Raw genomic sequence first — 72089 nt, forward strand, 5'->3', positions numbered from 1 at the left:
TGTTAACCGCGTTACTCGCTAACCAAGGTTCCACTGTACTTCCGTATACTGTATACCTATTTTGTTACTGTCTTGTTTGTTTTCCTTGTTTTTATTATTTTCTGGTCCTTTATTTTTGATTTGTTCTCTCGCAATGATGACTAAAATAAAAATTATTCAAAAAATAAAAAATAAATCTTGGAAAAAGCACACTTTTATCAACAAGAAATTGGCTAAATATCTAGGAAATTGTGTATGGTATTGACTTTACCTGTAGATTTTAAGCCTTCAGGCATGGCACCAAAATGAACCATGGGACAGGAAAAAGGCTGTCAGATGTACCCCTACAGGCTCATAACCAACAGAGGGAGGACTCATATCACGGTTTTATAAAAACTGACAGGTTACACTCCGTGTTTAGCCCCCCAGGCTGTAAGCTATTCAAGTTAAAAATCCCCATTTTTTCTTTGTGATTAAGAATTCTGTTGAAAATGCCTCTCCTCATAGGTAAGTTAAATCTGTAGATTCCTTTAACCTGGAGTTCCCTTGGGTCACCGCCGTGGAAGTTGACAAAATGCAGTGCCAATGGGCGCGCATCGTCTTTTTTTAGTAATGCTACGCAGTGCAAACAGTGGGCAACATGGATCACCACTCAGGCCACTCCAGGAAGCACCATTTTGGATTGATGCTTGCACAGGTGTGGCTTGAGTTGGAGCCTATGCACTACAATGGTTACTCTGTGGTGTCTTCTGGTGGCAATGCTGGGGACACCCTTTTCCCGGGGACAGATCCCTCACAACAGGGACTGCCCCCAGGAAACAGGGATGAATCGTAACCCGAGGTTGACATCTCTCCTCTAATTACTGCAGTTGCCAATGCTTCTGTAAGTGCAAGTAATACAGATTTGAGAGAAGAAAGTGATGACAGGGTCTCTTTAACTGCTTGCCGACTACCTTACGCAGATATACGTCGGCAGAAGGGCTCGTACAGACAAACTAACGTACTTGTACGTTGCCCTTTAAGAGGCACGCCAAGCTCCGTGAGTTGGGTCTCGGGTAGGGTGGACTCGATTGCCATGGAGATACCCGCGATCATCTCACGGAGAGGAAGAAAGGGGAGATGCTAATGTAAACCAGCATCTCCCCGTTCCGCCTAGTGACAGCATCACTGATCTCTGCTATCTGAGATCAGTGACGTGTCACACGTAGCCACGCCGTCCACAGTTAGAAACACTCCCTAGGACACACTTAACCCCTACACTGCCCCCTAGTGGTTAACCCCTTCACTGCCAGTGTCATTTACACAGGAATCAGTGCATTTGTATAGCACTGATTGCTGTGTAAATGACGATGGTCCCAAAAATGTGTCAAAAATGTATCCGCCATAATGTCGCAGTCACGATAAAAATCGTTGATCTCCGCCAATACTAGTAAAAAACAATATTAATTAGTAAAATTAATTAAAATCCCATAAAACTATCCCCTATTTTGTAAACGCTATAACTTTTGTGCAAACCAATCAATAAACGCTTATTGCTATTTTTCTTTTACCAAAAAGATGTAGAAGAATACATACCGGCCTAAACTGAGGAAAAAAATTGTTTTTTTATATATTTTTGGGGGATATTTATTATAGCAAAATGTAAAAAATAATGTTTTTTTTTCAAAATTGTCACAATTGTTTTGTTTATAGCGCAAAAAATAAAAAACGTAGAGGTGATCAAATACCAACAAAAGAAAGCTCTATTTGTGGGAAAAAAAGGACATCAATTTTGTTTGGGAGCCACGTCGCACGACCGCTCAATTGTCAGTTAAAGCGACACAGTGCCGAATCGCAAAAAGTGCTCTGGTCAGGAAGAGGGTAAATTCTTCCAGAGTGGTTAAGCTTCCAGTAGATCTGCCACTCCCTCCAGCCGCTTATTTTTACTAATGCCTAGTACACACGTTTAAATTATCGGACTACCGATCATCTATTTTTTTTTTTTGCATGTTAATCTCAGATCGAATCTGATGAAGTCACGAAAATTTGCTTACGACAGAATGAAAATTCGGAAGTGTAATGCATTTGTATTGCATTTTCTGAACGGCAGCTGTACTGATTAAACAAAAATCGTATGATCTGGGATCGTACGAAAATTTTTTAATAATATTGGATGAACTGTCCTGTTCTGCTCTCGAAAGCTCTGTACTAACAATTGGGCTATCGTACGATCGCTCCGAAATCTGTATTTTTCGTACAATTTTCGAGCATAACTATTTATTCCTTCTGCAGGATTTTCCCACATGCATCCATAAGTTGTTTGACAAGGCAGAAATAAAAGAAAAAGGTAAACATAAGTTGTTATGTTGAGGCTTATTCACAAACCTTGGTGAAAGGAAAGCTGAAGCAAAATTAGGACAGCCAATCACATTCATTATCCCAGAAGAAGGTGATTGGTTGTGATTATTCTTTTTTTTGACTTATCTCTTTGCAGAATACCTTGAGAAATCAGTTAAACTTGTAATACCGCTAATCTGATCTCTCAGGCTGTTCTCATATTTTTATATTTAGTAAATCCAAGGATCTGGCCCCTTTGGGGTCATTTTTGAACACAGCGGTATTGTTTTCAGGTTGAGTGTAGTCATGGCAACGTTTCAAATGATTTGTCTCTCCCTGACTTCAGTGTATTTTTAATCTTATTAATGTTAACTATATCCTCTAGGGTTCTTCTAAGGCTGTAAAATAGCAATTTCCATATTATTGCCCTGGTGTAAACTCCCAGCCAGATATCCCAAACATAATAATCTTGTCCGAACATTCACCATAAGATCTCATTTGTCTCTCGACAAAAAGCAATGCCCCGATGGCCAAAATAGTTTCCCCAGAATTCTGATCATTATTATAACAAATCATTTCCATAAATTAAGGAATCTGTTGCAAACAAAAGTACATATGCAGTTCACTGAAAACATATTCATGCAAAGTCTGGTAGTGTCACCCTCATTCTGGAACCTTCTAAAGCACTAGATCAGGGGTCTCCAAACTTTCTAAACAAAGGAGCAATGGTGCCCCATCATTGGTGTCAGTGGTAAGAATATTGGCCCATCATTGGTGTCAGTGAAAGGAATAGTGCCTCATCATTGGTATCAGTGAGAGGAATAGTGACCCATCATTGGTATCGATGGCAAGAATAGTGCCCCATCATTGGTATCAGTGAGAGGAATAGTGCCCCATCCTTGGTGTCAGTGGTAAGAATAGTGCCCCATCATTGGTATCAGTGGGAGGACTAGTGCCCCATCATTGGTATCCGTGGGAGGACTAGTCCCCCATCATTGGTAGCAGTGGGAGGAATAGTGCCCCATCTTTTGCTGTCAGTGGTAAGAATAGTGACCTATCATTGGTGTCATTGGGAGGACTAGTACCCCATTATTGGTATCAGTTGGAGAAATAGTACCCCATCATTGGTGTCAGTGGTAGGAATAGAGCTCCATCATTGGTGTCAGTGGGAGGAATAGTGCCCCATCATTGGTGTCAGTGGGAGGAATAGTGTTCCATCATTGTTATCAGTGGGAGGACTAGTACCCCATTGTTGGTGTCAGTGGGAGGAATAGTACCCCATCATTGTTATCCGTGGAAGGACTAGTACCCCATTGTTGGTGTTAATGGGAAGAATAGTGCCTCATCGTTGGTGTCAGTGGGAGGAATAGTGCCCCAAGGGCTGTAAAACAGGCATGCAAAGGGCCGCTTGTGCTGCAGTTTGGTGACCACCGCACTAGATTAAAGTGGTTCTAAAGACGGAAGGTTTTTATTTACCTTCATTTATGCCAATGGCTCCTGCCGCTATCAATCACAAACAGGGAGCAGGGAGGGGCAGGACGCTTTCTTCTTCCAGCTCTTTTACTAGCGGTGGCCCGGTATTCTGACGCTGCCACTGCCTTCTCTTCTTCTTCCTTGAGATGTTGACTTGATGCTCTCTTTGGCCGCAATGACAGGGACGCGTTGTGCAGCGACTTATATAGGGACAAGGGGCAGGGTCACTGGGTGATGTCACATGGTGACTCCGCCTCCTTATGACGTCACAGTCCTGGAGGATGCCAGGACTGTGACATCATAAGGGGGCAGGGTCACCATTTGACATCACCCCATGACCCCGCCCCTTGTTCCTATATAAGTCGCCACACAACGCGTCCCTGTCATTATGGCCAGAGAGAGCGTTGAGTCAACATCTCAAGGAAGAAGAAGAGAAGAATAGAAGGCGACAGAAGAAAAGGCCACCACTAGTAAAAGAGCTATAAGAAGATAGCGGAGGCCTGGCAAGAAGAACAGAAGAGTGGGACAAGACCCCCAAAGAGGGGGACAAGACCCCCGAAGTCGCAAGAAGACCCCTCCCAGACGGCGGCGGTGACGAAGAAGAAAGCCAGGCTCCTCCGCTAGTCAAAGAGCTAGCAGAAGATAGTGGAGGAATCAGGTGAGAAGACCCTCCCAAGAGGAAAGACCACTGGAGCTGTCCAATAAATTATTTTAAAAACAGGTGTTGTGTTTTTTTATTTACACTTTTTTTCACCAGGTGAATGAGTAGGGGTACATGGTACCCCAATACTCATTCACATAGGGTGGGGGGCCGGTATCTTATTAAAGGGGCTCCCAGATTCCGATAAGCCCCCTTCCCGCAGACCCCGACAACCAACGGCCAGGGTTGTCGGGAAGAGGCCCTTGTCCTCATCAACATGGGGACAAGGTGCTTTGGGGTGGGGAGCTGCAGGGCCCCCCCTTACCAAAAGCACCCCCATGTTGAGGGCATGCGGCCTGGTATGGCTCAGGAGGGGGGGTGCGCTCGCTCCTCCCCACCCCCTTTCCTGACCGGCCAGGCCGCATGCTTGGATAAGGGTCTGATATGGACTTTGGGGGGACATCCATGCTGTTTTTTCGGCGTAGGGCTTCCCCTTTAAGTCCATACCAGGTGACAGGGCTAGCAAGGTGTCAATCTCGCCGATGGAGGCGGCGAGATTGACCTAATTTGCTAGTCCCGTTTACCTGGAGCAGCGTTCAAAATGAACAGACTTTTCTCCGTGTGTGGGCAAGTCTGTGCATTACAAAATTCCGGCCGACTCCCCCCATAGGGGTTTGTCCGCCGGAAAAATCCGGTCGTGTGTGGGCAGGTCCGTTCTTCGGAAAGTTCGGCGGTCTGTCCGCCGGATAGTCCGATCGTGTGTATAAGATTGCCCTGTATTTGGCTCCTTCCATCTTCCCATCAACTCTGACTAGCTTCCCTGTCCCTGCTAAAGAAAAGCATTCCCACAACATGATGATTCGACCACCATGTTTCACGGTGGGGATGGTGTGTTCAGGGTGATGTGCAGTGTTCATTTTCTGCCACACATAGCATTTTGTTTTAGGCCAAAAGTTCAATCTTGGAATCATCTGGCCAGAGCACCTTCTTCCACGTGTTTGCTTTGTCCCCCACATGGCTTTTTCGCAAACTGCAAACAGGACTTCTTATGGCTTTCTTTCAACAATGGATTTCTTCTTGCCACTCTGCCATAAAGACCAGATTTGTGGAGTGCACGACTAATAGTTGTCCTGTGGACAGATTCTCCCACCTGAGTTGTGGATCTCTGCAGCTCCTCAAGAGTTACCATGGGCCTCTTGGCTGCTTCTCTGATTAATGCTCTCCTTGCCCGGCCTGTGAGTTTAGGTGGACGGCCATGTCTTGGTAAGTTTGCAGTTGTGCCATACTCTTTCCATTTTCGGATGATGGATTGAACAGTGCTCCCCCTGCTTTAAACTTTTCCACAACTTTATCCTTGACCTGTCTGGTGTGTTCCTTGGCCTTCATGATGTTGTTTGTTCACTAAGTTTCTCTAACAAACCTCTGAGGGCTTCACAGAACCAGCTGTGTTTAAACTGAGATTAAATTACATACAGGTGGATTCTATTTACCAATTAGGTGACTTCTGAAGGCAATTGGTTCCACTAGATTTTAGTTAGTGGAGTAAAGGGGGCTGAATACAAGTACACGCCACACTTATTTTATTTGTAAAAAAGTCTGAAAAACATTTATCATTTTCCTTCCACTTCCTTCCACTTCAGAATTATGTGCCACTTTGTGTTGGTCTATCACATAAAATCCCAATAAAATACAATTACATTTTTGGGTGTAACATCACAAAATGTGTAAAATTTCAAGGGGTATGAATACTTTTTCAAGGCACTGTACACACATGTATTGCAATACTGGCAACTAGAAGAGGATGAAGAATAATTGTACACATGTATTTGCATATTTGCGTTTACGCAAGGCTTTTACAGAACATTTAACTCAAGATCTTGCTGTCAACAAGATCCCGAGTATAAACAAAAGTAAATTATTATGTCTCTATGGAAAAGGCATTAGGGTCCATTTACATCATCCGCTGCATTACAAAGCAGCTGCTGGTGTGCATTGCAGTAGCAGCAGTGCTGATGTGCTGATCACACTGTTTTTTTTTTTTTTTAACAAACTTTATTGAGACGTCACAGTGACATTTCATAAAGTTCTATTGGCCAGCGTGTGGTGACTAAACTGCAATGGAAAAAAATACTGTACACTGCCCGCACACTGCACCAACCACATTGCCTTGTTTTGCCTTAAGGGTGCAGTGGGACTGCACTGGAATAGCCACCCAAAGCAGTCCCACCACACCTGGTGTGAGTCTACCCTTGCTCTACACCGCATCCTGCATTTTATGGCCAATTCATGAAATGTGTAGAGCTACAACCAATTCATGAAATGTATAGAGCCTGCTGTACATCATGGAGTTCACTTTGCATAACAGAGGCTCGGGAGGCTATCCACATGGTCTTCCCAGGATTTTTTGCCCATCCTGGACCGATATACAGACTGCGTCATCTGAAGGTAATGGATGAATTGAACCTTACTATCCATGATGATTGAATCTAGTATTTTGGCATGTATGTTATTCTCTCCATTCCTTCAATCAGTCTTGCATTCATGAGACACAGCTGAACATTGGACAAAATGTTATGTATCTACACGGTTTTAGTTAAAGTTCTAGGCTGATACGCTGAAGCTTCATTAGTGGGCAATCACAAACACTCCATAATGTCACAATACTTTTATAATATGTATAATGCGATTTTCTATATACTGTATCTGTAATGTTATTGTTCACTAAACATTATTTTGTAAATGTTGTTGGTACTGTATTTCTCGACTACTCTGTAATACTTTAATACTTATATATTTTTTGTGCTATTTTAAAGGCCCTGACAAAGCGGGGTCACGTGCGAAACGCGTAGGCTATATTTCTGATACTTTCTACCAGGATCTGCACACCCTGAACCATATGAAACAGTAAAACTGTAGTCCTTTTCAGATTGTAAATTGTTTTTAAGGTTTCCATCCATGGGTGGTGAATAAAGTTTTCTACTTTTTTAATCTTTGGTATAGATTGTTATTTCAACCCCACAGAGGCACACGCAAAGTCCCACTCCACTTTGTTTTTAGTTTGAATTTTGTACTTGACAGGGAAGGTGCCTCTGTGGGCCAATAATTCTCCCACGGCTGCCCCCACCCTTACATTACACCTGCAGTATCTGTGAAACTGGTTCTATACCCACCTAGCCCTGCAGGATATAAAGCGCTATTGCTGTGATGATCTACATACTCGATTACTTATTCAGGTGAACCTTTGTGATGTCTTGTTACTCTGTATTAAAAAAAAAAAACACATATATCCAACACAAGTACCCTCCACAGAAGACATGGATATCAGATTTATACAGAAGTTATTCCTTGACATCCAGCTTTGGAGAATTTATCACACATTACACCTATACAGTATGTTTTCTTGGCTACATCCAAAGGTGAGCATGGTTGAGTTTTTTTTGTTCAGCCAGACAGCATACTTAGAAAAACTGGACCGATACCCTCATCCACACACTCTAGTTGGATGCAGGAATCCTCCCCGCTTTGTCCTTGTAATCTGACAACAGGACTCCCCCACTGCAATGCCCTGTACGAATGGTCGGACTTTCTGACGGAAAATGTGCGATCGGATCTTGTTGTCAGAAAATCCGATCGTGTGTGGGCTCCATCGGACTTTTTCCGTTGGAATTTCCAACACACAAAGTTTGAGAGCTGGATCTAAACTTTTCCGACAATAAAATCCGATCATTTCCATTCCGGTCATGTGTAGACAATTCAGACAGAAAAAGTGTCATGCATGCTCAGAATAAATTGGGAGACGTAAGCTATTGGCTACTGCCCTCTTTTCAAGTTTGGGCCAAAATCCATCGGGAAAAAACTGAAGGATCTTGTAGTCGGAATCGGTCAGACCGTGTGTATGGGGCATTAGAATACGCTGATTAGCACTGCAGCCAATTGGCTGCATGCATTGATCGAATCCAAATTTATTTTTTATTTTTTTTTTAAAACAGGAGTGCTTTATTTCAAAGATATCACATCAGGATACAAAATAGAATGAGGCAGAGGAACAACTCAATTGTACAGCCAAGTAGTTACAGATCAACATTGTAGTTCAGAGTATCACATAACAGAAAAGGGATAATCGAATACCCCGACAGTGAGGCCAAGAACAGATCATCTATCACCGAACACAATACAGGAAATATACCCATAAAAGTAAACTTAGGTCTTCATAGTAAGCATCGGCGGATGGGAGATGGGGAGGGAAGGGGGGGGGAAGGGCAGAGGAAGGGGGACATGAGGGGGGGGGGAAAGGGGGGGGAGGGGAGGGGGACCCACCGAGGGGGAGGAGGGGAGAAAAAAAGGGGGGGGGGGAGCAGACCCAAACAAACTGGAGGGCAGGCCAGCCATGATCCCAACTCTATCCTCAAGTGGCTGTCCCGGAGGTCCACGGGAGCCAGATCTTGTCAAACTTCCACGGACAACCCCGATTATGGTACGTTAGCTTGTATAATGGGAGGGCAGCATCGACTGCTCGTTCCCACCGGGCTACACTTGGGGGGCGCTCCGAAAGCCATTTACACAAAATCACCTTCTTCGCATAGAAGAGGAGATAGGAGGTCAATAGCTTCGAGTAGAATCCAAATTTTTACAAGAAGTCAGTTCATGGGAAGCTGATAGATCTCATGAAAGAAAACAGCCATAAATGGATTTAAGGCCGGGTTCACACCGCTGCGATGCGGGAATGCCGCGAATCCGTGGCGTTTTCCCGCATCGCATTACTCCCGCCGACAGTTCACACTGCCCTATGCGGACGGCTGGGAGTGTCAATGATATGTTAATGACACCCCCAGATCCGTCCGCATATCGCAGTGCGATCTGCCGACTCGCACAGGAATCGGATCGCATGGTGTGAACCCCCATGCGATCCGATTCTGTTGCGGACCAAAAAAAGGGTCCCGTGCGAAGTTTGCTGCGGGAGCGATGCGAATTCAGCCATACTATCTGTATGGCTGAACTCGCATCGCTACGGAGATCGGATGTGATTTGCGGTGCGAATCCCATCCGGATCTCCCCCCGCAGCAGTGTGAACCCAGCCTAAATTTGGATGGTTCTTGCTAAAGCGGACAAATTTTGATCCATGTTTAGCCAGCTTCTCTCCACCAGCAGCACAGGCAAAATTAAAAATGATTGCTTTAGAATTTTATTTCCGTCTGTACCCGTTTCATATTTTCCCTTGTAATGGATGTGATTCACATCCATTACACCCTCACTGTTGTCAGCGTGACAGGAAGTGAGGATTACTGTCTCTAACAGAGTCCTGTATAGTAATAAAAACCCAACAGAAGTTCTAATCCTTCCAGCCAGGGCTCGAGTCCTGCGGGAACGTGTGGGAACTTTTTTCACAGCAGGAACGCCGTTCCCTTTGCAGGACTAGAGCCGCCCGAGCCAATCCTTCACTAAGCGGCGATGCCCTGCATCGCCTCATAGTGAAGGACGGCATCCTTCCCTCTCTCGGTCCTCCTCCTCCAGCAGCCGCGGCTATACTATACAGGACCAAGCCTGCCAATCGGCAGCGCTAGATCCCCGCTGCAATACTGTCTTTGGCTGCTAGAACCGCCATTGTCCTAACAATGCAGCGCCTAGAGCCGATTCAGTTCGCATTGTGCGCTATACAAGTATTTTATTCATTCATTCATTCAACAACCAATGACATCACCTGTGCTCCTCGCCCTCATCAGCAAGTTCCTCCGCCTGGCTTTTGCCCCACTGCAGCATGCTCCTTCGTCAAGGACTTATCCAGGTACACGTTTTTCTACTTGGTGATGGCTCAGTCACAACTCTGATGGGGAACTCTGTGTACACTCTGATGCGGGTGCTCTCTGATTGGGGATACCTGCTTTCTGATGGGGGGCACTCTGATGGGAACACCTGCTCTCTGGTGGAAGGAATAGTCCCCCATCATTGGTGTCAGTGGGAGGAATCGTGCTCCATATTAGTCTCATTGGCCCCTCTGTGCATTTATGGGATCCTTTACCATATATCACAAAATGGCTGACCACACATCGCAGTGCAGGTGATACTAAATCTCGTAAAGTTGGTAATCTTGCACGGCAAGGGCAACGTTATTCCAGTTGATGGGATATTTTCTAATGGGATGTGTAACATAGAATTTGCATAATAATTTGGAACAGGGTGTATTTGTGTTAGAAATTCCCTGCGAGGGAAAGATCATCACCCATTGTGGTGATTATTCTGTTAGTTTTTACAAGTTAACTTATTTTGTTTTTGTAAACTAGCACTTTACAATAAATGTTGCACTGTATTTTCTGTGAAATATATATGCATATGAGAGTATAATTTCTTTTTTTTTTTTTTGGTGGGGGAGTGGATCTTGGGTGGGTGTTCCCACACTTTTTTTCCCCAGGGCTTGACCCCTGCTTCCTGCTTCCAGCTCTGTTTGAAACTATAAAAAAAGTTCCTGAACTGACATTTACCATAAAAAAATTCTATCATTATAATTTTCTTTTTTACAGTTGTGTCCCCTACTGCAGTGGTCATCAACTCCTGTCCTCAGGGCCCACTAACAGGCCAGGTTTTATGTATTACCTTGAGGAGATGCAGACTAGAATACTCCAATCACCGAGCAGCAAATGATATCACCTGTGATGTATTTCAGTTATCTTGCAAACCTGGCCTGTTAGTGGGCCCTGAGGACAGGGTTGATGACCACTGCCCTATGGGACAAAATACATGTGGCACTCTGCCTCTTTTTCTCTGTACGGCAGGCCATACATGATTAATTTCCTCATCCACACATTCGAGAGGGATAGGGTAATTCCTCCCGTGGAATGGAGGAAGCCTCCCAGCTGCCAGATTTCAAAAATCATCACCGCCGTCTACAGCCAGCGGAACTGATTGAGCAAAGATTTTCCAACAAGCTGGTTCTACAGAAGTCAATTGAGATATTGTACAACCAGGCTGCCCATAGATCGATCAATATTTGGCTGGGCCCTGCTGAACCATCTGAATTTTGATCCATCTATGACTGGCTAAACACTAGTTATGAGTATCCACCTGGCCCCCTCCCCTCCTTTTGCTGCCGATCTGACAACAGCTGTAAAGGAGACAAGTGATCGGTAGCTGAAGCTTGTCTCAGTTGTGAACACGTTCCTGAAACAAGCAACAACAAGAGGAGGAGAGAGAGGGGACATGACATTTTCTGCACTCCTCTTGCTGTTGCTTATCTTTGGAAAGTGCTCACAGCTGGGAAAAGCTGCAATGGGAATCAGCCATCTCCTTCATAGCTGTTGTTGGATGGACCATGGCAGGAGGGGACGGGGCGGGTCAATACTCATAACTAGGGTTTAAAAGCATTTAGAAATAACAGACAAAATACTACATGTACATTGTCCCAAAGGGCAGTGGTCACCAACCCTATCCTCAGGGCCCACTAACAGGCCAGGTTTTATGTATTACCTTGGGCAGATGAAGACTAGAGTACTGCAATCACTGAGCAGCAAATGATATCACCTGTAATGTATTTCAGTTATCCTGCAAACCTGGCCTGTTAGTGGGCCCTGAGGACAGGGTTGATGACCACTGCCATAGGGTCAGAATTATAACATAATAGATTTTCTTTAAGCTTATACTATATTTGCAAAAAATGATATGTTGGTTCATTTGTTATAATATCCAAACTAGAATAATTTTTTAAGTTAACTGTAAAGACACTGGAATTTCAGATATATTGAACAAACAAAACATTGTTAGATGTTTATATGTGTAATTTGTTTTGCTGGTGATTTGAGTCTTGTTTTCTATAAGCCCCTCAAAAATTGCTATTACCTTACCTGAAATAGCTGCAGTTAGTACGTGCCTGACAGCCAGCAATGTATGGAAGAGATGGCTTTTGTAATGACGGAGTGTACAATGCATACATTTGTCATTAGCACATGAACTCACTTCCATGTCTGTAATAGGAGAAGACTAATAACACAGCCAGCTTCTAGTATCTTTTCTCGTAAATGCTCATTGTGAGATCTCTATCCCCATAGTACTCATACAAAAGGTGCACACAATAAAGCTGTTATGTGCTAGCCGGCTCTTATTTTCTCTCCAACAATAGCCTGCTCTTCCCTTGCTGGCAGGATGGGCGCCCAGACACTGGGCCGGAGGTATTGTGATACTGAATTTTTGGCTGCCACATTGCTAATGTAACCGTAATTGTCATGTAGTTTGTTGCACCATCAAAGTATACTTATCATTGTGTATTGTGACTTTTTTTTTACAACTAGAGCAACATTAATTCCGCCCAAAGGCAAGGCTGGGTAAACAAGGGAAGTTATTCCCCAGCGGGCTGATCGGAAAAAAAACACATATAGGTTGCCGTACTAATACATCCGATGGTAGTGCAGCGATCTCCCCGCTGAGCTATTGTATTCTGATAGGGGGGACTACCTTTGTCCGCCCTTCCACCAGAACACACTGATTGGTGCCCGCAGCCATTGGCTACTATCGCTGATCTGGTTGGTTTTCCAGTATGCTCATTCGACAGAAGCCAGTCGTGAGACCAGCTTCTATCGAATCTATCAAGCTTTTATTTTTATCTACCTTGGTGTGCCGGCTACCTTTATCTTTCATCTGCATTAATCACAGCTGCGGATCGGGCTGGCACCCAGGTGATTCTTAGCACATGTGGGTGCAGTTATGGGTTGCGTGAAGCAGTGTGCATACTGTGTGCCTTTCCCTATATATGTGTATACAGATGTTTTATGCATTTCTGATGCTTGTTTTCATGGTCAAATCACATGTGAAGATAATATATAAATATATATATATATATATATATATATATATATATATATATATATAGCACCGGCTCCTGAAGAGCACGCGCTATGTTTTTTTAAAATTGAATGTTACACCTGAACTGCAGTTTAGTTTGGGTATAATTATTCAAAATTTGGACCTCAGCATCAATCTGACTGGACTATAGGGTGTTCAGCCTGGCCATAGGGGGCACTATCTCTTCTGGCAGGCATGGAACCACAGTCTGGTTGGGTGCTTTAAGGTTACTTTCTCTCGGAGCCAATCCAGTGGGAGTGTCACTCTTACTGTGCTTTCTGGGAGAGGGTACTTAAGATGCGGATGTCACGTGGTTCGGGGTTTCGGTCCAGAAGTATGTTCTGACTCCATGGTCCTGGTCCTCCTGACCAGCCCCCAGGAAGGCTATGGTCTGGGTTGCAGATCCACCCGACTTTATGTCTCGGGGCTGGCTAGCCCGAGGCAAGGAAATAAAAGAAAGGATTCCGAGGTGGTCCGGTGCCGTCTCCGGTTGTGGAGAGGCCCAGCAACTTCATAGCTATTCAGGGGAGGACTCTTCAGAAAAAGGCCACATACGGGTTGGCTTCTTAGCAAGAGCCCGGTGAAGCTGAGGGACCTAAGTGAATCCAATCTCGTGGGTATCGCCGAACCGATTGAAAGATAGTGGTACCACACGAATGTTCTACAAGTTCTAGTTTCCTACATGTTCTACAACAACATCCGTGGCAGAGACTTGTTCCTGATTTAAGCACCTTGTTGGCTGCTAGGCCTTGTGAGAGAGGGACTATCCAACTTGAGTGAACATCCAGTTGTGAATGGCTATTCTCTCGATTTTGCCGAAGTAAGCAAGTTCTTTATTATTGACTTTGACACTAAAGCCGCATACACACGTAGCGGTATGTCCGACGTACTTAGTCTGGCGGACTTCCCGCCAGACTGTCCGTCGGACTTTCCGAATGGGCTACTTGCCCACACACGGCACTTTTTGAGCGGACTAATACGGCGTACTAAGTCCGCCTTCCATTCTTCTTCTTCTTCTCCAGGAGATGTTGACTCGACGATCTCTCCGGCCGCAATGCCAGGGACGCGCTGCGCTGCCACTTATATAGGGACAAGGGGCGGTGTCACATGCGTTTATGTCACATGGGTTGGTCACATGGGTTGATGTCACATGGCGACAGTCCCAGCATCCTCCGGGACTGTGACATCGTAAGGGGGCGGGGTCACCATGTGACACCAACCCATGTGACATAAACGCATGTGACACCGCCCCTTGTCCCTATATAAGTGGCAGCGCAGCGCGTCCCTGGCATTGCGGCCGGAGAGATCGTCGAGTCAACATCTCATGGAGAAGAAGAAGAAGAATGGAAGGCGGCGGCGGCGGCGGCGGCGACAGAAGACCGGGCCACCGCCTGTAAAAGAGCTATAAGAAGGCGCGGTGGCCCGGCAGAAGAACCGAAGAGGGGGACAAGACCCTCGAAGTCGGAAGAAGAGGCCGGCGGCGAGGAAGAAAGCCGGACTCCTCCGCTAGCAAAAGAGCTACAAGAAGATAGCGGAGGAGTCCGGCGAGAAGACCCCCGAAGACGGAAGACCCCCGGAGCTGTGCAATAAAGTATTTTATCTCGTGTGTTGTGTTTTTTTTTGTACTTTATTTTACAGGTGAATGGGTAGGGGTACATTGTACCCCATACTCATTCACATAGGGTGGGGGGCCGGTATCCAGGGGCCCCCTTATTAAAGGGGGCTCCCGGATTCCGATAAGCCCCCCGCCCACAGACCCCGACAACCAACGGCCAGGGTTGTCGGGAAGAGGCCCTTGTCCTCATCAACATGGGGACAAGGTGCTTTGGGGTGGGGGGGCCGCGCGGCCCCCCCTTCCCCAAGGCACCCCCCATGTTGAGGGCACGCGGCCTGGTACAGCTCAGGAGGTGGGGCGCTCGCTCGCCCCCCCCTTTCCTGGCCGGCCGGGTAGCGTGCTCGGACAAGGGTCTTTTGTGGACTTGGGTGGGACCCCATGCCGATTTTTTTCAGCGTTGGGGTTCCCCTTTAAGTCCATACCAGGCGGCGGGGCCAGCAACGTCTCCTTCGTGGGCCCCGCCTACCTGGAGACCCGCTCCGGGCGGGAAAAGTCCGCTCATTTCAAAAGTACGGCGGACTGGCATACACACGGCCGGATTGTCCGCCGAAATGCGAGTCCGGCGGGAAGATTGGAGTGCAACACGGCATTCTAAGTCCGCCGTACTTTCGGGTCAAAAAAGTATGCCGGAGGCTACACACGGGGGGGGGGATTGTTTGGCGGACTTGAGTTTGCCGGACTTTTCCACCGGATTGTTTGATCGTGTGTACGCGGCATAAGAGTACCTGAACTTTCCTCCTAACCCTCTGATCCTATACTAAGAGACTGTTCGTTAACCACTTGCCGCCCGCCCTATTGGCAATTGACGGTGGCAAAGTGGTTGCATAATCCTGACCGGACGTCATATGAGGTCCTCAGGATTATGAGCCGCTGCGCGCCCCCGGGGGCGCGCATCGCGGCGATCGTTGTTGCGGGGTGTCAGTCTGACACCCGGCAACTACGATCTCGGTAAAGAGTCTCCGACGGAGACTCTTTACCACGTGATCAACCGTGTCCAATCACGGCTGATCACAGTGTAAATGGGAAGAGCCGATCGGCTGCTCCTCTGACAGGGGGGGTCTGTGCTGATTGATTATCAGCACAGCCCCCTCGAGGATGCCCACACTGGACCACCAGGGACGCCACCAGACCACCAGGGAAAAGGTAATCCTCCCTAGACCACCAGGGATGCCAGTCAGCATAATGGATGCCAATCAGTGCCCATAATGGATGCCAATCAGTGCCCACAATGGGCATCACTGATTGGCATGCATTATTGTTTGGCACTGATTGGCATCCATTAGTACAGTATAACACCAATGCCGCCTATGAGTGCCCACCTGTGCCGCCTATGAGTGCCCACCTGTGCCGCCTATGAGTGCCCACCTGTGCCGCCTATCAGTGCCCACCTGTGCCGCCTATCAGTGCCCACCTATGCCCATCTGTGCCGCCTATCCATGCCCATCTGTGCCGCCTATCCATGCCCATCTGTGCCGCCCATCCATGCCAATCCGTGCCAGCTATCAGTGCCAATTTGTGCCACCTATCAGTGCCCATCCGTGTCGCCCATCTGTGTCGCCCATCCGTGTCGCCCATCCGTGCCGCCTATCAGTGCCACATATCAGTGTCCATCAATGCCACCTCATCAGTGCCACATCATTGGTGCCCATCAGTGCCGCCTTATCAGTGCCCATCAGTGTAGGCCCATCAGTGAAGGAGAAAACGTACTTATTTACAACGTTTTGAAACTGAAACAAAAAAAAAAAACATTTTTTTTTCCAAAATTTTTGGTATTTTTTTATTTGTAGCGCAAAAAATAAAAACCATAGAGGTGATCAAATACCACCAAAAGAAAGCTCTATTTGTGGGAAAAAAATGATAAAAATTTCATTTGGGTACAGTGTAGCATGACCGCGCAATTGTCATTCAAAGTGCGACAGCGCTGAAAGCTTAAAATTGGTCTGGGCAGGAAGGTGTTTAAGTGCCCTGTATTGAAGTGGTTAACTATGTTTTTTGCAAATAAAAATCCCTTTAAAGAGGAAGTAAACCCCTTCAAACCACTTTGACCTACAGGTAAGCCTAGATTAAGGCTTACCTGTAGGTCCAAGCAATATCTCCTAAACCTATATGGTTTAGGAGATATTTGCCCGAAAATGGGCACCGCTGTCTACGGCGCATGCGCCGTAGACAGCGGCGCGCAGGCGCACTAAATGCGGCAAATCCAAGAATGGATTTGCCTAATTTGTCGACTCCCGTGCGCATGCGCGGGAGTGACATCATCGCGGCTTCGCCGAATGGCAGAGGCGGAGCTGCGAGACGCGACTCCCGTGCGCATGCGCGGGAGTGACGTCATCGCGGCTTCGCCGCTGTCATTGGTCGGAGCTGCGAGACGCCACCAGCAAGATGGATGCGGCGGACTACAGGGATCAGCGGCGACTTCGCTGGCTCCTGTGTCAGGTAAGTGACACATAATGAGCTACTATGCGATGCATAGTAGTCCATTATGCTTTACCTTTGCAGGGAAAAAAAGAGGAAGTAAACCCATCAGGGTTTACTTCCTCTTTAAGCGGATGTGTCGTCAGTCTCTAAAGTTTCTGGGCCATCTACCACAGGAAACCTCTAGACGCAAATCGAGGTGAAGAAGGTAACGGTAAGCCCAATCAAACCAGCAGCTCCTTCGGGGGGTTAGTGCTACATGTGGGGGCTCGCAGTCTGGGATTTACCCCTCTAAAGAAAGAACTGTGCACGTGGTGAATACAGGACAGAGGGTTGTGTTTTTTTGACTACTCCATTTTGTGAAATGATGGACATCCACTGTTGGTGCGTAAGCGTGGGAGGAGCCTGGAAAAAGCCAGCGAGTTGTGCAGCCGAAGGAACCAGTGAGAGGAGTCTGGCCTGTTTCGTTTCCATGCACGAGGCACCGCGTGAGTGTGTTGCGGGTGAGGAAGAAGCAGGTTGTTTAATCTGGACACGGAGAAAAGAGACTTTTACCACAAAAATGTTCCAAGCTCTGGGAATGCCACCCAGCATGGGATCCTGTATGCCGTCAGGACAAGGTCTTTTGGGTGTGAGACTCCCGGGAGCTACCTTGACCGACACAGGGATTTGCCTGGCCCATCAAGGGCGGTTCGTCCTGTATGCATCGGGAGATATTGAGGCCCTGGGGATGCTGTGTGGAAGGTGTGGGGGACTGTTTGTGAACCCCCGGCCATTTGTCCTCTGTCCTGCCTGTGGGGAATACTTTTTCAAAGTGGAACAGTCAATCGCGCTACCGAGGGCCTACCGCGTGGACTGGGCCACGGGCGTGACAACTGAGGAGTTGGCCATATTTGCTCCTTCAGTGAGGCCTTCCACAGCGGTGATACCTGTTGCTGCTGACACCCCTGAGGGAGATACCGCTACTTCTACGACTGTCACTGCTGGAGAGACCACTCTGGAGCAGATGGACACTGCTTCAACCACCATTACCGTAGTCACCACGCCTGCTTTGGAGAAAGTGTGGTGTACAAAATCTTCCCGGAATTGCAACGGAAGACCGCTACAGAGTCCGGCTGGACCCAATCGGTGGAAGAAGGTTGCTTCGGAGAAAGGCTACCGGAACTATGTTTTTCTGAACTTAACCACTTTCAGACCGGACCATTTTGCTGGTAAATGACCAGAGGTCTTTTTACACTTTGGCACTGCGCTGCTTTAACTGGTAATTGCGCGGTCATGCAATGTTGTACCCAAACAAAATTTGCGTCCTTTTCTTCCCACAAATAGAGCTTTCTTTTGATGGTATTTGATTGCCTCTGCGATTTTTATTTTTTGCGATATAAACGTAAAAAGACCGCAAATTTTGAAAAAAAATGATATTTTCTACTTTTTGTTATTAGAAAAATCCAATAAACTCAATTTTAGTCATACATTTAGGCCAAAATGTATTCAGCCACATGTCTTTGGTAAAAAAAAAGTCAATAATTGTATATTTATTGGTTTGCGCAAAAGTTGTCACATCTACAAACTAAGGTACGTTTTCTGGAATTTACGCAGCTTTTAGTTTACGACTGCCTATCTCATTTCTTGAGGTGCTAAAATGGCAGGGCAGTACAAAACCCCCCCAAATGACCCCATTTTGGAAAGTAGACCCCCTAAGGAAATTGATAAGAGGCATGTTGAGCCCATTGAATATTTTATTTTTTTGCCTCAAGCGATTGAATAATGACAAAAAAAAAAATTTTTTTTTTTTTTACACAAAGTTGTAACTAAATGATATATTGCTCACACATGCTATGGGCGTATGTGAAATGACACCCCAAAATAAATTCTGCTGCTTCTCCTGAGTACGGGGATACCACATATGTGGGACTTTTTGGGAGCCTAGCCGTGTACGGGGCCCCGAAAACCAAGCACCGCCTTCAGGCTTTCTAAGGGCGTAAATTTTTGAGTTCACTTCTCACTACCTATTACAGTTTTGAAGGCCATAAAATGCCAAGATGGCACAAAACCCCCACAAATGACCCCATTTTAGAAAGTAGACACCCCAAGCTATTTGCTGAGAGGCATGTTGAGTTCATGGAATATTTTATATTTTGCCACAAGTTGCGGGAAAATTACAAACTTTTTTTTTTTTTTTTTTTTTTTAACAAAGTTGTCACTAAATGATATATTGCTCATGCATGCCATGGGCATATGTGAAATGACACCCCAAAATAAATTCTGCTGCTTCTCCTGAGTACGGGGATACCACATATGTGGGACTTTTTGGGAGCCTAGCCGCGTACGGGGCCCCGAAAACCAAGCACCGCCTTCAGGCTTTCTAAGGGCGTAATTTTTTGATTTCACTCCTCACTACCTATTACAGTTTTGAAGGCCATAAAATGCCAAGATGGCACAAAACCCCCACAAATGACCCCATTTTAGAAAGTAGACACCCCAAGCTATTTGCTGAGAGGCATGTTGAGTCCATGGAATATTTTATATTTTGCCACAAGTTGCGGGAAAATTACAAACTTTTTTTTTTTTTTTTTTTTTTTCACAAAGTTGTCACTAAATGATATATTGCTCACGCATGCCATGGGCATATGTGAAATGACACCCCAAAATAAATTCTGCTGCTTCTCCTGAGTACGGGGATACCACATATGTGGGACTTTTTGGGAGCCTAGCCGCGTACGGGGCCCCGAAAACCAAGCACCGCCTTCAGGCTTTCTAAGGGCGTTACAGTTTTGAAGGCCATAAAATGCCAAGATGGCACAAACCCCCCCCAAATGACCCCATTTTGGAAAGTAGACACCCCTAAATTTAGGGGTACACTAGTGAGACTAGGTAATAAATGGCGGGTGCCCTGAAACTATAAAAAAATAACTAACCAACCAGCGTCACCTGTAACAGTTATATGGTGATCACTGGTGAAAGGGTTAACTAGGGGGCAATCAGGGGGCTTTATGCGGTAGTATATGGGGGTCCCTGGCGCTATAAAAAGCTGCGGCGAACCTAAATACCTACCTGCCTAACTAGCGTCACCTGTGACACTAATACAGCGATCAGAAAAACGATCGCTTATTAGGCTGGGTTCACACTGGAGCGATGCGGGAACGCCACGAATGCGCGGCGGGTTCCCGCATCGCATGCCTCCCGGCGGCAGTTCACACTGCCCTATGCGAACTGCTGGGAGTGTCAGTGAAATGTTACTGACACCCCCAGATCAGTTCGCATATCGCAGTGCGATCTGCAAACTCGGATCGCATGGTGTGAACACCCATGCGATCCGATTCTGCTGCGGGCCAAAAAAAGGGTCCCGTGCGAATTTGCGGCGGGTGCGGCGGGTGCGGCGAATGGCTGAACTCGAATCGCACAGAGATCGGATGTGATTTGCACTGCAGTGCGGTGCGAATCACATCCGTTCTCATAAACCGCTGCAATGTGAACCCAGCCTTAGTGACACTGGCGACGGGGGGTGATCACGGGGTTAAACCTTTATTGGGGGGGTTAGGGGGGTACCTTAGAACTAAAGGGGGCTAACCCTAACTGCCCTAACAGTTATTAGTCACAAATGACACCCGCCGGGTGATCAGGGGGTTAAACCTTTATTAGGTAATAAATGGCGGGTGCCCTGAAACTATAAAAAAATAACTAACCAACCAGCGTCACCTGTAACAGTTATATGGTGATCATTGGTGAAAGGGTTAACTAGGGGGCAATCAGGGGGCTTTATGCGGTAGTATATGGGGGTCCCTGGCGCTATAAAAAGCTGCGGCGAACCTAAATACCTACCTGCCTAACTAGCGTCACCTGTGACACTAATACGGCGATCAGAAAAATGATCGCTTATTAGGCTGGGTTCACACTGGAGCGATGCGGAAACGCCGCGAATCCGCGGCGGGTTCCCGCATCGCATGCCTCCCGGCGGCAGTTCACACTGCCCTATGCGAACTGCTGGGAGTGTCAGTGAAATGTTACTGACACCCCCAGATCAGTTCGCATATCGCAGTGCGATCTGCAAACTCGGATCGCATGGTGTGAACACCCATGCGATCCGATTCTGCTGCGGGCCAAAAAAAGGGTCCCGTGCGAATTTGCGGCGGGTGCGGCGGGTGTGGCGGGTGCGGCGGGTGCGGCGAATGGCTGAACTCGAATCGCACAGAGATCGGATGTGATTTGCACTGCAGTGCGGTGCGAATCACATTCGTTCTCATAAACCGCTGCAATGTGAACCCAGCCTTAGTGACACTGGCGACGGGGGGTGATCACGGGGTTAAACCTTTATTGGGGGGGGTTAGGGGGGTACATTAGAACTAAAGGGGGCTAACTCTAACTGCCCTAACAGTTATTACAGTCACAAATGACACCAATGCAAAAAAAAAAAAAAAAAAAAAAAAAAATGACATTGGTGTCACTGTGACTGGGGGGCAGGGGTAATTGGGGGGGTGATCGGGGGGTAAAGGGGGGGTGTGAGTGTGCCTGGCATGTTCTACTGTGTGTGTAAGTGTTGGTGCAACTTACTGATCCGCTCTCCTCCGTGTCTGAACGAAAAATACCGACACGGAGGAGAGAATACATCACTTCCTCTCCTGTGTTTACATTACAGGAGAGGAAGTGATGTCACCGGGGATTTCTATTCGTCGGGAGCGATCGCGAGGGGGTGGCCATGAATGAATGGCCGTCCCCTCGTCCGGGATCGCTCCCGTACGAATACCGACCGCCGCAGGCACCGGGCGGGGGCCCGATCGGGCCCCCGACCCGCGGGAGGCAAGGGACGTACATGTATGTCCTTATGCCTGCCCGTGCCATTGTACCGACGTACATCGGCGTGCGGCGGTCGGCAACTGGTTAAAAATACTTTTTTCCCTAATTTTCCTGAAAAAGGAAAGAAAAAAAATCCAGGAACTGTGGGGTAGTTAGACAGGGTCAGCTCAGCAGAACGCCGTGTCAGGGTTACCTTATGGGTCACAGTACCTGCTTTAGGGAAAGACTGCACTTCAGTGACTCTTACCACTGGGTGGCATGAGTCAGCACAAATAGTACTGTTTTTACCTGTTGAAAAAAAAAAAAAGTTTTAAAGTTAGGAGAGAGGGATCCATTGAGACTGGGATGGAACCCTGCCTTCTAATAAGTTTGTGTGCAGTTTGTTGGCTGTGTGTTTTCTTCTTTCTATTAGGATTCACCAAAGAACATCTATCAAGCTGCCGGGAAGTGGGTGGTTTAGACAGGTTTTGGGCTGCATTGTATGTGTGTGATAATTCTGTGTTACTGAGCAATGTTTTACTAATGTTTAAAGTTTTATTGTTCTTCCCTTTTCCCCATTCCTATCCCAAAGTTCAGGTACTCAAGTTTTTCTAGGTTTGGGAACTATTTTTTTTTTTTGCCTATACGATGGGGACATCGTCTAAATTGGCAGGGGAAGTGTGAAGCGCCGGCTCCTGAAGAGCACGCGCTATGTTTTTTTTAAATTTAATGTTACACCTGAACTGCAGTTTGGTTTGGGTATAATTATTCCAAATTTGGACCTCAGCATCAGTCTGACTGGACTATAGGGCGTTCAGCCTGGCCATAGGGGGCACTGTCTCTTCTGGCAGGCATGGAACCACAGTCTGGTTGGGTGCTTTAAGGTTACTTTCTCTGAGAGCCAGCTGAGTGGAAGTGTCACTCTTGCTTTGCTTTCTGGGAGAGGGTACTTAAGATGTGGATGTCACGTGGTTCTGGGTTCCGGTCCAGAAGTATGTTCTGACTCCATGGTCCGTGTCCTCCTGACCAGCCCCCAGGAAGGCTATGGCCTGGGGTGCGGATCCACCCGACTTTATGTCTCGGGGCTGGCTAGCCCGAGGCAAGGAAACAAAAGAAAGGATTCCGAGGTGGTCCGGTGCCGTCTCCGGTTGTGGAGATGCCCAGCAACTTCGTAGCTATCCAGGGGAGGACTCTTCAGAAGAAAGCCAGCAAGAGCCTGGTGAGGCTGAGGGACCTAAGGGAATCCAATCTCGTGGGTATCGCCAAACCGACTGAAAGATAGTGGTACCACACAAATGTTCTACAAGTTCTAGTTTCCTACATGTTCTACAACAACGTCTGTGGCAGAGACTTATTCCTACATGTTCTACAACAACATCCGTGGCAGAGACTTGTTCCTGATTTAAGCACCTTTGTTGGCTGCTAGGCCTTGTGAGAGAGGGACCATCCAACTTGAGTGAACATCCAGCTGTGAATGACTATTCTCTGGATTTTGTCAGTAAGCATTTATTATTGAGTGTAGAAATTGTGTGGCAAGAGGTCCAGTCTAGATACAGCACCTCATCCCAAAATGTAATTACAAAAATAGCAAAAATTCCAGAAGAGGAGAAGGGGATTATCATAGTGCTACAATTATGAAGAATACTAAAAATTTATACAATGTTTATTAAATATATAAAAAGAAAATTTTACATTTCCAAAAGAAAAAGCAAATATAAAAATACACAAATACATAAAGGGAAAATATCAAAATAATATTGTTCTCTCCAAAGGCCAGAAAGCACAAAATTTGTAGTGTGATAGGCCAAGAAGATAATAGCCTCGGAGTGCTTGTCCGATCAATCCTTCCCTACATGTTTCGCCATAAAAATGGCTTCCTCAGGGGTAGTGGAGTATAAATTCAATGAAGAGACAACAATTCTACAATAAAGAGAAAATATATAAAGTTTATGTATATACAAGCTGCATAAGAATACATGTGAGCCAAGACAGGACCCTGGAAAATTCGAGAGAAAAAAAATTAAAAATCAAACTATCATTTTTATGCTCACATAAGGTCGAGTACCTACCCCGGGGTCACTCTACAACACCGGCAGGCGGGGCGCAAATCATGTAGACAAGCGATCAACCAAAGTCCACCTTAGTGTAGCTATAGGGGGTATAGAGGGCAATTTTGCAAAAACTGAAAGTCAAAAAAAGGGAAAAACAGAGTGAGTTTCACGGGATCCACATAGGGGTGACTGCAATAGAAAGAGCACCCCGATTATGGATAAACTTTTTCTCTTATTCTTTATTATTGACTTTGACACTTATGCCGCGTACACACGATCAAACAATCCGGTGGAAAAGTCCGGCAAACTCAAGTCCGCCGGACAATCTGCCCGTGTGTAGCCTCCGGCGGACTTTTTTTACCCAAAAGTCCGGCGGACTAAGAAAGTATTTTTGCACTCCAATCTGTCCGCCGGACTAGCTTTTCGGCGGACAATCCGGCCGTGTGTGTGCTAGTCCGCCGTACTTTTGAAATGAGCAGACTTTTCCCACTTGGAGAAAAGTCCGCTCATTTTGAGCGCGTCTCCAGGTAGCCGGGGCCAGCGAAGGAGGCGCTGGCCCCGTCACCTGGTATGGAGTTAAAGGGGAATCCCTACGCTGAAAAATCGCCGTGGGGGGTCCCCCCCAGGTCCACATCAGACCCTTATCCGAGGACGCTACCCGGCCGGCCAGGAAAGGGGGTGGGGACAAGCGAGCGCCCCCCCCTCCTGAGCCTTGCCAGGCCGCGTGCCCTCAACATGGGGGGTGCCACGCGGCCCCCCCACCCCAAAGCACCTTGTCCCCATGTTGATGAGATGAGGACAAGGGCTTCTTCCCGACAACCCTGGCCATTGGTTGTCGGGGTCTGCGGGCGTGGGGCTTATCGGAATCCGGGAGCCCCCTTTAATAAGGGGGCCCCCGGATACCGGCCCCCCACCCTATGCTAATGAGTATGGGGTTCAATGTACCCCTACCCATTCACCTGTAAAAAAAAAGTAAAAAAAAACAACACACAAGGTACCCCCCATGTTGAGGGCACACGGCCTGGCACGGCTCAGGAGGGGGGAGGGGCGCTCGCTCGTCCCCACCCCCTTTCCTGGCCGGCCGGGTAGTGTGCTCAGACAAGGGCCTGATGTGGACCTGGGGGGGACCCCCACGCCGATTTTTCGGCGTAGGGGTTCCCCTTTAAGTCCATACCAGGTGACGGGGCCAGCGACACCTCCTTCACTGGCCCCGGCTACCTGGAGACGCGCTCAAAATGAGCGGACTTTCCTACGCATGTGTGGGCGAGTCCATTCATTTCAAAAGTACGGCGAATAGTCCGGCGGACTTAGTACGCCGTATTAGTCCGCTGAAAGAGTGCCGTGTGTGGGCAAGTAGCTCGTTTGGAAAGTCCGGTGGACAGTCCGGCGGGAAGTTGGCTACGTGTGTACGCGGCATAATAGTACCTGAACTTTCCTCCTAACCCTCTGATCCTATACTAAGAGACTGTTCATTAACTATGTTTTTTGCAAATAAAAATCCCTTTAAGTGGATCTGTCCTCAGTCTCTAAAGTTTATGGGCCATCTACCATGGGAAACCCCTAGATGCAAATTTGAGGTGAAGAAGGTAACGGTAAGCCCAATCAAACCAGCAGGTCCTTCGGGGGTTAGTGCTACATATATAAAAAGGTTGTTCTTAGTACATGCTAATAGACTGTGCAAACATTATCTGCGTGGTTAACCATACCAGCCAATCAGTTAGTTTCATTAATTTAAATCAGTGAAGAGATTGGAGCTAGTCAAACACTATGCAAATTTGATCTAGTTCCTGGCCACCCCCCAGGTGTCTGTGTGAACCTAGCTGTCAATTGGGTAGCTGGGTGGATCCCAAAAAATATGGTCAGGATCCTTCCAGAGCCTGGAACGGCTATGTGGCAGCAGGCTTTAGCCTGTTGGCAAATTCTGGGTTACAGGAGAGCAAAGGTAAGTGCTAAAGCCTGCTGTCAGTTGATGTCACAGATATGCTGCAAGCTCTAGAAGGACCCCTTCTATTATGTTGGGATCTACCCATCTGCCTTATTGACAGTTGGCTCTGGCTCTTAGCTGTGCCCCCCCCCCCCTCTCCAGACTGGTGCTTCAGTGAGCAATAGAGGGACAGAGCAGAGAGCGGTGACTGGCAGTAACCACTCTCCACTCCAAGAAGACCAAGAACCGAGTAATTGATGGTCATTTGATAACTCAGTTCTTTGTCTTAGAGCCAACGTAAGACAGCTACATCATCACACCGATGCTGCAGCATTGAAGTGAGAATGAATGTTTATTTTTCTCTAAAGTCCATTCTTTCTGTTTAAGTATGGGATACAGGCATGCAAATAATTCCTTTGTACCCCACTGGCAAGCTCCGCATTGAGAACTGCAATGTAAGGCACAGATAGTCTAACTGGTTATACCATCCAACGTACATTTTGGAAATTGCAAAACTGATGTTATTTTTCTACTCCTCCACTTAAATTAATCTGCTTTTAAGTTTTCAGTGTAACGTAAAGTAGGTTTTTGGATAGGGACTCATTTAAATGAAGTCTGTCAGGAGCGCCTATTTCTTATCTGTAACTGTGAGCAGATACACTATAACAATAATAAAACTCGTCTTCATGTTTATATAAATGTGCAACTGTCAAAATTCACATTGCTGCAAGCACAATATTAAACATCCATTAAAGGCGTAATCCTCTGTAGAGCCAAAATACAACCCAGAGATATGTTTCTAGGTTAAGTCTTTGTGATTAAAACTAGCAAATCCCAGATAAGTTTTTTTCTCTCTCAATTTTGGAGAATTCGGTACATTTTCAGGTATACTGTGTCATAACGCACATTGCAATGAAATATTACTGATTCTAAATCAAGGCGAGTTCCTCCTGTTGAATACATCAAGGCTCATATTAGATGTGCTTTGTTCAAAAGCTGCTGCTTGATAAATGTGTAAAAGGCATTGGCAGAGGTAAGGGGTAAGCTGAATATATTAATGCCAATGGGAAAAATTTGACAATTGTACAATTTGAACTGCTCTCAGTCTCTAGACATTAACACCTTCCATTCCCGTATTTGAGACCTTTTCTTATACATTTGTGTAGAACACCAGGTTTTCTGTTCCGTATGTTGGTCTAATTATAACTTCATTACATTTTCATTACATCTAGATCAGTGGTCATCAACCCCTGACCTCAGGGCCCACTAACAGGCCAGGTTTGCAGGATAATTGAAATACATCACAGGTGATATAATTTGCTGCTCAGTGATTGCAGTATTCTAGTCTGCGTCTACCCCAATGTAATACATAAAACCTGGCCTGTTAGTGGGCCCTGAGGACAGGGTTGATGACCACTGCTCTAGATTAAGTGTATTGCCAAGTATTATCTATTTCCTGCTTCTAGTGTAGATTTTATTTCTCTGCATACTGCATCTCTGTGATAATGGATCTTAAATGTTTAAATTCATTAGCTCTTAGAAATTTCGAGTTTCCTATTTTAGTATGTTTTCTATTTTGCAGTCTTCACACCAAAAGAGAAAGTCAGGACAAAGGAATGAAAGTGGTTGTAAAAGCACAATGTTTTTTACCTTCCTGCATTCAATACTTACCTGAGTCCTCTCTCAATCCAGCGATGTCCATGAGAGCCTTGCCTCACCAGGGACTCGCACTCCCAATTGGCTTTTGGCAGCAGCCATTGGCTCCCACTGCTGCCAATCACAGACAGTGAGCCAATAAGGAGGCAAAGGGGGTGGGACCGAACTATGGCTCCGTGTGTGAATGGACACACAGAGCCATGGCTAGGGAACGTGCCTGTATAGGTGGAGGGAGGAGCCAGGAGTGCCAGCGTGGGATCTGAGAAGAGGAGGATCCGAGCTGCTCTGTGCAGAACAGAGGCTTTTGTGGCTCTCTCCCTTCTCATTGGCTCAGAGTCAGCAGACATTGGATTCTGCTGCGTAAATCACAGGTAGTGAAGAGAGTGAGGGGCGGGGTCGAGCAACGCTATGTGTGTTTATGAACACACACAGTGTTGCTCCGAATCGAGTCTGCACAAGTGCCCCCATCGCAAGTGGCTTGCGATGTGGGCACTCAGCAGAGGGAAGAAGACAGGAGTGCCAGCGTGGGATCTGAGAAGAGGAGGATCCGGGCTGCTCTGTGCAAAACCATTACACAGCGCTGGTAAGTATAACATGTTTGTTATTTAACAAAAAAACAAAAACAAAGCTTTAATATACCTTTAAGCCATGCAGGCAGTCCCCAGGTAACAAACAAGATTCTGTAAGTTTGTTCTTAAGTTGGATTTGTATTTTTTAAGCGTAACAGTCACATTTTGGATAGATAGCATAGGGAAGGTTTAACACTCCTGTACCAATTGTTTTTCTGTCTATGTCCCTGTTCAGAAGATTTCACCTCACTTTTTTGTCCCTGTGATGATTGGATTTTGAAAATTTGGGGTTGTGGAAACAAGAATTGGTGATAAAGTAGAGACACTTTTTTCCCATGATCGGTCTTACAGGAGTGAATTTCCCTTCCCAGGGGTGGATTTCCTTTCACTTCCTGTTGTCTCCTTCTGTTTGTAAGTATGAGTTGTATGTAATTTGGATGTATGTATCTTGGGGACTGCCTTTAGTTCAGAGAATCATTACGCCTTAAAAAAAATCACCTAAAAAGTACAAAATTAATAAAATTACCATAAAATAGCCAAGCCAGCAATAGTATTGGCTTGAAAATCCCGACACAATATACTGGAGGTCGAAAATCAGGTCACATGAGCCATGATACATGGAAAAATTGACACCACCTTACAAGACCGAGTCGTCAAATACACCAAAATCTAACAACCATGGGTAGGCAGACTTTTGCTGGCTGACTTTGACCCAGCTCTGCTCAAACTTTAACACAAGGCCTACAACTCACCACCACTCTCCCCCCAATCCAATTAGCGCCATGACCTACAGGCATCCCTTCCTTCCTTCTCCCACCCCACTTCCCTGTTTTTTCTTCCACCCCCCCCCCCCCCCCCCCCCCCCCCATGTACAAGCTGCCTAAGCAGCCAGAACTCCACCAGTCCTTTCTCGTTTGTGAACCCAAATTACTATGTTGGAGACCAGTGTTTCTCAACTCCAGTCCTCAAGGCGCCCCAATAGGTCATGTTTTCAGGCTTTCCATTATTTTGCATAGGTGATTTGATCAGTTTCACTGCCTTAGTAATTACAACAGCTGTTTCTTCTGAGGTAAATCCTCAAAACATGACCTGTTGGGGTGCCTTGAGGACTGGAGTTGAGAAACACTGTTGAAGACGACGGGAAGGCTCAAGTATATACAGCATCAGGCTTACTAAATGAGCCTCCAACCCCTTACATCTCTTTTTTCATGTGTTTTTCTTTTTTTTTTGGTTTCTCAAATGTGTTTTTCTATATCTCAGTGTACCAGCTGTTTAATTTGTAAACTCTAAGACCAATTGAACAGAAAATTACCATAAAATTGTCCTTTTTGAAATTTAGGTCACATAAAGAGGTTCTATGGTGTCATTCAACCATCCTTGGTGAGATAAGTGCTGCTGGTATCACAGGAGGGTTATCCCTGGAGGGATGAAAAAGAGGGAAATGGAAGGCATATTTTAATAGATGGTTTGATAAATAAGATATTCACCTCATAGCCTTAGGACTTAAACAGGACATATATGGATCAAATTGACCAAATTTAATTAATAGAATTTTCTGCTTGGCTCCTTCAACAAAAGTCAACTGACCACCCATGCAGTCAATTTGGTCAAATAAGCAGGAAACCAATAAAATTCGTTCTGTGGGTGGCCCTGTGGGCACCACCTAGCTCAACAAATGTTGATTTGAGCCGGGCAGAAAATTCTTGTTCGAAGTGTCTGCATCGAATCAGATTCAGGCACTGTTCAGATAATCTAATGCAAGCAGCCTACATTCCAACCATTTATCCCTGGGCGCATACTGCCCTTAACGCTAATTATTATTATTATAATAACACAGGTTTTATATATAGCGCCAACAGTTTGCGCAGCGCTTAACAAAATAAAGGCAGACATTACAGTTACATTACAATTTGGTACAAGAGGAATCAGGGGGCCTGCTCATTAGAGCTTACAATCTAAAAAGGAAGGGTCCATTGATACAAAAGGTAATAGCTGTGGGGGATGAGCTGATGGTGGAAGTAAACAGTGTTAGTTAGAAGCAGGATGGGCTTCTTTAAAGAGAAGAGTTTTCAGGGATCGTCTAAAGATGGATAGATTAGGGGAAAGTCGGACAGATTGGGGTAGGGATTCCAAAGGATGGGAGAAGCTCTGGAGAAATCCTGGAGGCAAGCATGGGAGGAGGTGACAAGGGAGCTAGAGAGCAGGATGTCTTAGTGGGACCGAAGAGAGCGGCTTGGTTGGTTTTTTGGGACTAGGTTAGTGATGTAGCTGGGGGCAGAGTTATGGATGGCTTTGTAAATTATTGTTAGCACTTTGAATTTTATTTGTTGGGTGAGCTCAGTGGGGGGATTGGCAGAGAGGGCTGGAGGACACTGAATGGTTGGTAAGAGTGATTTAGAAGCTTGGTCGTGCCCATCCAGTGCTGTCCAGCCTCTCGTGGAGTTTTATAGGTTGGGGCAAGAATGTGCACCCGTGCTTTCCACCCACACCTAAACAATGGAGTCTCATGCATCGGGGCTAAACACCCAATGTGCAAGAGGTCCAATACTAATAATACAAGAATAGGAAATAACCCTTAAGGCCTTCTTCCACACAGACGAGTATGTGCATACATTGAATTTCAGGTGCAAGAATCAGTATATTCTTTTGACTGGGATGACAGGTGTGCACAGTACAGCGGCCAACACTCATCCTGTACAAAATATTGACAGACCGAGAGGAGCCAATACTGTTTATATGCATCCACACACCCAATAATTACCTGTTGTTAGGATCAGATCGGCGACCCCAGAAACAGACAGATGTGTCCAAGCTCTGATATCCGTCCCCAACTGCAGGTACGGGTGTGTGGATACATGTGAGCAGGGAAAGTTCTACTTTTTTGTAAGTTTTTTTTGTCACTTTTCCTACTCTTAAAGTGATTCTAACGGCTCTCCTTTTATTTTTGAAAAAAACACAAACATGTTATACTCTTCTCGGGTTCCCCGCCAGTGCTTCTGGCTCCTTTCCCCCGGCTGAGTACCTCCATAGCAATATTTTCAGCATCATGCCTAACAAATATATTGGATGTATGCTCAACCTGTTTTTTAAAAAACCACATTGATAGTATTACAGAATCTCTTTCACATAAGGGTCTAATTAAATTGTCAAAGCGCTTGTTGCTACTTTATATGTGATATATTTAGCAAGGAGATACAATGATAATCCTTACAGATTGTTTTGTCTCCTTAGTTAAAGATGAATTCCAGTCATCGGCATGTTTTAAATAACTTGGACTTGGACCAATGTAACTACAGAATGTACAGTAATTGACATACCTGGCCGATGCCATTGGAAGCTGGAAATCACTGAAGTTGACACCACTTCTCCAGTAAACTCCACTTGCTTCCGGGTCCCATGCTATGCAGCCTGCCTGATGCAATTTGAACACAGGAGATTGGCTGCTCAGCACTGCCACTGTTTTCTGTTTGGACAAGCTGGAGAGCATGACGTCACCACTCCACCTCTCCAAAGCATTCTTTGTATGGCGCCCCCACTGAGTAGCCAACCTCCTCTGTTCAGAATGCAGCAGGGCATCTGCTCAGCACAAGACCCAGAAGCAAGTGGAGATCACTGAAGTAGACACCGCTACTTCAGTGATTACCAGGGGCATCACTCGGTTATGCTATATACATAAGTAAACAAAAAAAAGAGTACCATTCTAATGCTCCTATTACCGATATCAGCAAACATGACATGTAATAAACTGGTGCAGATCATATAAAACAGCTTGTCGGGCTTCAATATATTACAGAAATATGGCAACCGATGGCACACAGGAAGCCGACTCGCTGTGACCATCACTAAACCAGGTAATGTTAGATGTCGTCAGCTCAGCTCTCCACACGCATAAGGGGTGCCTTAGATGTGCTTCACCCCCTGGTGGGCTTAATCGTTGAGGCCTGATTAAAGCCATTAAGCGGTTGAAATACATCTCAGGGACCTTTCCTGCAGGTGGAGAGCAGAGCTGAACCCTTACATTACCTGGTTTCGTTTTGGTCGCAGTGGGGAGAGATTTCCTAAAACTGGTGCACACAGATTCTGGTGGAGATGTGCAAAGGAACCAATCAGCTTTTTTTCAAAGCTTAATTGAACAAGCTGAAGTTAGAAGCTGATTGGTTACTATGCACAGCTGCACCAGATTCTGTGTGCACCAACTTTATTAAATCTCCCCCAATGAGTCTGCATCTTGTGTGCGATCAATTTCCATTTTTCTTTGTCATATACATAGTTACATTGGTCCAAGTTGGATAAATGTAACTATGTTCAACATGCTGATGCTTGGAATTATTTCCAACATTTTTTGCCACTTGTTTTTTCTTCCATATATCAGTTATTAGTTCATGTATACACTTCTGTAAAGTTAGCTCTCCTTATTTTATCAATTCAAATTTTGTATGGTCTTGTACTTTTTTCTTTTACAGTTGTTTGATGGTTCTTTTACCGTAATTCTTCATACATATATGACTATAGAATATGACTTCCAGTTCCATATCTGGGCCATAAAAAAAGACAACTTAATTTTCTTTCCCTCATTCTTCATGTCTTTAATATGTCTTCTGTTTTTTTTGTGTCTTTAATATTTCTTCTGATTCTACAATTCTTTAATAGTTTTTCAAAGTATTCAGCTCAGCATTCTGATATTTTCTCTTCTTTCCCAATTAAGTTTCCATTTTTATCTCTACATGGCATCATTTGCTATGGAAACTCTTTCATTCCTGCGCCCAGCTATCTGAATGGGTTTCTACTTTCTTTCTTTTCAAACGGCTTCTCTGTGCCCCAGAGCTTTTCCTTTTTCTTTTTCCCTTTTCATCCTCCTGCATATTTTATTTACCATTCTTCTTTTTTCATCACTTCATCTAAACCTGTTCTTATTTTTTTTATCTGAGAATTTTAGATCTGTTCTCATTCCTTCTTCTGTTGCCTTTTTGCACTTCTCATCAAACCAATCTTCTTTCCTTCATTAAGTTTAATAACCAAGAACTTTTTTTTCATCAGATTCTGCTATTACATTTCTAATTTTCTGCCCTCTTCCCTGTCTCTTGTTCATTATCTGCATGTTTCGTTTGCATATCTTTAATAATGACTTCCAGATTTTTTTCTGGTTAAGCTTCCATCTGTTTTCGGCTTACTAACATCAAATCTATTTACTTTTTCTGCTTTCCTTATCTTTGTAGATTATATTTTTCAACTATTCAAATAAGTACCTAAAAATTGTATAAATCACAGACTATTCCTGTAATGCTGCTGACAACCATTATAGCCATTCAGTGCTTTCTATATAGACTGATCTAATTGGTTTTAGTTTTACCATCAGGTGATAACCAAGGTACCTTATTTATAATTGATTCTTCTATTAATCCAACAAGAGTGCCAACTCTGTGTAGCCCAGTGCATTCCAGGTTCAATATGTTCATCTATATATATATATATATATATATACAGTGCCTTGCCAAAGTATTCGCCCCCTTGAACTTTTCAACCGTTTGCCACATTTCAGGCTTCAAAAATAAAGATATAACATTTTTATTTTTTGTGAAGAATCACCAACAAGTGGGACACAATTGTGAAGTGGAACGAAATCTATTGGATTTTTGAAACTTTTTTAACCACTTCCCGACCAGCGCACGACGATGTACGTCGACAGAATGGCACGGGCAGGCATATTGGCGTACATGTACGTCCAATATTCGATGCCGTCCTGCCATCGGGAGCGCACCGCCGGCGGCGCGCTCCCGCGCTGGTCGGGACCCCCGTGATTCCGGTCGCGGGACCCGCGGACTCGATCGCCGCGGGCATCCCCGCGATCGTCTCACGGAGCGGCCGAATGGAGGAAATGCTGTATAAACAACATTTTTCCATTCTGCCTAGCAACTAGTGACGCTGATCTCTGCTCCATGTGATTGGAGCAGAGATCAGTGTACACTAAATGAAAGCCCAACCCCCCCACAGTTAGTAACACACCCCTAGGAACACTTAACCCCTACACTGCCACCCACTGGTTAACCTCTTCACTGCCAGTGTCATTTACACAGGAATCACTGCATTTATATAGCAGTGATTAATGTATAAATGACAATGGTCCCAAAAATGTGTCAAAAATGTCCGATGGGTCCCCGACAATGTCGCAGTCACAATAAAAATTGCAGATCGCCGCCATTACTAGTAGAGGTCGACCGATATATCGGCCGGCCGATATATCGGCCGATATTTGCCGTTTTTTAAATAATCGGCATCGGCCGATTGTGTTGATAAAAAAACGATTCTACAGCGGGACTTTGAAATGACTTAGAAGTCAGTGTGAGTTGCCTGAGTCGTCATAGCAACACTTTCCTCCTCTCTGGGCAGACTGCCAAGAAAAGAACTAAATGATACAATGTTTACACTTCTGAATGAATGAATGAAGTCATCTCTGTGTAGAAGTTCTCAGTTTAACCATTTAAAGACTAAATCTTTTCTGACACTTGTTGCTTACAAGTAAAAAATCCTGTATTTTCTGCCAGAAAATCACTTAGACCCCCCAAAAATTATATATATTTTTTTAGCAGAGATCCTAGGGAATAAAATAGCGGTTGTTGCAATATTTTATGTCACACGGCATTTGCACAGAGGTCTTTCAAATGCATTTTTTTGGAAAAAAAATGCACCATTTAAAAAATAAAAATAAAAACAGTAAAGTTAGCCCATTTTTTTTTTTTTTGTCCAAAAGTTTTGACTACCCGTTTTTATTTAATATATAGTTTTTTTTTTTTTTTTTTTTTAATCTAGATCATACATACAAGTAAACTGATTGGAGGTTTGTTTTGTTTAATAAATGTTTAAAGCGGGAGTCCGCCGGGACTCCGCGTTTTTTTTTTGTTTTTTTTTTTTTAAAAAGCCAGCAGCTACAAATACTGCAGCTGCTGACTTTTAAAATAGTGACACTTACCTGTCCAGCACGCCCGCGATGTCGGCACCCGAAGCCGATCTCTAGATCGACACTCGAGTGCTGCCGCCGCCATCTTGGGTATGGGAATCAGGAAATGGAGCCTTTCGGCTTCATTTCCCGGTTCCCTACTCCGCATGCACGAGCCGCGCTGCGCAATGAGGATGGTCCCCGCTGCCTCTGGGATCTGTGCGTTTCCCAGCAGGCAGCGGGGCACTTGCGGAAGGGGGCGTAATGTACGCCCCTTTCCGCAGAGAGCTAGCCCGGAAGTGGGTGCAGTTACCTGGATTATCCAGGTAACTGCACCCCCCTCCCCCCTGAAAGGTGCCAATTGTGGCGCCGGAGGGGGGGAGGAATCCGATGAGCGGAAGGTCCATTTTAGGGTGGACCTCCGCTTTAAGTGTAAGAAATTTTCTGTATCACTTATGAAGGCTGCTTTCACACTAGAGCGGGCAGACGTTGATGGTAAAACGCAAGTTTTAGCGGCTCTTTACCATCATTTTAGCGGTGCTATTTGGCTGCTAGTGGGGCACATATAACCCAGCTAGCGGCCAAGGAAGAGGTTAAATGCGCCCATGAAGCACCGCTGCCAAATCGCATTGCATGCGCTTCGGCAGTGGTGCCCATTCATATCAATGGGCAGGAGTGGTGGAGGAGCGGTATACACCACTCCAAACGTGCTGCTTGCAGGACTTTTTTTTTAAGATCCTGCCAGCGCATCGCCTCAGTGTGAAAGCACTCTGTGTTTCACACAGACTGCAGGGGAGCCATTTTGCAGGCACTTTACAGGCGCTATTTTTAGCCCAAAAGCGCCTTAAAAAACGCCCCAGTGGGAAAGGTGTGTTAGATCAAGGGGGATTAAAAATAAATAAATAAATAAAATCGGCCTAACATATCGGCCCAAAAAAATCGGCATCATATATCGGCTATCGGCCGCCATGATTTCTAAATATCGGCATCGGCCAGAGAAAAACCCATATCGGTCGACCTCTAATTACTAGTAAAAAAAAAAATAATAAAAAATTATTAATAAAAATGCTATAAAACTATCCCTATTTTGTAAACGCTATAACTTATGCGCAAACCAATCAATAATCGCTTATTGCGATATTTTTTACCAAAAATATGTAGAAGAATACGTATCGGCCTAAATTGAGGGAAAAAAATGTTTTTTTATATATTTTTGGGGGATATTTATTATAACAAAAAGTAAAAAAGAATGCGTTTTTTTCAAAATTGTCGCTCTATTTTTGTTTATAGCGCAAAAAATAAAAACCGCAGGGGTGATCAAATACCACCAAAAGAAAGCTCTATTTGTGGGAAAAAAAGGACGTCAATTTTGTTTGGGAGCCACGTCGCACGACCGCGCAATTGTCAGTTAAAGCGACGCAGTGCCGAATCGCAAAAAGTGGTCTGGTCTTTGACCAGCAAATTGGTCCGGTCTGAAAGTGGTTAACTAATAAAAAAATGAAAAGTGGGGTGTGCAAAATTATTCGGCCCCCTTGCGTTAATACTTTGTAGAGCCACCTTTTGCTGCGATTACAGCTGCAAGTCGCTTGGGGTATGTCTCTATCAGTTTTGCACATCGAGAGACTGAAATTCTTGCCCATTCTTCCTTGCAAAACAGCTCGAGCTCAGTGAGGTTGGATGGAGAGCGTTTGTGAACAGCTCTTTCCACAGATTCTCGATTGGATTCAGGTTTGGACTTTGACTTGGCCATTCTAACACCTGGATATGTTTATTTGTGAACCATTCCTTTGTAGATTTTGCTGTATGTTTGGGATCATTGTCTTGTTGGAAGATAAATCCAGAATGGTCCTGTATTTGGCTGCATCCATCTTCCCCTCAATTTTAACCATCTTCCCTGTCCCTGCTGAAGAAAAGCAGGCCCAAACCATGATGCTGCCACCACCATGTTTGACAGTGGGGATGGTGTGTTGAGGGTGATGAGCTGTGTTGCTTTTACGCCAAATATATCGTTTTGCATTGTGGGCAAAAAGTTTGATTTTGGTTTCATCTGACCAGAGCACCTTCTTCCACATGTTTGATGTGTCCCCCAGGTGGCTTGTGGCAAACTTTAGATGAGACTTTCTATGGATATCTTTGAGAAATGGCTTTCTTCTTGCCACTCTTCCATAAAGGCCAGATTTGTGCAGTGTACGACTGATTGTTGTCCTATGGACAGACTCTCCCACCTCAGCTGTAGTTCTCTGCAGTTCATCCAGAGTGATCCTGGGCCTCTTGGCTGCATCTCTGATCAGTCTTCTCCTTGTCTGAGCTGAAAGTTTAGAGGGACGGCCAGGTCTTGGTAGATTTGCAGTGGTCTGATACTCCTTCCATTTCAAAATGATCGCTTGCACAGTGTTCCTTGGGATGTTTAAAGCATGGGAAATCTTTTTGTATCCAAATCCGGCTTTAAACTTCTCCACAACAGTATTACGGACCTGCCTGGTGTGTTCCTTGGTCTTCATGATGCTCTCTGCGCTTTCAGCAGAACCCTGAGACTATCACAGAGCAGGTGCATTTATACAGAGACTTGATTACACACAGGTGGATTCTATTTATCACCATCAGTCATTTAGGACAACATTGGATCATTCAGAGATCCTCGCTGAACTTCTGGAGTGAGTTTGCTGCACTGAAAGTAAAGGGGCCGAATAATTTTGCACGCACCACTTTTCAGTTTTTTATTTGCTAAAAAAGTTTAAATTATCCAATAGATTTCGTTCCACTTCACAATTGTGTCCCACTTGTTGGTGATTCTTCACAAAAAATTTAAATTTTATATCTTTATGATTGAAGCCTGAAATGTGGCAAAAGGTTGAAAAGTTCAAGGGGGCGAATACTTTCGCAAGGCACTGTGTATATATATATATATATATATATATATATATATATATATATATATACACAGTATCTCACAAAAGTGAGTACTCCCCTCACATGTTTTTAAATATTTTATTATATCTTTTTATGTGACAACACTGAAGAAATGCCCCTTTCTACAATGTAAAGTAGTGAGTGTACAGCTTGTATAACAGTGTAAATTTGCTGTCCTCTCAAAATAACTCAACACATTATTGTCTAAACCTCTTGCAAGAAAAGCGAGTACGCCCCTAAGTGAAAATGTCCAAATTGGGCCAAATTAGCTAATTTCCCTCCCCGGTGTCATGTGACTCGTTAGTGTTACAAAGTCTCAGTTGTGAATGGGGAGCAGGTGTGTTAAATTTGGTGTTATCTCTCTCACTCTCTCATACTGGTCACTGGATGTTCAACATGGCACCTCATGGCAAAGAACTCTCTGAGGATCTGAAAAAAAGAATTGTTTCTCTACATAAAGATGGCCTAGGCTATAAGAACATTGGCAAGACCCTGAAACTGAGCTGCAGCAAAGTGGCCAAGACCATACAGTGGTTTAACAGGACAGGTTCCACTCAGAACAGGCCTCACCATGGTTGACCAAAGAAGTTGAGTGCACGTGCTTAGCGTCCTATCCAGAGGTTGTCTTTGGGAAATAGACGTATGAGTGCTGCCAGCATTGCTGCAGAGGTGGAAGGGAGGGGGTGGTCAGCCTCTCAGTGCCGCACACTGGTGAAAATTGGTCTGCATGGCTGTCATCCCAGAAGGAAGCCTCTTCTAAAGATGATGCACCAAGATTAACTTATATGTATGGTTCAGATGTTGTCAAGCGTGTGTGGCAGCAACCGGGTGAGGAGTACAAAGACAAGTATGTCTTGCCTACAGTCAAGCATGGTGGTGGGAGTGTCATGGTCTGAGGCTGCATGAGTGCTGCCAGCACTCGGGAGCTACAGTTCATTGAGGGAGCCATGAACGCAAACATGTACTGTGACATACTGAAGCAGAGCATGACCCCCTCCCTTCGAAGAATGGACTCCAGGGCAGTATCCCAACGACCCCAAACACACCTCCAAGATGACCACTGCCTTGCTAAAGCAGCTGAGGGTAAAGGTGATGGACAGGCCAGGCATGCCTCTAGACCTAAACCCTATTGAGCATCTGTGGGGCATCCTCGAACGGAAGTTTGAGGAGCGCGAGGTCTCTAACATTGACATGCTCTGTGATGTCATCATGGAGGAGGGGAAGAGGACACCAGTAGCAACCAGTGAAGCTCTGGTGAATTCCATGCCCAAGAGGGTTAAGGCAGTGCTGGAAAATAATGGTGGCCACACAAAATATTGACACTTTATGGCCCAATTTGCACATTTTCACTTAGAGGTGTACTCAGTTTTGTTGCCAGTGGTTTAGACATTAAAGAGGAACTGTAGTCTGCTCACATAATTTGTAATAAAAATATCTTTGTCATTCTGAAGCTTCCCTCCAACCACTTTGCATATTATTTATAGATACTGTGATTCTGTACTTGCCAAATATGCTGCAGAAATCTCCCTCCGCTGAGTCTGGCTGCAACCATTTTAACTGTGGGCAGCTGAAGCTGCTGCCTGTTCACTTCCTGGATTCCCTAAGAGGCACACCTCCAGCTCTGCAGCTCTCATTGGCCCTCTTATGACTCATCCCCCTCTCCCTTCTTGGCAAACTCTTGCGAGAGAGAGAGAGCTTGCATGATTTCATAAGCCTAGGCTTTTTTCAAGACAAGAAGCAGGAAGTGGGCTGTATAAGGTATTTACAGGCAGAAAAAAATGTTTACTATCCAAAGTTAAAACAACAAGGGCAGAAGATTTAATAGATGGAAAGATTAAAAAATTGCTGAAGTTCCGCTTTAATGACTGTGTGTTGAGTTATTTTGAGGGAACAGCAAATTTACACTGTTATACAAGCTGTACACTCACTATTTTACATTATAGCAAAGTGTCATTTCTTCAGTGTTGTCACATTTCAGTCCGGTTTTGGAGCGATTTCTTTAAAATCACACTGCAAACCGGCCTGCACATACGTGAACCGAGTCTGAAGGTATTGGTTTGACAGAAACCATGAACCAGACCGAGACAGAAGTACAATGAAATCACACTTGCTTATTAATAAAAAATAAAAAGTCAAATAGAGTAAGCGTAGTCAAAGCATAGCCAGAGTCCAGTAACCGGATCGAGTAGTCAGCCAGTCCAGAGTTCAATAACCAGATTGGGTAATCAGCCAGGCCAGAAGTCAGGGATCCAAGTGGAGCAACAGCAAGCAGGGTAAGGAGCCAGAAGGGATGTGAGCAAGCCAGTCTTTAAACAGAACCGCAGGAGATGGTTTCTTGTGATGTGACCAAGGCAAAGACCAAGGTGAAGGCAGAGATGAAGTGAGCTTGACAGCTTTAAGTAGGCAGGTCAGACAAGTAGGATCAGGAACAGCTGGGTGACTCTGGAGAGAGATGAGAGCTGGCAATTAGCCGACAGCTGAGCAGCCAGCCCAGAGAAGGTAGGGCTAAGCCAGCCCTGACAGTACCCCCTCCTCAATGACCCCTCTCCCTCGGAGGGCCACCGGGCTTGAGGGGAAAACGTCTATGGAACTCATGGAGGAGGACAGGAGCATGTACATCCGAGGATGAAACCCAGGAGTGTTCCTCCGGACCGTACACCTTCCAATGCACCAGGTACTGTATGCGCCCACGGAACCTATGGGAGTCAACAATGGATTGTACCTCATACTCCCATGGTTCTCAACCTGAATAGGGTGAGGACGTAGCACCGAGGTGGTAAATCTGTTGCAGACCAACGGTTTCAATAAGGAGACATGAAACACATTAGAGATGTGCATACTAGGAGGAAGGTCCAACGCGTAAGCCACTGGGTTATCCTGCGAAGGATACGGAAAGGCCCAATAAACCGAGGTGCAAACTTCAGTGAGGGAACACGAAGTCGGAGGTTGTGAGATTGTGCTCTCCCTGGGCATTTCCATGCGAGCGAGCTCCCAAGTCCAGCATTTGCGTCCATAGACACAGAATGCCTGACTCGGCCCCGCCCCGGCGCCCACATTATTGTATTTGATTGACAGCAGCGGGAGCCAGTGGCTGCGCTGCTATCAGTCTATCCAATCAGGAGTTGAGAACCCCGGCCAGAGAGGTAGAGCACATCTCCGGCGGGGGAACGAATTGCGGGGGCTCAGGTGAATAAAACGGGGGGCTGCTCAGTGACAGAAGTTTAAGGTGAAGGATGCATGAAGGATGCATTAGGCCCCTTTCACACATGTGGACAGTATGTCCATATTTCATCCATCTGTTTGTGCATCTCCCTATGGGATATCGTCCGTCTGAGCAAGCGGATCATGACGGGGCGGATCATTACAGATCCGTCCCGTGTGAAAGGGGCCGTAAGGTGAAAAAAAACAAGGTTTTACAATCCCTTTACACAGTGTGTGTTTGGTAGCACTTTAAATTTGCACTTGTCATTGAGGAGTTATGCACATGCTATGTAACACATCTATTTTTAATTTTTTTTGCCTAATAGATACATTTTAATTACATCAACCTTTTTATTTTTTATTGCAACTGTGATGTAATCTCTTACAGAATGCTGATAAATATCCAGGGCAGGAGTGACATTTTAGATTGAAGGCAGACAAACAGCTGAAACCTAGGCGGTAGCAGAGAGATGGTTCCAAGGCTACAGAAAGATACCTGGAATCTGACCAACTAAAGCCTCAACTTTCTGTTCTTGGCCGACAGAAGTGGAACTCGACGTGATCTTTTTGCTCACCGCAGTCGTACAGCTTCGTTTTCAAAGTTACCAGTCTGTCAGCTCAAACCAATCTGCCCATTTTCTTTTAGCCTCCCCCATGCCGCTCACTGGATATATTTCGTTTTTTGCACCATTCTGAGTAAATGCTAGAAACGGTTGTGTGTGAAAATCCACAGACCAGCAGTTACAAAAAAAACTTAAAGGGTAACTCCACTTTCTTGGAAAGAAAAAAAAATCTAATAAAAGAAAACGAAAGCGGTAGTAAAGTCCGCTTTGTTATTTTTACCTACAGGTAAGCCTATAATAAGGCTTAATAATAAGGCTTACCTGTAGGTAAAATGAATATCTCCTAAACGGCACTGTTTAGGAGATATTCGCACTAGATTCATCGGTGATGTCACCGGTGCATGCACTCTGAAGGTCCGGAGGGCGGGGCATTCTGTATACCATCTGTGTACAGTACACCTCCAGGTAGACATATTGCATTGCATTTTCCAGAAAATTACAGAGCTGCAGCTTAAAACAGAAATTTATTTTTTAATAACATTCAATTACAATTACGATATGACTTGTGTAGAAATTGTATATGCTATTTTTATTTGCAATTTTTCCCTATGAAAGTAGAGTTACCCTTTAACCACTTCAGTCTAGGAAGATTTGGCTGCTGAATGACCCAGGCTATTTTTTGCGATTCGGCACTGCGTCGCTTTAACTGACAATTGCGCGGTCGTGCGCCGCTGAACCCAAACAAAATTGACGTCCTTTTTTTCCCATAAATAGAGCTTTCTTTTGGTGGTATTTGATCGCCTCTGCGGCTTTTATTTTTTGCGCTATAAACAAAAAAAGAGAAACAATTTTGAAAGAAACACAATATGTTGTACTTTTTGCTGTAATAAATATCCCCATTTTAAAAAAAAAAAAAAAAAGCTAATTTTTTCTCAGTTTAGGCCGATACGTATTCTTCTACATATTGCTGGTAAAAAAAATCACAAGTGTATATTGATTGGTTTGTGCTAAAGTTATAGTGTCTGCAAAATAGGAGATAGATTTATAGTATTTTTATTATATTAATTTTTTTACTCGTAATGGTGGTGATCTGCAATTTTTATCGGGACTGCAACATTATGGCGGACACATCGGACAGTTTTGACATATTTTTGGGACCATTGGCATTTATACAGTGATCAGTGCTATAAAAATGCACTGATTACTTTAAAAATGTCACTGGCAGGGAAGGGGTCAACACTAGGAGCGATCAAGGGGATAACTGTGTTCCCTGTTTGTATTTCTAACTGTAGGGGGAGGGGACTGACCTAGAGGAAGTAGCGGATCTTGGTTCCTAGCTAATAGGAACGCACAATCTTTCATGCCTCAAAGAACAGAACAGGGATCTGTGTGTTTACACATACTCGTCCCCTTTCTGCCTCTCGTGCCCACGATCGCTCGTGGCTGACGGTCATCGCGACCGTCAGCCACAAACATGGGTACCCCTGCTGTGCAGCGGGTGTGCGCCTGCTATCCCGATCCCGCGAGCTGACATATAGCTGCGACGGTTAACAGGATCGCTCTGACCTGCCGCAGTAACATGACGGTGGCTGGTCTGCAAGCGGTTAAAACCCACCTTTACGGCTCCGTGAGCACAGAGCTGCTGAGAGAGGCTGAGCCGGGGTTACGGCCCAGCCTGTCAGTTTCCCGCACTCCTCTATGGGGAGATTGGTTAAAAATGAACCACCTATTCATCTTCACCTGATCCAATCTGCTAGCCAGATGGAAAATAGGGTCACCATCTGTCTAGATTTAGCGGGCAGGATCGGATCCGATATCGGCAGATGTCACCACTGACCTCGGCCGCTCGATAAGAGTGAATGGAGGCTCCGATCAAATCCACCTGGAAAACTGACAGGCGGACCTCATCAGAAAGCCCATGTGAAAGGGGCCTAAGCCAATCACACAAGCAGGAAATTACATTTCTTGTGATGTTTCATATGCCACAGGTGTAAAGAATTGTCATATTGCATTGATTTTGTTGCTAAACTTTTTTCAGCTGCCAATCCCCATTACCACCCCAAAGAACTCTACAACAAGTTGAGCTTGATTATCTTCTCCAATTAGAGTGAAGGGATGAGCAAAGGGTGTTGTATGTGAATGAAGTCCTTATGTAGACTAAGGTATCTTTTGGTTAGAATCATATGCATTCACACCTTTTCATAATAAAGGGAGACCTTAAATTGTAAGTTGTTGTAACCCCTTTTATGTACCCACTGAAGTGACCAGCCTCAGGTGATACACATATATTAAACAAATCCTCCTATATAAGTTGTTTCTTTTTATCTGCAGCATTTCTCCTCTACAGTTGTTTAAAGTACAGAATATATACAACATTTCTAAGCTCCAAGAGGCAGGGGGCAGTGATCTGATGTCACACCTGAGACCTAAGTGGAGGGAATGGACCCGCCCCTTCTGCACATTCTCATACGGAAACATGCACAGCTAAGGCTGTCAATCAGCAGCTGGGGGGGGGGGGTCGTCCTCAGAATTGATTGATGTTGAGATAAATGATCTAAAGTGACTTATGCAGATAGCAGAGGGAGGGGAGAAAAGACAGAAATCCCACGGGGTACTTTGGATTGAGGCAAGTACACACTATAAAAGGATATGGTTCGTTCATTTTTTCAGATGTTTACGTTGTTAGCATTTACAGTATATGCTTTCATAGTTGGTCACAACTATGTAGACATTTTTGAACAAAGTATTTAAGTGGTTGTAAAGGCTGACTTTTTTTTAAATTCAAATTATAAATATTTTATACTTGCCTGCTCTGTGGAAAGATATTGCACAGAGCTGCCCCTTACCCCCTTTTCTGATGTCCCCCGCTAGCGCTGTCCACTCCTCCTCTTTTCCGTGTGCCCCCATAGCAAGCTGTGCTATGGGAGCACAAGTGCAGGCTCACTCCCAAGTCGGGCTGTGTGTGTCGATAGATACACACTGCATAGCTTGGCCCTACCCCCCGCTCCATCCTCACAGGATTTGATTGACAGTAACAGGAGCCAGTCGCTCCCGCTGCAGTCTCTGTGTCCTGTGAATACTGGAGAAAAGAGTAGCACTGCTGCAGATGGATGCTGGATCGAAAAAGGAGCCAGGTAAGTATTTTAGGGAGCTGGAGGGAGCCCCCTGAGGAAGTTTTTTTTACCTTATGCAGAGAATGCATTAAAGAGGAGCTCCCCATTTTTTTTTGTTGCCCTGCTTACCTGATGGTCGTATCTGCCCATTTCAGATACTCAACCATCCAGTGGATCCAGCGTTGACCCGCTGGGATCATCTTGTGCAAGGCCACAGCTCCATCCCACACTGCCATCTTCTTTCTGATGTCATGTAGAGGCCCGTCCAGTTTCCAGTTTCAGCGGGTGGCCCTCTCATTGACACTAGGCTCTCCCACTCCTCCTGTTTTTCAATGAAGGGCTATGCTTACCTACTTTGTTGCAGTAGATATGCACAGGGCAGCCCAGATTTTCCTCTTCCTGGGTCCCTCTTCAGCTCTCCTGCCCTGTGTCCATTCAGACACGGAGCTCCCAGTTGGCCCCGCCCCCTTCCCTTCTGATTGGCTGAGACACAGCAGCAGCGCCATTGGCACTAGTGAACATGCATACCTCCCAACTTTTTGAGATGGGAATGAGGGACACCTATCAGCAAAAGTATACAGGCATAGAACACACCCCCTGTCATGCCCCTTAGCCACTTGCTTACTGGGCACTAAAACCCCCCTCCTATCCAGACCAATTTTCAGCTTTCAGGTTTTTGATGCAATTTTCAGCTTTCTGATGCACTTTGAATAACAATTGCGCGGTCATACAACACTGTACCCAAATGAAATTTTTATAATTTCCCCCCCCCCCAAATAGAGCTTTCTTTTGGTGGTATTTGATCACCTGTGCGATTTTTTTATTTTGTTATAAAATTTTAAAACTGGTAATTTTTGTCCGTCATTGATGTACGCTGATGAGGTGGCACTGATTGGCACCACTGGTGGGCATTGATAGGTGGCACTTGTGGGCATTGATAAGTGGCACTTGTGGGCACTTTCATATGGCATAAATGAGGCATAATTGCCTCTTCCTTTTCTGGACCCATGTTCCTTTAAGATGAGCCGGTAATCGGCTTTTTTTTTCTCCTCCGCTGTCAGAGTGAGAAAAAAAAAAAGCATTCACCGAGCTTTTGTTTTGATCATGTGATCAGCTGTCATTGGCTGACAGCTGATCACATGGTAAGAGGCCAGGAGCGGCCCCTTACTCGGATCGGTGATCACCCGAGTCTCAGTGACTTGGTGATCACAGCGCGCTCTGTAGGGCACGCGCAAGGAGCGTGCACAGGGGAGGCCGTCATATAACGGCCTCCCGGGAATTCACATACGTCATTTGGCCATAGCACGGATGTCAAGTGGTTAAATGAGAATTGTATAAAAAAGATTGGCTAAACCCACAAGTGCTTTTTTCACCACTACTATTCCTTTATATTGGCCTTTGGAATTTACAAATGCAGCAATTCAGAAATCATATAAAAGGTTTAGCACTGGGAAACACTTTTTAACAGATAAAAAGTGAATTTTATATACATCTATATAGATCAGACCAAAATGAGGGACAAATGAGAAGGAATGAGGGACAGAGGGACATTGCTCAAAATCAGGCACAGCCCCTCGAAATCAGGGACAGTTGGGAGCTATGGACATATCTGGAGAGAGTAGGGCTCAGGTAGGTATTGGGGGGGGGGGGGCTGTTGGGGGCTGCTGCACACAGAAAGTTTTTTAACTAAATGCATTAAGATAAAAAACCTTCTGAATTTACAACCACTTTAAAGTGGTACAAACCACTTTAACCTACAGGTAAGCCTAGATTAAGGCTTACCTGTAGGTCTAAGAAATATCTCCTAAACCTATACGGTTTAGGAGATATTTGCCCGAAGACAGGCACCACTGTCTACGGCGCATGCGCCGTAGACAGCGGCGCGCAGGCGCACTGAGCGCGGCATTCTCAACGACGGAGCTGCCGCGCGTGTCGGCTCCCGTGCGCATGCGTGGGAGTGACATCATTGCGGCTCCGCCGAATGACAGCGGCGGTGCTGCAAGACCCCACCGAAAAGATGGATGCGCCGGACTACAGGGGACAGCGGTGACTTCGCTGGCTCCTGTGTCAGGTAAGTGACACATAATGGGCTACTATGCGATGCACAGTAGTCCATTATGCTTTGCCTTTGCAGAGAATGAAAGAGGAAGTAAACTCATCAGGGTTTACTTCCTCTTTAAGTGCTGTTTGAAAACAAAACTTGTACCACATTTCTGCATACGTCACCATATTAATAAGAACATATATATATATATATAATATTTTAATTTTATTCTAAGGAGATAAGTCGCTTCCACATAAATGGTAGCTGGGGAATATATATTAGGTTGTGATAAATTGGAAGATATAAGCTGCCGGAGAAATTAATTTCCTGCTTTTAACGAATTCTCAGCTGAAACCGGTCTTCCAGTTATTAATAACTTATTAGAGCTGCAATTTGCACCTCCGCAGGTACATTCAGAGAAGTGAGAGAAAAGTGTAGCATGCGCTGCTACATTCATTGGGCACTTTATTAGACCCTGTATCCAAAAAGGGGGTATAAAGTCAGCAGCAATACTCAGGTACACTGCCACAGACAAGCAAATACACAGTTGGTATTAAAGGGCCTTATGATTGTAAATAGAATATTCCACACGTGATTACACCACCTTCAGCCTAAACCATTGACACAAAAGAGAAGTTCTGTATCTTCCATTTGCTTAAAGTGGTTGTAAACCCTTCCATATACCCAGTCAAGTGACTGGCCTCAGGTGATACACAGAGATAAAACATATCATTTTACATAAGTTATACCTGTTTATATGCAGTCTTCTCTTCTCTACATCCATTCAAATTCCAAAATTTATAACGTGTGTCTGAGCTGTCAGAAAAGAGGGGGTGGAGAGCTCGAAAAACTGATTGGAGGGAAGTGACACACCTCCCGGCACACAGTACATAGAAACAGAGCTGAGGCTGTCAATCATCTGGAGGTCCCTCCCCTGTCCCTATTTTTCTCTTGGTGTCAGGAAAACTTGTCAGAAGTAATTCATGCTGATAGCAGAGGAATGAGGCAGCAGATAGAAGTGACACTTAGTGCTCTTGATTGAGACATGTACACATCATAGAGGGATATGCTTTGTTCATATTTCATGTCTGAGGTTTACAACCACTTTTAGCAAGGCTCCAAAAAGAAGAATGGAAAACCCTCACCATATAAAAGCCTCAAAATTGTTTATTGAATCATCCAACACACAGACTGATCCATTCCATGTATGAACCCCCTTCATCAGGGGTCAAGTCCTGGGGAAAAAAGTGTGGGAACTCCCACCCAAGATCCACTCCCCCACCAAAAAATAAAAATAAATGATAAGCTTATATACACGCTTCAAAAGTGGTATTTTTCATCCAATTTTTCATATTGTGTGTATGAAGCTTAACTGTTAGTACATTTAAAAAAACAATCCTCAATAAACATAAATACGGTAATTCTCTGAATAATCAGCATTCATTCATTGTGCTTCCATGCAAATGTAAACATCATGTTCTGATCTTTATTGGGGAATTTTATTTTGTATATAGAGTGTTTATGTGGTGAGTTTACACTTTTCATTGAACAGAGTTTGGATAACACAGGGTTAAACGGAAAGTGAAACTGCACATTATCTGGACAGAATGCTTGGGGAGATAGTGATGTGTTCCTGCTTAGGAGATGTATGTTACGTTGGGGGGCTGCAAACTCTGCAGGGCTCCAACACACACTCGCTGCTATTCCAACCCTTCACATATTTCCACATAAACTTCCCTCCTGGCATTAAACTTTGCCGGGTATTGTGCTCAGCTTACCACCCCAAACTGATGTTCCTCCCTCAGCTCACCTCTCTCCCTGCATGTCCTGTGAGCAGAATAGCTGTGCTCCTCCTCTGGGTTCTCTCATCATATGGCACTGAAGATAGAGGAGGGGGGTATTCAGCAGGACACACAGAGAAAGTATGCAGGAGACTTTGGGGGGGGATAAGGAGACAGAAAATCAGGAGGGGCCAGCGGGAGGAGCACATCACGAGAGGTCTGACTAATTTCTTAGCAGCAGGGACCTGATCTACCCATCAGCTAGCTGTGATTGACAGGTAGATCGAAGCGGAAGCTGTCATGGGGCCCCCTACTGGCAATGCCTGAATGGTCAGGTATGCGGCACTTACTATTGCGAGCTGTGTCGGCGGCTGCTGGTGTAGCACCTGCCACACAGCTCCCATACTTCAAAGTCTTGCAGGACGCGGCTGCTAATGGGAACTGAGTTCCTGTTGTGGAAAAAGTACAGGAACTCTGTTCCCATGCGTTCACCCAGGACTTGAGCCCTGCCCTTCATACCTAGGATGGATCAGTTCGTATGTTGGATGACCCAATATATTTTTTCCTCTTTTTGGCACCTTGCATAGTTTGTGATAGCGATTGATCACTATAGTAACTGGCTCCTGTTGTTGGTGGTAACCCGGAGTGGAATATTCATCCTCCTTTCCATCTGCTTGTTGCAGTTCTACCAGGAGAACGTTTTTAGAATCTTCATCCGTGCAGTTTGGGTAATCTAATATAGTCAAAATTTTTCCAACCATGGCTGACAAGAATGTGTAATGCCACGTACACACGACCGGACTTCCAGACTGACTTTTCGAATAAATGGACTTAGCCACACACAAGCACTTCAAAGTCAGATGGATTCAAACGTGATGATGTATGACCGGACTGGAATAAGGAAGTTCGTAGCCAGCAGCCAATAGCTGCCCTAGCGTCGGTTTTTGTCCATCGGACTAGCATACAGACGAATGGATTTTTCGATCAGACTCGAGTCCATCGGAAAGATTTGAAACATGTTTTATTTCTAGGTCCGTCTGACTTTTGGGAAAAAAAAGTTCCCTGGAGCCCATACACGATCGTAATATCCGACGGATTCATTCCGTCGGACCTAGTCCATCGAAAACTTTGGTCGTGTGTATGCGGCATAAGTCAAGACAAAATCAAGAAACAAACCCATGCACCACAGCTCTGCAATACATACGCATTTCCCCATGTGCTATCCCTTTTATATATACGTGTGTGTATATATGTATATATATATATATATATATATATATTGTAGACATGTCACTGGAGAAGTGATCGAGGGGGTGTACATCTCACCTAGGTTGCGACATAGTGTGAGATGGTAAATCCAGGATGGATCAGTTTCTCAGCAGCGATATGCTGTTGAGTGGTTAAGTAATTTTGCCGGGCCTGGGTTTATATGGAATGGCAGGTAGGTTTGGTAGAGGGACCTGTCATTCCACATCCCCCGATCCAGTTCTGGGTTTGGGATCAGGTGAGCTTTGATCCTAATTAGCCTGGGAAGGTAAAGGCTCTGCAAGGCCTGCAGGTGATTGCTCCCAGCCAGGGAATGAACAGCCTGTATGTTGAAGGAAGCTGCAAGCACAGACACTGCTGGAGCTAAAACCCACCCTGCGATATCCAGACGAAAAGACGCTGTCTTTATAAATGTCAGATAGGTGAGAAGAACCTGTTAGTAAGCGCCCAGCCGGGCTAGGTCTTTTGTTTATTTTGTTGTACTTAGAAAGCACGGTGTTGCTGTATGTTTTGTTTGCTGGACTGTTTGTACCACGAATAAACGCCAAGATCTGCTTCATATATTCCAAGTCTGCTGTGAACTGTGTCCAAACACACCCTACCCCGGGAAGATCCCTTACAATTGGTGGAGAATGTGGGCAACAGACGGTTGCTAGGGGCAACGGTGTGGACAGACTTGGCTACAGCTGCTTATGTCCTGGGTGAAAGCTGCATCTAAACTCCAAGAACAGTCCAGCAACATGGAGGAGATGCTGAAGCAGTTTATGCAAGTGAGTTTGCAACAACAGCAGGCTCAGACAGAGGCCAATAAACGACATGAACAGTCCATGGCTGCACAACAGCAGATGATGGCTGCACAACAACAACTTCTCGAGCACCTGATAGCAAATCGAGAGGCGCCTGTGGTTGCTAATCCACCCACAGTGGAGGGAGCCGCTCCAGAAATTTTTTTTGGGAGAAGGACTGTGCAGAAAGCGCTGCAAAAGATGACTGCTGAGGACGATGTTGAGGCCTTTCTAACAATATTTGAGCGCGTGGCTGAGCGAGAGAAGTTACCAGCCGCTGAATGGGCAGAGGTAATTGCGCCCTATTTAACAGGTGAACCTCAAAAGGCCTACTATGACCTCAGTGAGCAAGAGGTCAAGGACTATACTCGGCTAAAAGCGGAGATACTTGCCCGACTAGGAGTTACTACTGCGGTCCGTGCCCGGAGGGTACGCAACTGGAGCTACAGTCTGGACCAATCAGCGAGGTCCCAGATGTATGACCTAATCCATTTGGCAAGAAAGTGGTTGGAGCCAGACACTTCTACTCCTGCACAAATCCTAGAGAAGATCGTGATGGATCGCTACCTCCGAGCACTTCCTACTGACCTGCAACGCTGGGTGGGACAAGGTGATCCTAAGGATGCAAACGAACTTGTCAACCTTGTGGAGAGGTTCCAGGCGACTGAGGACTACCTCCGTGATGTTCCTGCAGCATCTTCACCTCCCCGGAGCGCCAGACCTGTGCCGTCAGCTGGTAAGAGACTTCCATCTATTGGGGGAGTGTGGAGGGCTGCTGATGGAGGGATAAGGGCTCAAGTGGTGTCTCAGGGACAAAAGACTGGTGATGGTCCCGGGTGGCTAAGGGGCTCTAAAAAGGACTCCTTGCCAAGGAGACCAGCCCCTATTCAGTGTTGGAGATGCCATGAGGCGGGACACGTGTCTGCCCATTGCCCTCTTACCTCTGAACCCATGGAATGTGACGCTAGCCGGCGCCAGTCGCTATTTGCGGAACCATCTTGTGCTGCAGTTCCTGGACTAGAGACTGAACCGCAAATCTGCAACATCACAATCAATGACTTTCCTGTTAAAGCGTTAATGGACTCAGGAAGCCTCGTAACCTTGGTGCATGCTAGCCTGGTGGCTGGGGACTTAGAGCCTAACAAGCATATGAGTGTTGTGTGCATACATGGTGATACAAAAGTGTACCCTATAGTGCGGGCTAAAGTCGGGACTAAACAAGGCACCGTACAATATGAAGTGGGTGTGGTTAAAAACCTCATGCATGATGTAATATTGGGCCGCGATTTTCCGTTATTCTGGGCTCTCTGGGAAAAAAGAGAAATCCCCAAAAGGAGTGAGGATACCTCTAAGGAGGTTGCCTTGTCCGCTGTGAATGATAAAAGTATGCAGGATGAAAATGATTGTTTTCCTTTGCAGGTCCTGGTTGGGGAGGAGGATCCTCCCACTGAGCAAAATATACTAGACTTAGAGGTGTCTAGGGATAATTTTGGGGCTGCACAATTACAGGACCCCACTCTCAAAAATGCGAGAGAGCAGGTTACTGTTATGAATGGGGTACCTCAGGAACCAGATGCTGAAAAAAGATTTCCACATTTTTCGGTGACTAATGATCTTTTCTATAGAGTCAATAAGGTTAAGGATGAGATTGTGGAACAGCTTCTGGTACCTAAGCCGTACCGGCGTCAGGTGCTTGACATGGCTCATAACCATGTTCTTGGGGGACACTTGGGGACTGACAAAACGAGAGAGAGGGTTCTCCAGAGATTTTTTTGGCCGGCCATATATGATGACATTAAAAAATACTGTGAGTCGTGCCCCACATGTCAGGTTAATGCCCCAGTGTCTCATTTTCGCAGTCCTTTGGTTTCGCTCCCTATTATAGAGGTGCCTTTTGAGCGTATTGCCATGGATTTAGTGGGTCCCATTGTAAAGTCAGCTAGAGGACACCAGTATATTTTGGTAGTTATGGATTATGCGACCCGCTATCCTGAGGCTGTACCCTTAAGAAACACTGCATCTAAAACAATTGCACGTGAGTTGTTTTATATGTTCTCTAGGACTGGGATCCCCAAAGAAATCCTAACTGACCAAGGTACGCCATTTATGTCGAAAGTAATGAAGGAGTTATGCAAACTATTTAAAATCTCACACATCCGTACCTCTGTATACCACCCCCAGACGGACGGATTGGTGGAGAGATTTAATAAAACTTTGAAACATATGTTGAAGAAAGTGGTGGAAAAAGATGGTCGTGACTGGGATCATTTATTACCCTACCTCATGTTTGCTATTAGGGAAGTGCCCCAAGCGTCCACCGGGTTCTCACCATTCGAGTTGGTCTATGGTCGTCACCCTAGGGGTCTACTGGACATCGCAAAAGAGACATGGGAGAATGAGTCCACCCCATACAAGAGTGTTGTTGAACATGTAGCACAAATGCAGGACCGTATAGCCACTGTAATGCCCCTCGTAAGGGAACACCTCCAGAGGGCTCAAGAGGCCCAAAGTAGGATTTACAACCGGTCCGCAAGAATCAGGACATTCAACCCAGGCGATAGGGTCCTTATACTAGTCCCCACTGTTGAGAGTAAATTCTTGGCGAAGTGGCAAGGTCCTTATGAAATTGTTGAAAAGATCAGTGAGGTGAACTACAAGGTGCACCAACCAGGTAGAAGGAAGCCTTTCCAAGTTTATCACATAAACTTGATCAAGCCCTGGAAAGACAGGGAATCCTTGGTGGCGACAAATACTGTTAATAATTTGTCACAACCAATCCCTCCAGTCAAGGTAGGTGATACTCTATCAGTGTCACAGAAACAGGAGGCTCAGGAATTTCTACAGAAAAACAAAAACAAGTTCTCTGACCTCCCAGGGCGTACACACCTCATCCATCATCACATTGAAACTGAGCCTAGAAGCAGAGTAAACCTTAAGCCCTATAGGATACCGGAGGCACGTAGGGAAGCCGTATCTGCCGAGGTAAAACGTATGCTTGCTCTGGGGGTAATTGAGGTGTCCCAGAGTGAATGGTCCAGCCCAATTGTGCTAATCCCAAAGCCCAATGGAACTTGGAGGTTCTGTAACGATTTCAGAAAGTTGAATGAGATCTCCAAGTTCGATGCGTATCCTATGCCCAGGGTAGATGAGTTAATTGAGAAGTTGGGTAACGCCAGGTACATAACCACCCTCGATCTCACAAAGGGCTACTGGCAGATTCCACTGTCTGCTGAGGCTAAAGAGAAAACGGCATTCTCTACCCCTGATGGACTATTCCAGTATGTAGTGATGCCATTCGGGTTACATGGAGCGCCTGCAACCTTCCAGAGGTTGATGGACTTAATTCTGCGACCACATCGTGATTACTCAGCTGCCTACCTCGATGATGTGGTCATTTTTAGCCCTGATTGGGAAAGTCACCTCTGTAAGGTACAGGCCGTGTTGGATGCCATAAGTGATGCGGGGTTGACCATAAATGCCGAGAAGTGTGCTCTAGCCCTAGAAGAGGCCAAATATCTGGGCTACATTATTGGGAGAGGGTTGATTAAGCCACAGCTAAATAAGATTGAGGCAATACAGAATTGGCCTAGACCCCTGACAAGGAAACAGGTTAGAGCTTTCCTGGGTATTACGGGGTATTACCGTAGATTTGTGCCGAACTTTGCCTCAGTTGCTGCTCCACTAACTGACTTGACAAAGGGCGGAAAGACAGCAATGGTCACGTGGACCCCAGAGGCCGAGAAGGCTTTCCAAAGCCTTAAGTCTGCCTTGTGCCAACCACCTGTGTTAATCACCCCCGATTTCAGGCGAGAATTTCTGGTCCAGACAGATGCCTCTAACACAGGCTTAGGTGCAGTACTCTCACAAGTAGTGAATGGTGAGGAGCATCCAGTGACGTACTTGAGTAGGAAACTAACCCCGGCCGAGAAAAATTATGCCATTGTGGAGCGAGAATGTTTGGCAGTAAAGTGGGCTCTAGAAGCTTTAAAGTATTACTTGCTAGGCAGGAAATTCAAGTTGGTGACAGACCATGCCCCCCTAACATGGATGAAGTTAAACAAGGAGAGAAATGCAAGAGTGACTAGATGGTTTCTGTCCCTACAAAACTTTAATTTCACTGTGGAACACAGGCCAGGGAAATTACAGGCAAATGCTGATGCATTGTCGAGGGTAAGTTGTCTGTGGGGACAAAAGGCTCAGCCCTCCGGTCTGAAAAAGAGGGGGGGGATATGTAGACATGTCACTGGAGAAGTGATCGAGGGGGTGTACATCTCACCTAGGTTGCGACATAGTGTGAGATGGTAAATCCAGGATGGATCAGTTTCTCAGCAGCGATATGCTGTTGAGTGGTTAAGTAATTTTGCCGGGCCTGGGTTTATATGGAATGGCAGGTAGGTTTGGTAGAGGGACCTGTCATTCCACATCCCCCGATCCAGTTCTGGGTTTGGGATCAGGTGAGCTTTGATCCTAATTAGCCTGGGAAGGTAAAGGCTCTGCAAGGCCTGCAGGTGATTGCTCCCAGCCAGGGAATGAACAGCCTGTATGTTGAAGGAAGCTGCAAGCACAGACACTGCTGGAGCTAAAACCCACCCTGCGATATCCAGACGAAAAGACGCTGTCTTTATAAATGTCAGATAGGTGAGAAGAACCTGTTAGTAAGCGCCCAGCCGGGCTAGGTCTTTTGTTTATTTTGTTGTACTTAGAAAGCACGGTGTTGCTGTATGTTTTGTTTGCTGGACTGTTTGTACCACGAATAAACGCCAAGATCTGCTTCATATATTCCAAGTCTGCTGTGAACTGTGTCCAAACACACCCTACCCCGGGAAGATCCCTTACAATATATATATATATATATATATATATATATATATATATATATATATATATAACATTATATATTCTATATATTATCATTACATCAGGGTCCCTGTCAGGATAATAGGCGTAACCTCGCACGGTACGATCGCGTTAACGCGCGTCAGCAAATACGTGGGCGCTATACGGTTCCTAAACGAGCGTCCAGAGCTGCGCCCGATCGAGCGCGAGTACGCGGGGATGGACGAACGTATTACGTCGCACGCCGTAGGCGTACGAACGCCACGGCGCGCACACGACGCGACCCAGGCACCCTGCCTATTTAAACGTCCAGTTAACAGAGCCTCATCGCTGGATTATCGTCAGCTCTCCTGAGTATCTGTTCCTGTGATTCCTGCTGCCTGATCTCCCGTTCTCCGACCCGGCTCGTTGACCTGTTCCTGTTGATCCCCCTGGCTCCGACCTCTGGCTTGCATCTGACGTTCCTTGTGCTTCTGGTATCCGACCTTGGCTTGACTTGACCTTCCGCTCTCCAGCTCTTCACCTGAAGACCCGTTGTTCTGATCTCTGGACTGATCTTCCGTGTATGACCCTCGGCCTGGCCTTGACCCTGCCATTTGGACTTCCTCGCACAGTTGCCCTAAAGACTGATCATCGGCTTCTGCTACCTGGCAACCTGTGCTACTGTGGGCACTGCATCCCTGTGCCATCTTCAGGGTTGCACTGCGCTCGGCCGCAAGGGGAGCCCTCTCAGCATCTCGGCCTCTCTACCCGGACGTGACAGTATAATCCAGCCATGTCTGAGGCCGACAGAGGTGCTTCCCCGATGGAGGCCATCCTACAGGAAATTATGGCCCTTACCCCAGTGATTAAGAAACTCCAAGAAAAGTACTTCCGGCTGGAAGAGCATCTGCAGCACTCCCCACGTCAAGAAGCTACCACCTTAGCTGCAACCTCTCTGGAACCACGAGTCCCTGCACCAGAGTATTTCCATGGGGACCGAAGGAAGTTTAGATCCTTTAGGCACTCTTGCTACTTATATTTCTCCTTACAACCTCAGACTTTTGCCTCCGAAGTAACCAAAGTAGGTTTTACCATTTCCTTGCTAAGGGACGATCCCCAGACATGGGCCCACGGCCTACTTGAACAACGCAGCGTCCTCATCAGTACCTTGGACCAGTTTTTTCAAGCTATGGCTCGCTTATACGACGACCCCTTTCGGACCGCAACAGCCGAAGCAGCTTTGTACTCTCTACGCCAAGGTGAGCGGTCGGCGGAAGACTATACCGTGGAGTTCCAGACATGGTCTGCCGATTCCGGCTGGAATGAGGCAGCTCTAAAATACCAATACCGGATTGGGTTATCAGAAGCCCTAAAGGACGAACTAGCCAGATTAGAGGTTCCCGCAACACTTGAAGGTCTTACCCGACTCGCCATTCAACTGGATAGGCGTTTTCGGGAACGCCAGTCTGAACGTGCTCGGACCCTTCCTCCTGTCCAGGCACCACCCTCGGTCTACCCCACAGCAACTCCTACCCCGAAAGGTCTGCTCCGTTCGGCCTTAACCTCTGAGGAAAGACTTTACCGCCGACAGGCAGATCTCTGCTTTTACTGTGGAGAGTCAGGACATTTTATAACCAATTGTCCTACAAGACCAAGCAAGACAACCCTCTATCCGCCATTTCACCTTCAAGTAACGAAGCCCGCTTCAGCCCACATCACCCTTCCTGTCTCTTTGATGGTGGCAGGTCGGGAAGTTCACTTACAGGCAATACTCGATTCTGGGGCCTGCAGTTGTTTCTTGGACCTAACCTTAGCCAGGGATCTCGCTCTCCCACTACTCCTCAAGAAACAAAGACTGACTGTCCGTTTGGCCGATGGCTCTCTACCCAGTTCTGGCCACGTTACCAGGGAAACCAGGCCCATTCTAACAACCACGGACTCGGGTCATCGGGAATTTCTTAAATTTGATATCCTGTGTTCCCCCATGTTCCCCGTCATTCTGGGAATCCCATGGTTGCAGGCACACAACCCTCGGGTTGATTGGGTCAAGAAGGAGATATCTTTTACTTCCGCATACTGTCAGCAACATTGTCTGGATCCCGAATCTAAGAACTTACCCAGTTGCCTGACCGTCCAACCCATATCCAGCTCAGTCCCTAACATACCAGCCGCCTACCGGGAATTCGGAGATGTCTTCGACAAGAGGAAAGCGGATGTTCTACCGCCACATCGCCCTTATGACTGCCCCATCGAGCTATTACCAGGGGCTCCCATTCCCTTTGGCCGGATATTCCCCCTTTCCGAAACCGAGCTTGGGGCCCTGAGACAGTACATAGACGAGAACCTGGCTAAGGGGTTCATTCGTCCCTCTTCTTCCCCTGCCGGTGCAGGCATCTTCTTCGTGGAGAAGAAAGACAAGACTTTAAGACCTTGTGTAGACTATAGGGAACTAAACAATATCACACTCAAAAACCGTTACCCACTTCCGCTTATCCCTGAACTTCTTCAAAGGTTCCACACTTCACGCATTTTTACCAAACTCGACCTGCGTGGAGCCTATAACCTTGTCCGCATCCGGAAGGGGGACGAGTGGAAGACGGCATTTAGGACAAGGTTTGGTCACTTCGAATATCGAGTCATGCCCTTCGGGTTGTGCAATGCCCCAGCAACCTTCCAGCATTTTATCAACGATATTTTCCGGGAATATTTAGATCACTTTGTTGTCGCCTACCTCGACGACATTCTCATCTTTTCTACCACGCTGGAACTCCACAGAACACACGTCAGGAAAGTATTAGGCATTCTCAGAACTCATGGACTCTTCGTTAAAGCTGAGAAGTGTGACTTCGAAAAAGAATCCATTCAGTTCTTGGGGCTCATCATCTCCACAAGCGGAATTGCCATGGACCCCCAGAAAGTGAGGTCTATCCTAGACTGGCCCGCTCCCTCGGACAAGAAGGGTGTCCAGAGATTTATTGGTTTTGCGAACTTCTACCGAAGATTTATAAAAAATTTTTCCACCATTGTAGCACCCATTACTCAGACTACCCATCAGCATACCAAGTTCCTTTGGTCTGCAGCAGCACAGGCCGCCTTTGACCAGCTTAAGACTCTCTTCACCACCGCACCAATTCTGCAGCACCCAGACCCCGCCTTACCCTACGTGCTGGAGGTTGATGCCTCAGAGGTCGCCACAGGAGCGATCCTATCCCAACGCCAAGGCCCCAAGGCACTATTACATCCCGTAGCTTTTTTCTCGCGTAAAATGAGCGCCCCGGAGAAGAACTATGATGTGGGGGACCGGGAACTCCTGGCGATTAAAACCGCCCTCGAAGAGTGGAGATATCTTCTGGAAGGTGCCGCTCACCCCATTCTGGTTTTTACTGATCACAAAAACCTAGAATACCTCCGCACGGCCAAACGCCTAAGACCCCGACAGGCCCGATGGGCCTTATTCTTCTCGAGGTTCAACTTTCACGTAACTTATCGTCCTGGATCAAAGAATGGCAAGGCCGATGCTCTGTCCCGAATGTTCCCAGATTCCCCGGAGAGGATTCCACCCAGTACAATCCTTTCTCCTCAAAACTTCCTGCTTATCCAACCGGATCTAAGAGCTTCATTGGTGCAGGCCACCGGCCAATGTACGGAGGCAGAAATCTCCTCCCTGAGACGCCAAGAAGGGCTTCTATGGCATCGGGATAAAATTTTTGTTCCCCAGCAAGCCAGGTCACTCGTATTAAGGACCTTTCACGATCACCAGTTAGCCGGCCACTTTGGGGTCCGGAAAACTGTTGACCTGGTACAGCGGTCCTTATGGTGGCCTACCCTAAGATCGGACTGTAAGAAGTACGTTGACTCCTGTTCAGTCTGCCAGCGTAACAAGGGGTCGAACACCAGACCCTGGGGCCTGTTAAGGCCGCTACCCGTCCCAGAAAAACCCTGGAAGGAAATCTCCATGGATTTCATTGTGGAATTGCCTCCCTCAGAAGAATTCACTACCATCTTAGTGGTGGTGGACCGTTTATCCAAGATGGCGCATTTCCTGCCAATGAAAGGGACCCCTTCTGCCGCGGACACTGCCAAGATCTTTATAAAGGAGATTGTCCGACTACATGGCGTGCCTGACAGTATTGTGTCGGATAGAGGGGTACAATTTACCTCCAGGTTTTGGAAGGAGCTCTGTAGGTTGCTGTCAATTAGAGTGTGTCTATCCTCGGCCTACCACCCACAGAGCAACGGTCAGACAGAAAGAACCAACCAGACGCTGGAACAGTACCTCCGATGCTTCTGTTCTTTTTCCCAGGATGATTGGGTCTCTTTGCTGCCTTGTGCGGAATTCGCATACAACAATTCAGTACATGCCTCTACCAACCAATCACCCTTTTGGGCCAATTACGGGTTCCATCCTTCGTTTTTACCTAACACCATTCCTGAATCCACCGTCCCGGCTGTCCAAGATAGGGTAAATCTCATTCAAGCAAATTATCAGATGCTCCAGGATACTATGAGGAAGGCCCAGGAGGAATACAAGAGGCATTATGACAAGAAGAAGAGGAGTAACCCCACCTTTAGGATAGGGGATAAAGTCTGGCTCTCAGCAGCAAATCTGAAGTTGTCATGTCCATCTCGGAAGCTGGGACCCAAGTTCCTGGGTCCTTTTGAAATCAAACGTGAAATTAACCCCATAGCGTTTGAACTTACCTTGCCCAGATCTTTCAGAATCCATCCTGTGTTTCATGTCTCTCTGCTCAAACATGTAACCTTTAGTCCTTTTTCAGGTAGAGAAGAAGCGCCCCCACCTCCAGTTCAGGTTGGTGATGATACTGAATTCGAAGTCGAATCTATCTTGGACTGTCGTCGGAGAGGTAGGACAATTCAGTTTTTGATTAAATGGAAGGGGTACTCTGTTGAAGAAAACTCTTGGGAACCTGCAAGTTTTGTACACGCCCCTAGGCTCATACACAGGTTTCGTAATCTTCATCCTGAAAAATGGGCTCGCCTGGGCATCCGGAGGCTGCCCCTTGGGGGGGGGCACTGTCAGGATAATAGGCGTAACCTCGCACGGTACGATCGCGTTAACGCGCGTCAGCAAATACGTGGGCGCTATACGGTTCCTAAACGAGCGTCCAGAGCTGCGCCCGATCGAGCGCGAGTACGCGGGGATGGACGAACGTATTACGTCGCACGCCGTAGGCGTACGAACGCCACGGCGCGCACACGACGCGACCCAGGCACCCTGCCTATTTAAACGTCCAGTTAACAGAGCCTCATCGCTGGATTATCGTCAGCTCTCCTGAGTATCTGTTCCTGTGATTCCTGCTGCCTGATCTCCCGTTCTCCGACCCGGCTCGTTGACCTGTTCCTGTTGATCCCCCTGGCTCCGACCTCTGGCTTGCATCTGACGTTCCTTGTGCTTCTGGTATCCGACCTTGGCTTGACTTGACCTTCCGCTCTCCAGCTCTTCACCTGAAGACCCGTTGTTCTGATCTCTGGACTGATCTTCCGTGTATGACCCTCGGCCTGGCCTTGACCCTGCCATTTGGACTTCCTCGCACAGTTGCCCTAAAGACTGATCATCGGCTTCTGCTACCTGGCAACCTGTGCTACTGTGGGCACTGCATCCCTGTGCCATCTTCAGGGTTGCACTGCGCTCGGCCGCAAGGGGAGCCCTCTCAGCATCTCGGCCTCTCTACCCGGACGTGACAGTCCCCAGAGAGCCCCTCCCTTACATCAGGGTCCCCAGAGAGCCTCCCCCTTACATCAGGTTACCCAGAGAGCCCCTCCCTTACATCAGGGTCCCCAGAGAGCCTCCCCCACCTACAATAGGGTCCTTTAGAGAGCCCCTCCTTACCTCAGAATCCCCAGAGAGACCCCCCCCTTGCATCAGGGTCCCCAGAGAGCTCCTCTTATGCCACTTTCCCTAGAGAGCCTCCCCCTTACATCAGGGCCCCCAGAGAGCCTCCCCCTTACATCAGGGTCCCCAGAGAGCCCCTTCCTTATATCAGGGTTCCCAGAGAGTCCCCTCCTTACATCGGGTCCCCAGAGAGCCCCGCTTTACATCAGAGCCCCTACTTACATCAGGGTCCCCAGAGAGCCCCCCTTGCATCAGGGCCCCCAGAGAGCCTCCCACTTACATCATGGTCCCCAGAAAGCCCCCCTTGCATCAGGGTCCCCAGAGAACCCCTCCTTACCTCAGAGTGCCCAGAGAGCCCCCCCACTTGCATCAGGGTCCCCAGAGAGCCTCCCCTTATATCAGGGTCCCCAAAAAGCCCCCCTTACATCAGGGTCCCTAGAGACCCCCCCTTACACCAGGGCCCCCAGAGAGCCCCTACTTACATCAGGGTCCCCAGAGAGCCTCCTCCTTGCATCAGGGTCCCCAATGAACCTTGCCTGCTTACATCAGGGTCCCCAGAGAGCCCCTCCTTAGCTCAGAGTCCCCTGTTCCATGTTACATTTGGACTAGTTAAGGCTTTCTAGCTTTAAAGTTTTGAACATTACATTTGATTTTTTCTTTTTTAACTCTTTTTATTGACAAGGTATAAAAAAACAGGCAGGTATGACAACCGTGATGCTCAACATGAACGTTAAGAAATATGAAATGTTAGATAAGTACACAGCCCTCTCTGGCTACAAAATTAATGCGTCCAAATCGGAGGCGCTCCCAATGAATACACCAACCAGGGAAAATTCAACACCTACAACAATGCTTCCCATATCACTGGAAAGTCACAGCCCTCAAATATTTAGGAGTCCAAATTACAACCTCTTATTCCTCCTTATTTCAAGCCAATTTTCTCCCTCTCCTTCACCATATAAGAGAGCTACTACAGAAATGGAAGATGCACCACATCTCCCTTTTGGGTAGGATAGCAATGGTAAAGTTGACCATACTCCCCAAACTTCTATATCTGTTCCAGACCCTACCAATCCCAGTTCCTTATGCGCTATTGCGGAAACTTCAGGCTGACCTGATGTCCTTTGTCTGGAAATACAAGAAACATAGATGGGGGACTGGCATTTCTAGACCTGGTGAAATATTACCAAGCGACCCAACTGTGAGCGATCACCTCCAGGTTCCCCCAAAAAGCGTATAATAAATGGACATAAATTGAAAAGATCTGGATAGCGCCCACACACCCAAATAGTTTACTCTGGGGGGCAAAGGCGGAGATAGACCCAGAAAGACTCCTGGGGTCAATTACCCTGCTCAAATCTCTCTGGCGCACGCTGTCGCGGAAGCATAACCTTGGCTCGGAAAAATCACCCCTAATCTCCTTTCTATATAATCCTGAACTGCCTGCTGATCTTACACGTCAGATGTCTCTTCCCTGGGCAACACGGGATCTCTTTCACTTCGGTCACTTGATTGACCCTAGATCCCGCAAAATGCTATCCTTCACCCAACTTCAAACAAAGTATGACTTACCTCGCCAGGTTTTCTATGGCTATCTGCAAATAAGGCATTATGCCCAATCCATAACTTCAGATCTTCAATTCTCGCTGCCGTCCCCCTTCGAGAGCATTATATTGGAAGGATCGGCAGGCCGAGGCCTGATATCTGATATCTACCGGCTGCTCAATTCCTACTCTATTGCCACTCAGGGCAAGCACGCTTATATGTTCCGTTGGGAGAAGGTGCTGGGAGAGCAGATCTCGGAGGCAACATGGCAGACGATTTGCTCTCAGGCAGCCAAAAGGTCATATTGTACTTTATACAAAGAAAATGCATACAAAATATTAGATTTCTGGTACCTGATGCCAAGTGTACTCCATGCTATATACCCCTCCAGCTCAGACAGATGCTGGCGCTGTCGAGAAGACAAGGGCACCCTGCTCCATGTTTATTGGAGCTGCGCTAAAATTACTCTGTTTTGGACAGAAACCCAGCTCTTGCTGTCCCTCCTCCTAGGGGTTCCGATCCCTCTGTCCCTGAAGTTTTTCCTACTAAGAGTATCTCCGCTACGGATTCCTAAACCTTCCAAAAAACTGTTAAGCCACATACTTACAGCCGCTAGATGCCTAATTGCCCTCAGGGCCGCTGATAGGCCAGTACAACTGGCCCTGTTGTACCGGGCCTGGCCAGCAGGGGGGGCCCGGGAAACCTGTCCACAGAACTAATTAATATGAAAAAAAATAAAAAATCCTCCAGCCACCATGACCAAACATCTGTCTGCTTCATCCTCCCCTTCCCCCCTGTTACTTTTTGAGTTTTTTATTTTTTTTTATTTTGAGCTCAGTATCTGCAGGTGGCGACAGGGGGAGGGACTATTTTTTCTATTTCGGGAGCGGAAGAATGTCTCTTCCGCGCCCGCTCCTCATGCTGGCTCAAGTCCCGGCCAGCATGTCGTTTCCTGGCGCCACGGCGTAATTCCTCTCCCTCTGCTCTGAAGCAGTGAAGCGAGCGGGGCCGCCAGTGGCAGAAGAAAAAAAGAAGCAGCTGGCATGACTGGAGCAGTTTATGGACACCGGCACTCTAGGCAGCAGCAAGATCATGGAAAAAGTGACTCCTGGGGCCAGGTGTGTTGATTCGAGATCTACTAATACTACTGCAGCAGCATATATATATATACATATATATATATATATATATATATATATATATATATATATATATATATATATATATATATATATATATATACATATATATATATATATATATATATATATATATATATATATATATGTGGATATATATATATATATGTATATGTGGATATATATATATATATATATATATATATATATATATATATATATATATATATATATGTATATGTGGATATATATATATATATACATATGTGGATATATATATATATATATATATATATACACATATATATATATATATATATATATATATATATATATATATATATATATACACACACATATATATATATATATATGTATATGTATGTGTGTGTATGTATATATATATACATATATATATATATATATATATATATATATATATATATATATATATATGTGTGTTTTTGTTTTTTTTTCAAAATAGTTTTTATTTTTTTGTTTTTTTTAAAAGTAAAAACCGCAGAGGTGACCAAATACCACCACAAGAAAATAAATATCACTTGTAGACAAGTCTGCACTTTTTTCAAGGCAAGGTCTGGGGAGGGGCCAGGAGTGGGGCTAAGGCTAGGTTCACACTGCTGCGGGTGGGAGATCCGGATGTGATTCGCACCGCACTGCAGTGCAAATCACATCCGATCTCTGTAGCGATGCGAGTTCAGCCATACAGATAGTATGGCTGAATTCGCATCGCTCCCGCCGCAAACTCGCACGGGACCCTTTTTTTGGTCCGCAGCAGAATCGGATTGCATGGGTGTTCACACCATGCGATCCGATTCCTGTGCGAGTGTGCAGATCGCACTGCGATATGCGGACGGATCTGGGGGTGTCATTAACATTTCATTGACACTCCCAGCAGTCCGCATAGGGCAGTGTGAAGTTCCAGCGGGAGGCATGCGATGCGGGAAAAATGGTGTGAACCCAGCCTTAAGGAGGGACCAGGGGCAGGGCCAAGCGTGGAACTGAAGGGGGCCCCGTCAGGTAGGCTGTACGGGGCCCCATGATTTCTATCAGCGGCCCTGATTGCCCTCCACTGGAAGAGACAAGCCCCCCCAACCCAAGAGGACCTATATGCTAGAATAAAAGATGTAGAAAACATGGAAAAAATGATGGCCAGACTACAGGATAGGTTGGAGGCACATAATAGGGTCTGGGAGGAATGGCATCGTCATGAACACCTGCCGTGAGCCGAGAGATGGACCCCCGCTCCCATCCCCTACCCCCCTCCTCCTTTCCCTCTTCTTACTCTTCCACCCTCTCTTTTCTCTTTCTATTCTATATGTCTTGTCCTCTGTTCCTTTTGCTACCCGGTTCCTCTGTAGCCTGGAAAGCAGGGATGGCGGAATGTCATTATGTATTGATAGCTGTTACAGTAAGCTGAGCTTGTGTATTCACCAACCAGAATGTTGTGTATTGACACCAAATATGTAAAGGTTAAATTTACATCTTAGCATTGCCTTTGTGTCACAATGTTCAGGCTATTTTCAGACGCTGTTTCATAACTTCAATAAAATGTTATTTGGGAAAAAAAAGAAATATTAAATGCGGTAACATTTGATTTTAATATTGAGTTCATCCCAAAGTATTGAGTGCATCCTCTATTTCCGGCTTTTATTCTAGCTCTAATTATAAGGCTTATTTTGTTTTTCACTGTACTGCAATTTAAATTCATTCCTTTCTGCAATTACCAATTTCCTTGTTTTTAATATTTTTTGATATTTTGCTTTCCTCCTAAGCTGCCTGATGTAACTCAATATTTAATCTTCACTTCGTTATTTCAAGTTCCTTCTCATTTTCTTTCCTCTTTTCTAATTTTAGGAAACATCTTAAAAGGCCTCGTGTTCTAATAACAAGCTCAGTTGCCTCTATATATGTTAGAACTTTGTAGAATTCTAATTCAGATTACAAGACTTTAACCACTTCAACACATGACCAGGCCAATTTTTGCAGTTCAACGCTGTGCTACTTTAATTGGCGATTGCGCAGTCATGTAATGCTGTACCCAAATGAAATTGATATCATATTTTTTTACACAAATAGAGTTTTCTTTTGGTCGTATTTGATCCCCTTTACGGGTTTTTATTTTTTGCAATATAAACAAAAAAAGATTCACATTTTTGAAAAGTGTATATTGACTGGTTTGCGTGACAGTTATAGTGTCTACAAACTATGGAATAAATATTATCATTTTTATTTATTTATTTTTATACTAGTAATGGCGGTGACCAGCGACTTATAATGGGACTGCAGCGATCAATCTGACACTAACTGACACTGGGGGGAACTAACTAACTGCCACTGGCAATCTGCAGTGACACTAATACAGTGATTAGTGCTAAAAAATATACACTGTCACTGTACTAATGACACTGGCTGGGAAGGGGGTTAACATCTAGGGCGATCAAGGGGTTAAATGTGTGCCTAACAATGTTTAGTCTGTGTACTGTGTGCTGCTTTTACTAAGCAATGAGCCGGTTTTTATTCCTTGCTTTGCAGGGAGAAAACAACGACACGTCGCTGCTGTATGAAGAGAGCCGTGTTGTTTATCATTCACTGAGCAGATCAGTGGGTGCGGGCCATGAATCAATGGCCGGGACCTGCTGATCGGCTTGTGATGCACTGAATGGCAGCACAGTTTTCCGGATCTGTGCATGACCAATGCATTAGGGACATACCTCTCCATACTTTCTACCCCTGGTAATTAACCTTCTTTTACTTTATATAATCCTAATACCGTTATTCTATACATTTTTCCCTTTATCCCAATAAACATGCCACACAGGAGTTTGGAGTATAACTGGCCATAGCAGCCTTTTATTAACACTCTTCAAACCAATAACTTAAATAACTTTATTAAATATATATATATATATAACACTTTTTGGTAACGGCAATTTTAACGAACTCCCAGTCAGTTGGTCTTTGACGGTACCACGCTCCACCTTTTAAACATAACCTTTTTACCATTACACTGCGGGACCACCTTTTAACCATACTAGGCCTCCGGCCGTTTATAAGCCTGGAGACAACCACCTTCCCGCAATGCCACCAAATCCCATATCCAGCCTACCCTTCCGCTGTGATACACCAAAAAGGGGAGGGGCCATATCCCTATGAGCTCCCCCCCACATTTCCATCATCTGTTTCCTTTTTTGCCCCATCAAAGACCAAGAGACACCGCCGCTACAGCTGCTATGACGACCTTCAGCACCGAACCTGCAAGAAAGAAAAACACAAACAACAGAACGACCACAACACCAATGACACCTCATCACTTTCTTTTTTTTTTTTTTTTTTTTTATAAATTATGGGACGGGTGGGTGGGCAACTCTTTTTTTTCTCTGAGCCACGCTGCCTTGTCCGCTCCTCCCCTTCCTTTAAATAAAGCTCCGCCCCCCTTCCAGTCTTCCTCTCTAGACCCACCCCATTACCTCCCCTCCTCACATTAACCCCTTCCGCTCTTCCCCTCAGCCTTTGTCATGTCCGGCCCTCCTCCCAGCCTCCGGCTTAGTTCCGTGCCTCTCTTGACCAATGCATTAGGGACATACCTCTCCATACTTTCTACCCCTGGTAATTAACCTTCTTTTACTTTATATAACCCTAATACCGTTATTCTATAAATTTTTCCCTTTATCCCAATAAACATGCCACACAGGAGTTTGGAGTATAACTGGCCATAGCAGCCTTTTATTAACACTCTTCAAACCAATAACTTAAATAACTTTATTAAATATATATATATATATATAACACTTTTTGGTAACGGCAATTTTAACGAACTCCCAGTCAGTTGGTCTTTGACGGTACCACGCTCCACCTTTTAAACATAACCTTTTTACCATTACACTGCGGGACCACCTTTTAACCATACTAGGCCTCCGGCCGTTTATAAGCCTGGAGACAACCACCTTCCCGCAATGCCACCAAATCCCGTATCCAGCCTACCCTTCCGCTGTGATACACCAAAAAGGGGAGGGGCCATATCCCTATGAGCTCCCCCCCACATTTCCATCATCTGTTTCCTTTTTTGCCCCATCAAAGACCAAGAGACACCGCCACAGCCCGCAAGGATGACCCCCCTTATCCTTAAGGGCACCTCCACACCCGCAGGGCCCGTTCAATCCCATCTTGCAATCCCAACGCCCATAGATCAATGCCCACCGCCGTCAAATGGACCCCATCCCCACGAAGGTACATACCAACATTAACCTCCAACTCCATGTGGCGCGCCACTAAACCCCCATTCCGTTTTACAAACCTCCCCAAAACCTTGTTAACTTTAATTCTGGCTTTATTGAGTCTGACTACAGACCGTGCCATCCGCCATGCCGTACGTGCTACAATGTCCGACCAGACTATGACCATATCAGGGAAATCCCTCCGAAGCGTCAAAAAATCGCACTTTACATCCGCAATGATATCCCGAGTAGACCTAAGACCCAAATCATTCCCCCCAGCATGGATTACTAGGACATCCGGGGGCCTATCAAGCCTGGCGTACCGATGAACTTCAGGAATGACCCTACCCCACTTCATCCCCGGGATACCCAACCACCTGATGCAAGCCTCTCTACGTGGGATCCCCAGCTGTCTTCCTTCCGGTCTGACATCTGCGCGCCGAGCCCCCCAAAAAACATATGAGTGTCCGAGAATCCAGACGAGGCGTGGTAAACCTCCATCTGAAAAGACACAGACAAAAATCAACACCCCATCACACCAGCCCGAAGCACCCCCCGACCCAGAAGAAACAGCCTACACCAAGTGCGGCCGCACATAGGACCTAAAACGTTTGGACTCCCATCGCCCTATCCGTTTTACCGCAGTCTCGTCCAACCCGCATCTGGCAGCCTCCGTGGCTGCCCCGATGCGGAAGGAGTGCGAAGCAAACTGCGCCCCGTCAAACCCCCCCGCCTTCAAACATTTTCGAAACACCGTAATAAATTGAAATTTGGACAGAAAACTCCCATCCCGATGCACCAGCAGCGGGTCCTCCCCCTGTGGTCGTATTTTCACGAACTCCGAACCCGGCAATGCATATAACCAAACGTCCACCCCCTTACCCGTCTGATCCGTTTTAGACCGGCGCAGTTTTAAACACAGGTAACCATCCCCCACTGTAACATCCTGTCCCAACAAACCCCCCCCAACGGTCTTTGCCGGGCTGACTAACTCACCCACCCGGAAGGCCCCGAAAAAGGCCAAGGAAAAAGCCGTACGAAACAGGTGCGCTTCATAACCTGACGTACACAGACCCCCCAACTGCCGGCTAATCACACCCAAAATCGCAAAAGTCACCGGCCGCCTCCCGTCCTTCTTCTGATTACCCTTCCGGTATCCCTTCAGCGCCTGACGCACCCAAAAACCTTTTGTCGCATCCATTTCGCCCCGCAACTTAAACCAGAAAGCCAGAGCCGCCAGCTTCCTTTCAATCCCAGAAACTGACCCCAACCCTTCCATCTGCCTGACCACAAAGTACAAAACTAACAAACCACTGTCCGCCCCCACGTCCCCCAGCTCGGCATCCGCCAGCCGTAAAAATTCCAGCCACTCACCCCAAACTCGACTATATGCTGACCAAGTCGATTCGCTCACCGACCTCCTGATCCATCCCGCGGCGATCCCGAAGCAATGGTCCAAAGCCGCTCCGGGCAGGGGACCCCCTCTTCTGCCGCTCCTGGCGCCAAGTCCCGAAACCTCTGCCACTGAAAGCGAGACAAGGCATCGGCCAGGTTATTGTCCACCCCAGGAACGTGCACGGCATACAAAAATATGTTCATCTGCAGGCACCGCAGCACCAGATGACGCAGCAACCTAATCACCGGAGGAGAAGAACCCGACATCCGGTTAACCACCTGCACGACTCCCATATTGTCGCAATTCAACCGAATCTTAAGATCCCGGCAGGACCCACCCCATAATTCCAATGCCACTACCACCGGAAACAGCTCCAGCAGCACCAGGTTCTTAGTCAACCCTTCCTCAACCCAAGTCTGTGGCCAGGCCGCAGCACTCCACTGACCCTGAAAATACGCCCCATAGCCCGTCGACCCCGCCGCATCCGTCACCAGCTCCAGGTCGAAATTACTCACCGGCCCATCCATCCACACGGAACGTCCATTGTAGTCCTCCAAAAACGTGTGCCAGACCCGTAAATCTTCCCTATGTTCCCCCGTCAACCGCACGAAATGAGTCGGAACTGAGACTCCCGCCGTGGCCGCCGACAGCCGTCGGCAAAAAACCCTCCCCATGGGGATGATGGGGCAAGCAAAATTGAGCTTGCCCAAAACCGACTGCAGCCTCCGGAGCTGCACTTTTCGCACCCCCAGCAGCTCCCTAATCTCCAGTCGGAGTCCCTCCACCTTGTCCCTTGGTAGCCGGCACTCCATGGCGACCGTATCCAGCTCGATGCCCAAAAAACTCAACACAGTCACCGGCCCTTCCGTCTTGTCCGGTGCTAGAGGGACCCCGAACTTCTCCGCAACGTGCTGCAACATGGCCAAAAGGATCGCACACACATTGGAAGCCGGAGGACCCACCACCAGGAAGTCATCCAAATAATGGATAACTGAACCCCAGCCGGATAAGTCGCGCACTACCCATTCCAGGAAAGAGCTAAAAAGCTCAAACAGGGCGCAGGAAATGGAGCAGCCCATGGGCAGGCATCTATCCACGTAAAAACGATCCTGCCAACAGCACCCCAGCAAACGGAAACAGTCCGGATGCACCGGCAGCAACCGAAAGGCTGACTCAATGTCCGATTTGGCCATGAGCGCCCCCCTCCCAAAATGACGCACCCAACCCACCGCCGCATCAAAGGAAGTATAGGACACCGTGCAAGCCTCCGGGTCAATTGCATCATTCACGGAGCCGCCTCTCGGGAACGAAAGGTGGTGAATAAGCCGAAACTTGTTGGGTTCCTTCTTAGGCACCACCCCCAACGGGGACACCACCAGATCCGCCAACGGGCGATCCAGAAAGGGCCACTCATCCTCCCCAGCGCAACCTCCTTGGCCAATTTTGCAGAAACTACCCCCGGATGCAACAGCGCGGATCGCAAGTTCCGAGCCATCGGCGGCACCCCAGCCATGGAACACGGAATTTGGAAACCCCCAGAAAAACCCTCCCCCAACACTCTCGCCGCCTCCCTATTCGGGTACCTATTTAGGAAAGGTTGCAACCTTTCCACCCTCCACCCTCACCGGCGTTGTCCCTCTTAAATGCAGCGTCAGCCCCGCGCTTACCCCGTTTGAAGCACCGGGACAGGGCGTGGCTCCCCCCACAGCCGGAACACTCATGCCGGAAACGACAGGACCCGCCAAACTTGCAAGACCCTTCGTTAAATTGCCAGCACACCCCAAGCTTCTTACCGGCCTGCTGTCCTGAGGCGGGGGTTCCCCCGCCCCCCCCCCTGAAAAAACTGCGACGGAGCCCGCGCCGACGACATCAACCGCATCCACAGGCTGATATCCTTGTGATCCCACCTGATATCCGGCCGAACCGCCCTCCTCTGCCTAAATTGCTCGTCGTACCGCAGCCACGCCGAGCCCCCGTATACCCTATGTGCCTCCCCAATGGCGTCCATATAGCAAAAGAGAGCCGAGCAGTGCTCCGGAGATTTTTCCCCTATCACGCTGGCCATGATGGCGAACGCCTGCAGCCAGTTTGCGAACGTCCGCGGTATAAGCCTATACCGCCTCTTCTCCTTGTCGTCCTTCTTAGAGTCGTCCGGCTTAACCCTATCCAGATTAAACTTTTCGAGGGGCAGCAAGGAAAATATCTCCACATACTCACCCTTGGCGATCTTATCCCGCACTTCCTGCTTCAGATGCGCGCCCAGTGGCCCTT

The 72089-nt window shown here is 46.4% G+C and overlaps 1 long non-coding RNA gene across 1 annotated transcript; it reads right to left on the bottom strand.

The window, feature by feature from the left end:
* Positions 1-23679: 23679 nt before the first annotated feature.
* On the bottom strand, positions 23680-31649 carry LOC143961031 (uncharacterized). The gene is made up of 4 exons (XR_013270399.1): positions 31552-31649; positions 29547-29652; positions 24104-24216; positions 23680-23954 (listed from the first exon to the last, which is right to left on the bottom strand). It is a non-coding gene; the product is annotated as an uncharacterized LOC143961031 (long non-coding RNA).
* Between the last annotated feature and the right edge of the window lie 40440 nt (positions 31650-72089).

The sequence above is a fragment of the Lithobates pipiens genome, unplaced genomic scaffold, assembly GCF_037356315.1.
Source record: "Lithobates pipiens isolate NorthernLeopardFrog02 unplaced genomic scaffold, aLitPip1_a1.2 Scaffold_8, whole genome shotgun sequence".
NCBI lineage: Eukaryota > Metazoa > Chordata > Amphibia > Anura > Ranidae > Lithobates > Lithobates pipiens.